Source organism: Notolepis coatsorum (genome assembly GCF_963971535.1).
Source record: "Notolepis coatsorum genome assembly, chromosome: 20".
Lineage (NCBI taxonomy): Eukaryota > Metazoa > Chordata > Actinopteri > Aulopiformes > Paralepididae > Notolepis > Notolepis coatsorum.
Genome location: NC_140184.1, coordinates 5494094 through 5566182, shown reverse-complemented (window position 1 = coordinate 5566182; position 72089 = coordinate 5494094). Strand labels below are relative to the sequence as shown.

The 72089-nt window shown below is 43.1% G+C and overlaps 2 protein-coding genes across 2 annotated transcripts in view; one reads left to right on the top strand and one right to left on the bottom strand.

Moving 5' to 3' along the window:
* Positions 1-16700: 16700 nt before the first annotated feature.
* cstf3 (cleavage stimulation factor, 3' pre-RNA, subunit 3) lies at positions 16701-56368 on the bottom strand. Its single transcript, XM_084337815.1, has 20 exons — positions 56172-56368; positions 53101-53205; positions 52844-52939; positions 47708-47740; positions 39251-39348; positions 39089-39155; positions 38564-38598; positions 38131-38257; positions 36856-36933; positions 35925-36087; positions 35104-35213; positions 34894-35010; positions 29672-29890; positions 27146-27248; positions 25470-25539; positions 24840-25035; positions 24401-24551; positions 23093-23187; positions 21596-21656; positions 16701-19595 (listed from the first exon to the last, which is right to left on the bottom strand). Exons 1-20 carry the CDS (start codon positions 56196-56198, stop codon positions 19393-19395), a joined length of 2154 nt encoding a protein of 717 aa, XP_084193941.1. The 5' UTR covers positions 56199-56368; the 3' UTR covers positions 16701-19392.
* An 11043-nt stretch (positions 56369-67411) lies between these two features.
* Positions 67412-72089, top strand: part of LOC311247413 (homeodomain-interacting protein kinase 3-like) — a 140191-nt gene continuing 135513 nt past the window's right edge. Inside the window, 2 exon segments of the mRNA XM_084337810.1 lie at positions 67412-67735; positions 67737-67752. Of these exon segments, the coding sequence (XP_084193936.1) occupies positions 67676-67735; positions 67737-67752 (76 nt within the window). The 5' untranslated portion in view covers positions 67412-67675.

Genomic DNA, 72089 nt, shown 5'->3' with positions numbered 1-72089 from the left:
ACACAGAGGAATACACAGACACAGAGGAATACACACACACACAGAGGAATACACACACACACAGAGGAACACACACACACATGCAATTGTCTCTCAGGGTCGCCGATGCGATTGAGCTCTGCTCTTAACCCATGGACCACATACCACTTTAACATAACTTTTAATGGATCGAGGATTGAATGCTCCCAAGCTCTGCAATACACAAACATCATGTAGAATGCATATTTCTTTTATCTTTAGATACTTAAGTACATTCAAGAGCAAATACCTCTCTACTTTTACCTAAGTAGAATTTGAATGGATGACTTTGACCAGAGTACTCATTTATCTGGGTATTTCTACTTTTACTTTGGCATCTGGAGTGTCAATTTATGTATCTCCGGCAGAACACACAAGACGACCTTCAGCTGGCCTCTAAGACGACCTTCAGCTGGCCTCTAAGACAACCTTCAGCTGGTCTCTAAGACGACCTTCATCTGGCCTCTAAGAATCAAGAGGTTTATTTGTCACATACATACCAGGGCATACAGTGAAATGCGGGTGGTCATGCCCGCATTGATTGTGCAAAATACAATAATAAAATAGGCATAGAATAAAAGAAAATAGGTAAGACACGAGATGTGCATGATAAAAAAGACATGCTAATTTTCTGAGAAACTGGTTCCTATGTACACTATTATACAATTTACAATTTTAACTCTTAATGTGTCTAAGACTCTAAACCATACTATACAGTACCTCCTTCCTTTAAAGTGACTTTCCATTATTTAAAGTGACATTTTGTTTAAAGTGAATTGTTTTAGCAGTTGCCGCATGAGTGTCGTCTGTGTGTGCTCATGTGTACTTGTGAGTACGGATCCTCTCGTTCACCCAGGCTGCTACTGACTATAAACCAGGACAGCTGTTGTAGAACAGATGAACAAAAGCACATCAAATGTCCAAATCGCAGCACAATGCGTCCTCCTCCCCGGGATTTTCTGTCCGTTCCTCACGCCAGACGTACCCTTGGAGCTCGCCGCTAAATATAGGATTACATTCTCTCACCATCGTTTCCTTCAGGGGTTGTATTGCTGTCTCCGTCTGAATTATTTCTTAGTAAACAGGCCTAGGATTACTGGCTGAGCGGTCCATTTGATTGACAAATCTGCAAAAATGCTTGTCGCCATTTGTCCTGCAAATGCAGGCCGTCATGGCCTTTATCAAAACCTAATTATTAATGACATAGACATGCTATAATAATTTGTATTGGGTACTACTGGATACTAGGGCTGTCCCCGACTAAGGATTTGTCGTTAGTCGACTATTGGTCGACATAAAAAAAAAGAAAAAGTATAATATTTAAATTTAAAACTTTTTTTTTATTTATTTTTTATCATTCCATTTGGGCTGTGGGGGGTGCTTAATGTCTGAAGGAGTCGACTGAAGGCTTCTTGTCCTCTGCAAAAGCATGCAATTGGTCCACTGATGGATACATCTTGATATTTGTCTGGTCTAGTGTGTTCATTAGATGGGTGAAATCCTCTTTCAGTGCCTCTGTGCCTGTTTTCGTAGGCAGTTAGCCTCTGGTATGCGTGCCATTAGCGTTAGCCACGCTTCTAGGCCTCTTCTTTTGGAAAAAATTATAAACATTTTATTTTTATTTTTTTTATTATATTATATTCGACTAAGAGGTTGGCCAATCGACTACGGCTCCTTTCGACCAATTAGTCGACTAATCGATTAATAGGGGTCAGCCCTACTGGATACAGTAGGTATAGATGGAATCACCAATGTGTTATCAGTTGGCAATAGAGTAGCAAAATGTTTATTTATATGAGATTATTACTTTTAACTTTTGCTATTAGCAAGTCCATTCTTGCTCTCATAACCTATCCTGATTGACACTCAAATATATATATATTAGGGTCTTTAAATATTAACTCAATATCCAGGGGCGGAGCTTCCTATAGGAGACATTGGCGGTTGCCTAGAGCGCCTCCGAGAGGGGGGGGGGGCCCAAAAAGTGCGCCCAACAATAAAAAAGAATATATGAAAAAATATAATATAATATATATTTTTTGCTGGGCAGACTTTTTTGCGCCCCCTTATCTGCAACCAATATTTTGACATATATTTTGTTTGTAATAAATAAAGGTGCAGTACTTTACTGTAGAACCGTTAACTCATTCAGCGCCAATCACGATGATAGTCGGGTTAACTCGCCGACCGTTCAGTGCCAATCACGAGTATAGTCGGGTTTTAATCGTTATTTCTTTTATTAGCGATATCCATTCATTTTCAACCATCCAGCCTGATGTTATCGTTGGGAATGGGTCTGAGCTCGCAAAAGGGCAAATACTGCCGCCTACGCCTTCCAGCTGGTATTGCACTCCATTGGGAATGGTGTAGTTTCTTTTCTGGGACGATCCGAGCCGTGCGGGCGGGGTTTAAATACTCAGGCGAGGTAGGTCTAACTCTATACAACGATGGCATGGAACAGTAACCCCGCCCGCCTGCCCTTATGTAACGGTCGGTAATGTGGTACGGACCTCCACAATCAGTATTTGGAATGGCGATCAGATAATTGGATTATTTCTTTTGCATTACATCAGATACAAGGTAAGAACACTATATATAAATTTGATCGTTGATCTGATATTTATTTCTTTTTTTTAAAACTTTATTTTTTTAGCGTTTATCGCTTTCCTGGTCAAGCATGACCGACAGTTGCAGGGTGAAACGGGAGAGAGAGCAGGGGGAGACATTCGGCAAATGACGGCGAGTCCGGGAATCGAACTCGGAGTCAACCAGATCCGTGACGCAGCACGGAGTCCCGCGACGCAGCGCGGTAACATGGTGTGCTACTGGAGCACCCCTGATATTTATTTCTACCCCGATCAACGCTGTCTCTGTGTGTGTGTGTGTGTGTGGCTGTGCCGTTGGGTGCAGGAGGTGGGGGGGGGGGGGGGGGGGGCACCGCGGTCCAGGGCTCTTTTCATTCTTGCACGAGGAAGGATAATAATGATGATCTAGTGTTGATTTCAGGAAGATTCGATAATCAGGCAAAAAATGACAACGTGTTTAGTGTATTCCACTAAAACGCTATTATCACGTCTTTCTCTGGAATTACTCAGAAGCACCCAAACTATATTCATATTCAAAACGGTATAAAACGGAAATGTAACGATGAAAAAACAATCTGTTTCGTGGATGTTGACTGGAAGCAACTCACTGATAATCGACGGGTGTATTAGACCCATAGCTATAATATAATATATATTTTAAGCACTCGCAAGTGAACAAAGCTCCCCATTGACTTACAGCGCTGGCGTAATAGCGCCATCTGGCTGCCCCGACCCCGTGGCGCAGAATGAGTTAAGAAGCGCCAGCGGTGAACTGAATGTGCTAGGACCGGCCCTGTCAACATCTACAATGAACAAGCAAAGGGGTTCAAGAGTAGTTTGATGAGTTCAAAAAGAAGTTTGCATTGACATTTAGACGTGCATGCTAGACACTCCTGCCCCTACCCTTGTGCAAAGTACTGGGATTACAAGGAGCTGGTCCCTGCCTGGGTCTGTAGCTGGTCCCTGGTCTGTAGCTGGTCCCTGGTCTGTAGCTGGTCCCTGCCTGGGTCTGTAGCTGGTCCCTGGTCTGTAGCTGGTCCCTGGGTCTGTAGCTGGTCCCTGCCTGGGTCTGTAGCTGGTCCCTGGTCTGTAGCTGGTCCCTGGGTCTGTAGCTGGTCCCTGGGTCTGTAGCTGGTCCCTGGGTCTGTAGCTGGTCCCTGGTCTGTAGCTGGTCCCTGGTCTGTAGCTGGTCCTTGGGAGCAGGTCTGTAGCTGGTCCCTGGTCTGTAGCTGGTCCCTGGGTCTGTAGCTGGTCCCTGGTCTGTAGCTGGTCCCTGGTCTGTAGCTGGTCCCTGGTCTGTAGCTGGTCCCTGGGTCTGTAGCTGGTCCCTGGTCTGTAGCTGGTCCCTGGGTCTGTAGCTGGTCCCTGGTCTGTAGCTGGTCCCTGGTCTGTAGCTGGTCCCTGGTCTGTAGCTGGTCCCTGGTCTGTAGCTGGTCCCTGGTCTGTAGCTGGTCCCTGGGTCTGTAGCTGGTCCCTGGGTCTGTAGCTGGTCCCTGGTCTGTAGCTGGTCCTTGGGAGCAGGTCTGTAGCTGGTCCCTGGTCTGTAGCTGGTCCCTGGGTCTGTAGCTGGTCCCTGGTCTGTAGTTGGTCCCTGGGTCTGTAGCTGGTCCCTGGTCTGTAGCTGGTCCCTGCTCTTGAGTGGTTAGGATGGGTCGAATGCAGAGTAATTTCCCCATGGGGATTAATATAGAATAACGTATCATGCACTCTTCCACTAATTAATCTTCCTAGCCTATATTATTACCTACTACACTAATGTCTCTCTACTACTATGCACTCAACACTGCACTGTTTGATGAACATTGTTCCTCAGCTGAAAGAGGTGTAGGCCTACCCTTCCTGTTGACTTGTAAGTTGTCACTTTGGATAAAAGCGTTCAGCTAAATGACTAAATGTAATAACTTAATATTCCCCTTGAATGAAATCAGGAATGCAAATTAGCACTAAAGAATTACAGTACAAATTGCAGTACAGTATAGCTCAGTGGGTTGATCATTTTGAAATGCTTTCCTAGAGGAGGGATCCGTACACTGGTCCATACACTGGTCCGTACACTGGTCCGTACACTGGTCCGTACACTGGTCCATACACTGGTCCATACACTGGTCCATACACTGGTCCATACACTGGTCCATACACTGGTCCGTACACTGGTCCGTACACTGGTCCGTACACTGGTCCGTACACTGGTCCGTACACTGGTCCGTACACTGGTCCGTACACTGGTCCGTACACTGGTCCATACACTTGTCCATACACTGGTCCATACACTGGTCCATACACTGGTCCATACACTGGTCCGTACACTGGTCCGTACACTGGTCTGTACACTGGTCTGTACACTGGTCCGTACACTGGTCCATACACTGGTCCGTACACTGGTCCATACACTGGTCCGTGTCACACCGTCTCAGAGTTAAATGAAGCCCACTCAGATCCACGGCACAGGTGTGAGCTTCACATGAACAAAAGGTGAAACAATTTGATAACAAGTTGAAGCGATTTATTATGGACAAAGATTTTCAAAAGACGTTTTTTTGTAGTTACCATACCAAGGCTTTGGTTTTCCTGACGGCATATCAAATGTTTAATCATCTTCTGATCATTCAATAAAGAAAACGTTTGACCGGACAGTGGTTTTGGTAGAACGAGTAAAATGATGTGTTTTCTTTTCATACAACAATACCGGGCCGGGCCAAATTGCCAATCGTACGGTGAGCTGTGTGTCAGTGAATAGGCACTGGGCGAAAGGTAAACGAACATGCAGAGAACAAAGGTGCTGGGTGGATAAATATTGAACCGATCCTCTGTGAATAGGAACAGCAGGTACAGTAGGGGAGACTGGGGAGAGGATTTCAAATTGTAACTTACGACTCCACCTTTCCTGCTCCTCACAGATACAAATGTTATATAACTCGATGAATCCAACATGTCTCCAGAACAGGAAAAACATTGAGTGTCGCTAACACTCTTTCCATGAAATAGGAATGATGACTCTTTGTGTATCACAAACAGTAGTGTATTTGTAAATCTGGTATGTCATAAATGTATAGATGTAGCAGTACTGTCTATCTGTATGTCGTGTATGTCATATATGTTATGATGAATTGAAAATGGGGGACCCTGATGTAAACAAGACGAAAGTCTTTCTCTGGTCTGCACCCCCTTAACAATTGTGTGTATTGAGCTGTACTGTATTGTACCCATTCTGCAATCTGTTAATAAAGTTTTCAATCAATCAATCAACCATCACATACTTACAGATCTTATCTAGAGTACCATCACATACTTACAGATCTTATCTAGAGTGAGTACCATCACATACTTACAGATCTTATCTAGAGTGAGTACCATCACATACTTACAGATCTTATCTAGAGTGAGTACCATCACATACTTACAGATCTTATCTAGAGTGAGCACCATGACCATCACATACTTAAAGGAGAAGTCATGGCCAGAAGGGTTAACACTACATGGTGGAACTGAGTAAATAACATTAGTTAGTGATAAAACCTACGAAATAGAGATGACCGAGCAGAACTGATATAGTAAATAGAGATGACCGAGCAGAACTGATATAGTAAATAGAGATGACAGAGCAGAACTTATATAGTAGTAAATAGAGATGACAGAGCAGAACTGATATAGTAGTTAATAGAGATGACAGAGCAGAACTGATATAGTAGTTAATAGAGATGACAGAGCAGAACTGATATAGTAGTTAATAGAGATGACAGAGCAGAACTGATATAGTAAATAGAGATGACAGAGCAGAACTGATATAGTTAATAGAGATGACAGAGCAGAACTGATAGTAAATAGAGATGACAGAGCAGAACTGATAGTAAATAGAGATGACAGAGCAGAACTGATATATAGTAAATAGAGATGACAGAGCAGAACTGATAGTAAATAGAGATGACAGAGCAGAACTGATAGTAAATAGAGATGACAGAGCAGAACTGATATATAGTAAATAGAGATGACAGAGCAGAACTGATAGTAAATAGAGATGACGGAGCAGAACTGATATAGTTAATAGAGATGGCAGAGCAGAACTCACAGGGACAGGAGTGCAGAGAACATTTCAAGTGTCATGCTTCTCTCAAAGGGGACATATTATGGAAAGTGGTTTAGCCTAGTATTTGTATAGATTGGTCTGAAATGTAATGTAGGTGCTGGGGGGAAATTACAGAGGTCCTCCTTGTTGGCCGGGGTTGGTCGTCTTCAGATTAACAAGCCATAAACAAGCTGTTGAGAATGATTGCTTGTTGTAATGTTATAAGGGGGACACAAGCAAAATAAACTAGTTTTAATTAATCAATTAGCTGTACTTTGTGGAGCCAGGAACACTAGCTACCTAATGTATTATCCATGCCTGGGTTGTAAATGTGTTTTACTCTTGGGTGTGGATAGCCAGGCAGTGGAGATTAATAATTAATTTGAATGTACACCCACCAAAAAGGTGTCCAATACAAGGGAAGAAATACCAGTAGGTGCTGGACATTCAGACTAGTTTCTTTGCAAAAAAAAACTAAAAGGTGCTGCAAGTGGTATTGTTTTTGTTCAAATAAGTGGTCTACATGTTAAAATAATAGCTCTACATTCCAACAGCGAGTGTTTGATCAGTATGGGTCTCGCAGTAAACAGAGAATACATGTCTGGAAACAAGTAAAATAATCAGCCAGTGCAGACGGGCGGACCTTCCTACAGGCGATATAGGCGGTCACTTAGTGACACCGCCCCCCACATCGCCAGCGTATTCGGACAGGGCCCCTCCAAGAGCGGGCCCTTTCCCCCCATTAGTACACCGCCTGGCACACTGACCCTGCAACACAGGCAGTCAGCATGGCCGTAAAGCATTCAAAAGGTTAACCAACGGAAGCAGGCAGCGCACCGGGGAAACCAGGCAGCAGGCTGTAGACCCGAGCCTGGAGCACTGCGGACGAGACAGGCGCCAAAGGGATCAACTGAAAACAGCCCCCCCGGCGGAAGGGGCGTATGCTGGCGTTGTTGCGCACCATGACAAAGCCTCCATCAAAAAACCTCCACCCAGAGGGGTCGAGGCAGAGAAGGCTGACACGATTGGCAGACGTCATGAACGTGCAGGGGCACACTCAACCGGGTAACCCGGGAGTTGACTCTGCTCCAACACACCAGGGAATCAACCACCCTCTTGGTACCACATACGGTGGTTGTTCCTATAACCCCTCAAGAAAAAAGGGTTCAACGAAACATTACTTCGGACCGGGCCAGGCGGCTCGGGAAGCACACAGGGTTACCAGAGGAGGTCCAGAAGACCACCCCAACAGCCCCCTCTTCGCCATGCGTGAGAGAGGAGCAAAGAAAGGAGAACCAGCCCCTTATAAATGCATAATGAACACTACACTATTACACACTATTACACACTATTACACTATTACACTAGCACACTATTACACTTTTACACACTATTACACACTATTACACAATTACACACTATTACACTAGCACACTATTACACTTTTACACACTATTACACTATTACACACTATTACACTATTACACACTATTACACTATTACACACTATTACACTATTACACTATTACACACTATTACACTATTACACACTATTACACTATTACATACTATCACACTATTACACTATTACACACTATTACACTATTACACACTATTACACTATTACACACTATTTGGGGTACTTTGGGGTATTTTGGGGTATTTTCTGGTATTTCCTGGTACTTTGGGGTATACTTTGGGGTATTTTCTGGTACTTTGGGGTATACTTTGGGGTATTTTGGGGTACTTTGGGGTATTTTGGGGTATTTTCTGGTATTTTCTGGTACTTTGGGGTATTTTAGGGTATTTTGGGGTAGTTTCTGGTATTTTGGGGTATACTTTGGGGTAGTTTCTGGTATTTTCTGGTATTTTCTGGTATTTTGGGGTAGTTTCTGGTATACTTTGGGGTATTTTGGGGTAGTTTCTGGTATTTTCTGGTATTTTGGGGTAGTTTCTGGTATTTTGGGGTATACTTTGGGGTAATTCGGGGTTGTTTCTGGTATTTTCTGGTATTTTGGGGTATTTTGGGGTAGTTTCTGGTATTTTGGGGTAGTTTCTGGTAGTTTCTGGTATTTTGGGGTAGTTTCTGGTATTTTGGGGTATACTTTGGGGTATTTTGGGGTCGTTTCTGGTATTTTGGGGTATACTTTGGGGTATTTTGGGGTAGTTTCTGGTATTTTCTGGTATTTTGGGGTCGTTTCTGGTATTTTGGGGTATACTTTGGGGTAGTTTCTGGTATTTTCTGGTATTTTCTGGTATTTTGGGGTAGTTTCTGGTATTTTGGAGTATACTTTGGGGTATTTTGGGGTAGTTTCTGGTATTTTGGGGTATACTTTGGGGTAGTTTCTGGTATTTTCTGGTATTTTGGGGTAGTTTCTGGTATTTTGGGGTATACTTTTACACTATTACACACTATTACACTATTACACACTATTACACTATTACACACTATTACACTATTACATACTATCACACTATTACACTATTACACTATTACACACTATTACACACTATTTGGGGTACTTTGGGGTATTTTCTGGTATTTTGGGGTAGTTTCTGGTATTTTGGGGTATTTTATGGTATTTTGGGGTAGTTTCTGGTATTTTGGGGTATACTTTGGGGTAGTTTCTGGTATTTTCTGGTATTTTGGGGTATTTTGGGGTAGTTTCTGGTATACTTTGGGGTAGTTTCTGGTATTTTCTGGTATTTTGGGGTAGTTTCTGGTATTTTGGGGTATACTTTGGGGTAATTTGGGGTTGTTTCTGGTATTTTGGGGTAGTTTCTGGTATTTTGGGGTATACTTTGGGGTATTTTGGGGTAGTTTCTGGTAGTTTCTGGTATTTTGGGGTATTTTGGGGTAGTTTCTGGTATTTTGGGGTATACTTTGGGGTATTTTGGGGTAGTTTCTGGTATTTTGGGGTATACTTTGGGGTATTTTGGGGTAGTTTCTGGTATTTTCTGGTATTTTGGGGTCGTTTCTGGTATTTTGGTGTATACTTTGGGGTAGTTTCTGGTATTTTCTGTTATTTTCTGGTATTTTGGGGTAGTTTCTGGTATTTTGGAGTATACTTTGGGGTATTTTGGGGTAGTTTCTGGTATTTTGGGGTATACTTTGGGGTAGTTTCTGGTATTTTCTGGTATTTTGGGGTCGTTTCTGGTATTTTGGGGTATACTTTGGGGTATTTTGGGGTAGTTTCTGGTATTTTCTGGTAGTTTGGGGTGATTAGTAGGACCCAACTTGGGTCCTTGGAATCTAGTCATATGTTGGACCCTGACAATTTAGAAGAAAAAAAACGCTGTGCTGGTTATAAAAACAGAATTAAAAGCAATTCTACATGAGGAAAATGCATTTGCCCTCTTTCAGTTGCGTCGAAAATATTATGAATCTGGCAATAAGGCTGGTAAAATGCTTGCTCTCAGACTGAAGCAGCAAGAAAATTGTCAATCAATCTCTAGCATATATGATGAAGATGGCTCTTTGATTTGTGATCAACTTCAAATCAATCAAGCATTCACAATTTTATAGCACACTGTATAAATCAGAATGTTGTACGAGTGAAGAGGAAATGGAAAACATTTTCAGAGATATAAAACTCCCAACCCTCTCTGAAGAAGGGAATCATTGGATGCACCTATCCTGGAAAATGAAATTTAATCGGCTATCAAATCCCTCTCAACCGGTAAAACGCCGGGTGATGATGGCTATACAAGTGAATTTCTTAAGTGTTTCCAAGTCACTCTTACACCACCACAATCCATGCCGCTAACCATGCGGCAAGCTACTATTTCATTGATTCCAAAACCTGGCAAGGATCACTTGCAAATGTGTAATTTCAGACCTAATTTTTTTTTTATAAATTTCTTTATTACAGGAAAAGTAATTTGTACATTTACAATTGACATCATTCATTTTCCATCTTTTTTATTTTCTTCCCCCTTCATTTCCCCTTCCCCTCCCTCATACCCCCCCACCCCCCCCCCCCCCCCCCCCCCCCCCCCCACCCCACACCGGAGTTGTTGAAAACACATCTGCAAAACATCCAAACACACAGCATAGATGCTACTGGGAAAGAGAAACAAAAAACAATAATAATATCAATCAGACCCATCTGTATTATGCACAAACATTAAGATAAAAAGAAGTAAAGAAGGAACTGAAAACACAGAAAGAAACTCTAGCACGGCTGTGGCTGTGGAAGAAAGTCATCAATGAGATTAAGGTCGCTTTCACATATAGTTTTGGTGGACTCTGTGCGGTTCTGGTGGTGAAGTTGCAACATTGTTGCATTCTTCAAGTCAAGTCAAGAGTTTTAATTGTCACGGCATACAAGTATACAATGAAATGCGGGTGGTCTTGCCCGCAACGATGTGCAATACAGTGGTACAACATATAATAGAATCCAATAAAAAACAACATTGTGCAATAAACAGGTAACAGGTAACATGGTGTGACATCTCGGTATCTGTACATAGTTATTTACAGAGCATATAGGACATGCTAGGTAGCTTTGGTAGTGCAATACACTGTTCCTGTTATTCTAATTTAAAGTGGCCTTTCCTTTGGCCATAAGTGTGCGTGTGTGCGTCATGAGTGTGTGCCCGCTCATGTTAAAGTGTTAAGTGGCTGCTAGTGTGTGAGCGTGCACAGCGTGTGTGTCGTGTGTGTGTTCATGTGTGCTTGTGTGTGGATAGTTCAGTGTTCTGTGGCACTCAATGTTCATTGTTTAGGGCTCTGATGGCCTGGGGGAAGAAGCTGAGCCTAAGCCGCTCTGTCCTAGTAGCTGGGGTTCGCAGGCGTCTGCCTGACCTCAGCAGCTGGAACAGGCTGTTATTGGGGTGGTGAGGGTCTTTCATTATCCTGCAGGCTCTGGATTTGCACCTCTTGTTGTATAGAACCTGCAGGGGAGGTAGTGCAATACCCGTGGTACGCTCGGCTGAGCGCACCACTCTCTGTAGGGCCTTCTTGTCCTGTGCCGTGCTGTTTCCATACCAGGCAGTGATGTTTCCGGTCAAGATGCTCTATACAGCTCCTGAGTAGAAGGACTGGAGTATCTTCCCCGATACTCTGAACTTCCTTAACTGTCTCAGGTGGTAGAGGCGCTGTTTCGCCTTCTTTACTACTGTGTCTATGTGTGTTGACCATGTCAGATCCTCTGAGATGTGGACCCCCAGGTACTTAAAGCTGCTCACCCTGTCCACGGTAGCCCCGTTAATCATCAGTGGTGTGTGTGTCTCCTGCTGTCCTCTCCTATAGTCCACGATCAGCTCCTTGGTTTTACCAATGTTCAGGAGCAGGCTGTTGTCCTGGCACCAGCGTTCCAGTACCTCAACCTCCTCCCGGTAGGCCTTCTCGTCGTTGTCCGAGATCAGCCCCACCACCACTGTGTCGTCTGCGAACTTCACTATGGAGTTGGAGCTGAACTTGGCCACACAATCGTGTGTGTAGAGTGAGTACAGCAGGGGGCTTAGAACACAGCCCTGGGGGGACCCGATGCTCAGGGTGATGATGTTGGAGGTCTGACCCCCCACCCTGACCGCCTGGGGTCTTTCACTTAGGAAGTCCAGTACCCAGGCGCTCAGGGCGGAGCTCAGACCCAGCTCGATCAGCTTGTCCACCAGTCTGGTGGGGACTATGGTGTTGAACGCTGAGCTGTAGTCAATGAACAACAGTCTCACATAGCCCCCCTTCTGACGGTCAAGGTGGGAGAGGGTGCTGTGCAGTACCTGGGAGACTGTGTCGTCAGTGGACCTGTTTGTCCTGTATGCAAATTGCATAGGGTCCATATCACTGGGGAGGGAGGCACAAATGTGGTCCTTGACCAGCCTCTCAAAACATTTCATGACCACAGAGGTGAGTGCCACCGGTCTGTAGTCATTTGGACATGTTGGGGAGGGTTTCTTCGGTACAGGGATGATGGTAGACATCTTGAAGCAGGCAGGGACCACTGACTCCGCCAGGGATTGATTAAATATGGTGGTGAACACCGGGGCAAGCTGGTTGGCACAGGACTTAAGTATGCGTCCTGTTATACCATCTGGGCCAGCAGCTTTCCTGGTGTTCACCTGCATAAATGCTCTTCTCACACTGTGTACCGTCAATGAGAGAGCGTCCCCGCCCCCCCCGCGGATGCCCCCCCCCCCTCCACAACAGCCGGCGCACCAGTGACGTCACTAGCCGTTAGGCTAGCAGTGCCACTGTTTGCACCAAACCGCGCGTAGAGGGTGTTGAGCTGGTCCGCAAGGGAGGCGTCGTCGCTCCCCATTGAGGGGGCGCTGACTTTGTAGTCAGTTATAGCCCTCAGTCCCTGCCATAAGCCTCTTGTGTCATTCTGTGCCATTTGTGCCTCCATCTTGTCGGCATACATCCTCTTAGCAAGTTTGACAGCCTTGCGCAGAGTGTAGACTGTTGTCTTGTACTCTTCCATGTTTCCTGACTCTCTGCCCCGGTTATAAGCAGTGGTGCGAGAGTTCAGGGCTGCTCTGATAGTACTGTCCACCCATGGTTTCTGGTTTGGGAACACCCTCGCCTTCTTTGTGGGGACGATACTATCAGCCAGTGTTGTTATGAATGACACCACAGCGTCTGTGAAATCGCTGACGTCACTGTTACTCCTCCTGAACATTCCCCAGTCGGCGGCGTCTAGTGCGTCCTGAAGCGTGGCCTCTGATTGGTCGTCCCATTTTTTTACCTCACGTGACACGACGGCGTCACGTGATCTCTGTTTATATGCTGGGACCAGCAAGATGGCGGCATGATCCCACGTGTTTGTTGCTCCCGCTAATGGTGGAGCCGGTACAGCCTTGTAACCGGCTCTGAACGGGGTGCAACAGTGGTCGAGTGTATTTCCTCCCCTTGTGGAGCAGACGATGTGCTGGAAGAAAGACGGCATGACTTTCTTCAGATTCGCCTGATTGAAGTCCCCGGCTACTATCATGGCTGCGTCCGGATGCTTGATCTGGTGTGCGTTCAGATGTTCGTGTACTTCCCCTAACGCCCTGCCGACGTTTGCCTGGGGTGGAATGTACACTGCAGTCATGATCACTGCAGTGAATTCGCGCGGAAGATGGAACGGGCGACATTGGATCGTGAGGTGTTCCATGTCGTGAGAGCATGAACGGGAGAGTATCTTCACCTCCCCGGGGCTAGTCCAGCCGTTGTTGGTCATAAGGCATAGCCCCCCGCCGATGCTCTTCCCGGAGGCTTCTGTACGGTCCGCTCTGAAGATGGTGAAGGAGTTGGAGGGAGAGATGCTGTGATCGGGAGTCACTGATTTCAGCCAGGTCTCCGTGAAGCACAGGATATTGCATTCCTTCATCTCTCGCTGGAATCGGACCCGCGCTCGTAAATCATCCATCTTACTCTCTAGCGAACGTGCATTCGCCAGGAAGATAGATGGAATAGCCGGACGGTAAGCAGATTTTCTTAGCCTTAATCTGATCCCGCTCCTCTTCCACCTGTGTTTCTTCTTTGTTCTGCGTCCGTCTCCCGCTTGACCATTGTCTCCATTGTCTCTTCTGATCTCCGTTGGCCATTCTTGGCATGATAAAGTGTCTCTAAACTCCTCTTTGAGTCCGGAGTTTAGGTCAATAAGTGACTGGCGGTCGTATGACGTCCCCGCCAGTGATGCTTCGATAAAAAAAGTAGTAAAAACAAACATAATAACAAAAAATGTGCACATTCGTTGCTGAGCAAAACCCATGGCGACTGACTCGGGTCGCGCCAAAAAGTCTTCATTTGGTTCGTCTGCGTTCACATAGCAATTTGTGAGGCACACCGAACTTTCTGAACAATGTCACGCGGTCGAAAAGGGCGCTCGTCTATTGGACAGTGGAAATGTGTGTGGCTGCGAGCCCGTGTGTGCGCGCGCGCGCGTGTGTGTCCGTGTGTGGACTGCGAGCCCTCCAGATCAGCGGAGGCGAGTTTTGACGTGGCATTGATCCATTGTTCTATTGAAGCCCATTACCACCATCCTCTCGCTAAACAACTTTATAAACTAATATAATAAGCCGCGTTTTTTCTTCCTTCTTCCCAAGATGCACAGTTAGATAGATAGATAGATAGATAGATAGATAGATAGATAGATAGATAGATAGATAGATAGATAGATAGATAGATAGATAGATAGATAGATAGATAGATAGATAGATAGATAGATAGATAGATAGATAGATAGATAGATAGATAGATGCAGTGTGCTTGTTTTGCAGTGAATGCTGCAAATAAGTGGTAATAATAAGCACTTCCTATATTTGGTCCGATGAAGCGAACCGAGACCTATGCTTTTGGTCGGACCAGAGTTTGACGCGCATTCACACAAACCCGAAAAACCGGACTATCGAATTCTGGTCGGATAGTCCGGACCAAACAGCCCCTGTGTGAAAGCGACCTAATTCACTCTTTCCTTCACCCCTGTCTATAGTATTGTGGCAATTCTTGGGTAGTTTGACCTTCTGCAGCTGCGTCTCCCGTTCCCCTCTCCCTCCCCCAGTTACCCACCCAGCCCCCGGGGGTCTCATTCACACCCATACATACCAGGACAGGGAAGGGGGGGGGGGGGGGGGGAGACCTCATTTTAAAATGAGTATTTTAAATAATGATTATAAGTTGTTTGCGAAGGTCCTTGCAGGGCGATTGGAAAATGTTATAGCCTCATTGATTCATATTGATCAGGCCGGCTTTGTACAGGGTCGCCTAGCTTCAAATAACATGAGGAGGCTAATGCATGTTATGTCAAGGGCGGGGGCCTCCCAGCATCCAGCGATGGCAATATTGCTGGATGCTGAGAAAGCCTTTGATCGAGTGGAGTGGAAATATCTGTTTTATGTACTTCCTAAATACAGATTTGGACCGGTTCTCATGAACTGGATAAAGGCACTTTACCATGAACCGGTTACGTCAGTCAGAACAAATGGTATAAGGTCTGATCCATTCCATCTCTATCGATCTACCCGCCAAGGATGTCCGGTATCACCGCAAATGTTTATTCTTTCCCTCTAACCACTTGCCTGAAATAAGGGGTATTAGTATTGGTAGTTGTGAGTATAAGGCCAGCCTGTTTGCTGATGACATATTATTAACACTAACAAATCCTAGCCATTCCATCTCTCAAGTGCTAAAGCTTATAGATTAATTTGGTAATTTTTCGGGCTATAAAGTGAATTATAGTAAAAGTGAAGCTATTCCACTTAACAACCTAACTTTTCAATCACATCTGGGTTCTGCTCCTTTCAATTGGAAGCCAAAAGGAATTAAATACCTGGGAATTAAAATCCGATCTCCCATTGAAAAAATGGTTGAGGTAAATACATCGGACCTTTTAAAGAATATAAAGGAGGACATCAAAAGATGGACTGTCTTGCCTTTATCCCTATGGGGCAGATCTGATATTATAAAAATGAAATTGTTACCAAGGCTAGCTTTTTTGATGTCCTCTACACTGCTAAAGTTCCCTCCTAGTTGGTTCAAAGAAATAAACAAATTATTTTCTGGCTTCCTATGGAACAACAGAAAACCTAGAATCAGCCATAAAAAAACTTATAAAACCAAGAAGGAATAGGACTACCAGATATTCACCAGTATTACATGGCATATAACTCAAGATACCCCTTGCAGTGGGCTTACAATAGTGTGAGAGATTGGCAGCTGGGAATGGCTTGAAGAACAAATTATAGAAGGACATAAAGATCTCTCTTTCAATGTTGTGGTATAACCCAAAAATCACTCCCAGACTGGACAATCCGCTTTTTGAATTTTCATGTGAAATAGTGAAAATCTTACATAAACGCCTGACCTTTAGTGGATATTCCTTACCATCATGTCCATTATGGAAAAACCTGTTGCTCTCTGCAGGAGGTAAAACCATTAAATATAATGTATGGCAACAACATAATATAGCACAGGTGGGGCAAGTGATGGAAAGTGGAAATATGATACCTTTTAATGAACTTAAAACACAGTTTGGGCTGAAAGACAGAATTTTTATCTTATTTACAAATACAATCAGTTATTAAATCATTGTTGTCTAAAGGCATAGCTATAGGAACAAACAGAGTCTTGGAAGAGACATTAAGGGGAATTACAGGCAGGAAAGGCATCGTCTCTGCAATGTATAAACTATCATGTTCAACCACCCCTGATACCAATACCCAAACTAAAGTCCAATGGGAGCGAGACATGGGTATACCCATATCTGAAACACAATGGGAAGCAGCACTTAGGAATAGTACTAAAATATCAAAATGTGTTCGATATAAAATGTTACAATTAAAGATACTACACAGGGCCTATATAACGCCCTGTACACTGAATACAATGAATCACACCCCAAATTGTGCTGGCATGGGTGTGGAGTAGAGGGTACGCTCATGCACTTGCTGTGGCACTGTCCGCTTGTTAGGCAATTTTGGTTGGACATTGCTGAGGACCCGTCAGTCACTCTCCAAATTGACATTAATCCTTGCCCTATAACGTGTATATTGGGCGTACAAATGGACACTGCGCAAGCAAAGATTGTAAATAATATTGTAGCACCATGGCTTTTCTAGCATGCAAAAGGATTATTTTAATGAACTGGAAAGAACGCAAACCGAACTGCTTCAGTTTGGAGAACTGGCGCAAGGACTTCATGGACTTGCTATCAATGGAACAGGCTGCTCTCTCTTCAAGAGTGATAGGCCGATGGCCTTCAAGGTCCCTGGAACTTTATTAGATCACTATCTTGAATACGTTTGTGGACTACTGAACCTTTGTAACACTCTGCAATCCCCACTCACCCACTTGTTGTTATTATTATTATTATTATTATTATTATTATTATTATTATTATTATAATTTTTGTCTTAGTTTATCTCGTCATGCATGTATTGTCTTGCTTGTGAAAAATAAAAACTTTAAATATGAAAAAAAACATGTCTGATCAAATCACAGTGGTGGCGGTTTTCAGGTCCGGTCTCTGAGGGGGTCGTAGGAACAGACCGAACCAGGCCCGTCTGTCGCTGCTCCAAACTACGTCCACACATGGTGTTATGTCATACTGCTGGCTTCTGCCCCCTGCCTATCCTGTACAACTCTCTCCTGCCGCCTAGTGGTGATGATAAATCATGACATACTTGTGTGTAAAATATATAGCGTTTAATGAGATGCGGCTAAGAATGACAGCCTTAAGGTCCCCCTATAGGGGACTTTTTTTCCCTTTATCAATAGATAATATAATATAATATAATAATAATAATATTAGATCCCCAATTATCATATCATAGGGTATCATTGGAAAGCCACACTCATTGGCTACAACCCTGTGCAAAGATTTTAGAGATCGCCAAATGATTGACGGAGCTAGAGCCCCGGGAGTCGGGGGTGGTAATGTGTACTTTTGCGTACTTTGGGGCACGCCTCACATATCGGCATGTAACTCGAGAACCGCTGAACGGATTTTGTCACCTGAAAGGGCAATCGACAGGCAAAAAATAGGGCTTTAATTCTACCTATATATTGTATTAAAAGAAATGCACACCCGAGCCACTAGAGGTCGGCAAAGAATCGTCCACATGTGGGCCCTTGGATGTTAAGAGTTTAATGTTTTTCAAAAGAAAAAAATTGTAGCCAAGAGTACATACCATAACCCTATCAAAAACAGTAGTCAAAGTGTATATTTAAATTTTTACCGATGTTTTATATGTTTTATCGGAAATACAAATTTATCGGAAAATGCTAATTATCGTAAAAACCGCAAGAAATGACTAAATGCAGATTCAACCCTGCCATTGGAAAGAGGAGCATTTTCCCTATCCATAGATGTATGATTTGGCCATAATAAGGTCAAGGTCAAGTTCAAGGTCAAATATGAATTTATAATTAAAGTCGATTATCATTAATTACTGTATCTACAAATCCGTGTTTAATCATCTTCCCGCGGTTAATTTGCTTAGATTTTTTGTACACATGATCTCAATAAGGTGGTGAATGAGCTCAGTGAGCATTTTTCAGAAAATGTTTTCAATTTTTGATCATCAAAATCATAAATCATAATTAATCATAATTAATTTATTCATTACAATTTACTCAGCCTAGTAACAGACACAATATTTCTGACACTGGAAATACATACCCCCAGGTCCCTAGATGTTCCTAGATACCAAGAACATGCTAATTGACCTTGCAGAAGTGGAGCAATCTTCCATTTACCTTTAGGCGAAAACGGTCTACAGATTAACAGGTTAATATGAAAAGAAAAAAAGAGGTTCTTATTGAAAACACAAAAGTCCGGTTTGATTCTTTCCCCTGTTTATTGTAAGGAAATGTTTTCTCCGTTTAGCTACAAAAAAAAATAAAATAAAAAAAGGTGGGAAAATAAAGGTGTGATTCCACATGTGATGTCATCACCGGTACACCACAAGGCCAAAATTCAACAGTGCGCCAAAATCAATGGTTGAGTTAAAAACTTTATACAGTATATCAGCCAGTTTTTTAAAATAAAACTGTTAAAAAAGGTACAACCACGAAAACACAAGTGTGTGTGTGTGTGTGTATGAGTGTGCGCGCGTCTGTATGTGTCTATGCGACGAACGGGGACCAACAATAGCAGGGTCTTGTCAAGAGACGTACTCACGGAAACTCAGACATGTTTCAAGTTCTACCCTAAATGACCACGAGAGTCGTTCTGCACGTTCCACTGGGGGGGGGGGGGGGGGGTCCGGGGGGGGGGGGCTTGATTTAGTCCTGTGTTCTTATCGAATCCTCTTCTGCTGGCGCGCGCGGTAGATGTCGTGTACGGGCGGGGCCACGGCGCCCTTGTCGTCGTCCTCGTCGGAGTCGGCGTTGGGCCGCTTCAGCGACTTGGCAGCAGCGTTGTGGTTCTCCAGGGAGCCGTTGCCCTCCCCGCCGGCGTCCGGCTGCCTCCCCGTGATCAGCTCCACCGCCGCGTCCACGGCTGACGAGAGAGAGCGGAGGCAGTGAGCGTGTCTCACACACACACAGATATACAGGTGCAGCTCAATACATTTGTAAAGTTGCAAAAAGAAGTCAGCACACAGTCTGTAGTGTTCCCAAGTTTTATTCAAATAAACAACGTTTCGGCCTGTGGCCTTTGTCAAGTGTCACCAACATGTGAAAGGGGTGGGGTATACATACATAGGGGATGAACCAGGTCAAAGTTTGAATCAATAAGCCTATAGGCTACAAATTTGCAAAAAAAAAAATGTACAGCTTAAATATACATAGTTTCACACGGTTGTGTGATAGTAAAGGGTTATCCTTCTGTCGTGTGGCAGTGAAAGGGTTAAACATACCATCAGGAAGTAATTATTATTAAACTTCAGGAAGTGATTATTATTAAACTTACTCTCAAGAAGTGATTATTATTAAACTTACTCTCAAGAAGTGATTATTATTAAACTTACTCTCAGGAAGTGATTATTATTAAACTTACTCTCAAGAAGTGATTATTATTAAACTTACTCTCAGGAAGTGATTATTATTAAACTTACTCTCAGGAAGTGATTATTATTAAACTTACTCTCAGGAAGTGATTATTATTAAACTTACTCTCAGGAAGTGATTATTATTAAACGTACTCTCAGGAAGTGATTATTAAACTTACTCTCAAGAAGTGATTATTATTAAACTTACTCTCAAGAAGTGATTATTATTAAACTTACTCTCAGGAAGTGATTATTATTAAACTTACTCTCAAGAAGTGATTATTATTAAACTTACTCTCAGGAAGTGATTATTATTAAACTTACTCTCAAGAAGTGATTATTATTAAACTTACTCTCAAGAAGTGATTATTATTAAACTTACTCTCGGGAAGTGATTATTATTAAACTTACTCTCAGGAAGTGATTATTATTAAACTTACTCTCAAGAAGTGATTATTATTAAACTTACTCTCAAGAAGTGATTATTAAACTTACTCTCAGGAAGTGATTATGCCATATGAAATCCGTGTTCACGGAATCGCGGAATTCACCAATAAAAATGGAATCAACTGCAAAACGTGGAATATTGCAGAATTTGGCCTAATCTGGACTGAAATTCCGTTTTTGGGTGGAACGTTTGGTGCAAAGCCAACATGACCGGGGACCGCTGTGTGTTCACACAACACGCAGCAGTGCTCAAGCGTCTGCCGTCTGTGGCTGCTTTGATGTTAACATCGTCAAGAAGCTAAGAAATTCCGCAATAAGCCCTAAATTCAGAGCAGAGCAGTATCCTAATGACTTTTATGCCTCCGGCGATAAGGTGTTTTGCTAATTCTGTCAACGTTCCGTGGACTGGACCCGCAAAAACACAGCTATGTAACGTTAGGACATAGGACTATAGCTGGAAATGATAGCTTCTAGCTAAATCTAGTGCACCCATCCATTTGTTTAATGCAAACGATTGTCATTATACACTGTCCTTTATAAACGAAATAAACTAAACTAAAGGTGCCTAAATTATGCATTACTATATTTCATCACAATATAATAGATATAGCTAGGCTACTGACATTGTCATTGTGATAATGTCAGTAGTAGCTAGCTGTATCTATTGTTTACATTGAAATGTGTGTTTTTATTTTGTCACAATATTATTTGAAAAATATTGTGTAAAATTGAACTGTATTTCTGAGTTGCAGCACTTAAAAACATTAAATGGACTGTTATATCTTATTCAATTGTGGACATTTATTCATTCCCACTTATTAGACACCATTTCTGATGGTAAAATTAGCATAAAAAGGCATACAGAATTCTGAAATATTAAAACGGAAAAAACTGAATTTGGGAAAAAATTTTATGAAATTTGGAAAATAATAAAACGGATGTCATATGGCTCTATATTATTATTAAACTTACTCTCAGGAAGTGATTATTATTAAACTTACTCTCAAGAAGTGATTATTATTAAACGTACTCTCTCTAAGGAAGTGATTATTATTAAACTTACTCTCAGGAAGTGTGCATCTCCTGAACGACTCCATGAGCTCCTCCACCTGGACAAAAGGACCCTGTAGCAACAAACAACCACAGACTCTTCAAACAGCAGTAGTGGAAGTGGCAGTAATGGAAGTAGTAGTATATTAATAATCCACATTGGGACATTTCTTTATCGTGGAAACATCACATGTGATATAAAGAACAGAACTAAGCATTTCAGGACATGCATAAAACAAACAAACATAGTACATAGAATAGGACTTCTGTTATCCGGTAATAACAGTGTTTTTGGGAGCTTGGAGGATACTTTAATTTTGCCACTTATTAAACTCCACTCCTGTCAGTATACTCACTTACATAACTCGTCAGACTATAGCTTAGCTATAATGTTACATTACATTTAGTAATTTAGCTGATGCTTTCATCCAAAGCGACTTACAAGTTCTGTACAACAGGTCAGCAGGAAGGGTACGACTCTAAAGTAACAATGTTCATCAAACAGTGTTGATGCTTGGGTGCTACAGTCTTGAGTGCATAGTAGTAAAGACATATTAGCATAGTAGGTAGTATTATAGGCAAGGATGATTATTTAGTGGCAAAGTGTATGATTATAAAAGACAGTACAAAGGTTTATAAACAAATATATATATATATATAATTTTTCTTAATTTCAGATATTGATTGAAGAAGTGTGTTTTTAGTCGACGGCAGAAAATTGGTGGGGTTTCGGCTGTCCTGACTGTGGTGGTAAGTTTGTTCCACCATTGTGGAACAAGGACAGAGAATAGCCGGCTTCTCTTTGAAGCTTTCTATCTTCACTGTCATTATTATTCTTTGTTTTGGTGTAGTTGCTTGTACAATGTGCATGGAAGTATTGTTTTATTCCGATTGTACAATGATTTTATGTTTGAATCATCATCTTCGTTTTACGTCCCTATTTTCCCACTACAGTGAGGTTGGACAGGCGATGACTCCATGCCATTTTTGATTTATAGCAAATTTTTATGTTGTGTTATCTTGAGAGGACCCCAGGAAGAGTAGTTGTTACCGTGATGCACCGATGTGAAAATTGTGGCCGATACCGATAACCGATATTAATATTGCTCTTCTGGCCGATACCGATATTTACCGATGTCGATATCTCTGTATAGAAAACACTTTTTTATGATAATCAAATAAAGAGCTATTTTCCAAAACGCATAATTTTTTTTACTTTTGTAACTTATTTTCAGAAATGACTGATATTTTGAAACTATTTAAGGCCAAAACATGTAAAAAGAAGAAGAAAAAATATTAAAAAAAAAAAAATATTAAAAAATATGTGTGTGTGTTTTTTTTTTTAATATCGGCCCTATCTTGATATCGGACCGATACCGATGTGTAAAAAAACGGCCATATCGGCCGATATTATATCGGCGGCCGATATATCGTGCATCACTAATAATGGGGATCCTAAATAAACTAAAAGGTGGAGGATGCTAGGCTAGTGTTGTGTTGTGTTGCTCACGCTGAAGCAGGCGGGTGGAGGCAGCAGCTTCATGAGGACCACAGCAGCAGGGGGAACAGGGAACACGCCCCCAGCCACAGGGTGCAGGCCTGGAGCTGTGAGGACATGTCAAACATTGATTGATTGATTGATAGAAAACTTTATTAACAGATTGCAGAATGGGTACAATACAGTACGGCTCAATACACACAATAGTTAAGGGGATGCAGACCAGAGAATACAAGATATACAAGATATACAAATATACAGTACTGTTTATTTACAGACAGTTTCAAAAAGAGAATATATACTACATTTGAGGGGGAGGAAACTGTATACAGTATATATACAGTTTCGAATTGCGGCCTCCACATTGTTGTGGCATAATTGCAAAACGTGTTTAGTCCCTTGTTTGAGCGGAATCTGGGTTGAACATGATTTGTGGAACTCCCTCTGGTGTTGTGGTTGTGGTATTCACTGACCTTTGGGAAGTATTTCGACATGTACATGGGTACCTTAGTGGTGTAGTGTATCTTGTAGACCACAACATCACTGAAACATTAGGGTTTTGCACGATACATCCATACTAGAAAAGTATCACGAAATCCAGCTGTTCCAATACTCTCATTTTATTAGTATCGATACTTTCAGAATAATAGCCCGATGCCATATTTTCTATGAGTTGAGTGGATGCGTGACCGGAGCAGTGTGTGTGTGTGAGATAGAGCGCACACTTTGCGTAGTGGACATATCAAGAGTGCTGGCAATGTTTCTAAAGAATCGTCCATGTTTTGTCATCCAATATTATATTCCATTACTTTTCCTGATATTTTAAAGGTGGTATCGTGATACTTAGGCCGGTATCGAAGTCAACATTTTGGTATCGTGACAACACCAGTGAGGACAGAGGTGAGGCTGGGTGGACAGCGGGACGTCGGGGGGACTACGTACGTGCGAGGTGGCGGGGCTGGTAGGGGATCATCTGGTTGGTGTCTGATTTGGGGGACTACGTACGTGCGAGGTGGCGGGGCTGGTAGGGGATCATCTGGTTGGTGTCTGGTTTGGGGGACTACGTACGTGCAAGGTGGCGGGGCTGGTAGGGGATCATCTGGTTGGTGTCTGGTTTGGGGGACTACGTACGTGCGAGGTGACGGGGCTGGTAGGGGATCATCTGGTTGGTGTCTGGTTTGGGGGACTACGTACGTGCAAGGTGGCGGGGCTGGTAGGGGATCATCTGGTTGGTGTCTGGTTTGGGGGACTACGTACGTGCGAGGTGACGGGGCTGGTAGGGGATCATCTGGTTGGTGTCTGGTTTGGGGGACTACGTACGTGCGAGGTGGCGGGGCTGGTAGGGGATCATCTGGTTGGTGTCTGGTTTGGGGTACTCCGGCTTGCGGTCGGCCTCGTCCTTCGTTATGGGAGCGGACGGGGTCACCACCGTCTCTGGGAGCATCGCTGCCAGTTTGGCACGAGACACATCCTGCGAACACACAAAGCGTGGGCACAAGGGTCAAAGGTCAAGCAAAGGCCATCAAACCAGGGTTCCCACAGACATTGCAAAATTGAAATCAAGGACTTTCAAGTACCTTTCCAAGCACTTTCATTTTAAAAGGGAATTTAAAAGAATACAATTAACTTTTAAATGCAGTTTTTTTTATTGAAAAAAGAATCTGATCCAATATTTATGGCTTAAAACCAATTTCCGACAATTAGTTACACTTTACATCACATTACAATAATTTATATTAAAAACGCCATGTGTACACACCTTGTATCCGAGGGCTTTGAGTTCACAGGCAGAACAGGGGTACAGATCCATGAACTTGTACCGGTCTACCAGCAGTGCGGTCTCTTTGCCCTCATACTCGTCTTTGAAGGCCGTGAAACGCCTGCGTTCCACCTTCAGAATACTAGCCAGGTCTCCTATGTTACTCTCAAAGGCCAGGAACCGCGCCCAGATCTCTCTGGGGGGTCATGAAGAAACAACATACCAAAGACACGTGGGTTAGCAAAAACACACACATGTACCGATATTTAACACACACACCCTGCACTAGACCTTAACATGCACATACACTTATACGCAAGACCATTTCTGTCAATTTTTTTTTTTTTTTTTTTATTATTCTATTAAATTAAATTAAATATTAAATTCTATTTTTTATCTTACCTCATTTTATATTTGATCTTACTACTACTACTACTACTTATTGTTGTTACCATTCTTGTATTCATAGTTTCTTAACTGTGCACCATTGAGTCTGAGCTCAAAACACAAACATTTCATTACCTGCAATGTATTTGTATTTGAGAAAGAACTTGAACCAAATGTATAGTTATGTACGCAACACTTGAACACACACTCACTCACACACAATAATAGGTAATTTGACATTACCCAGATTTCTCTGGCGACAAGCTTCCTGAAGTGAGGACACGCTCAAACAGTACCCTAGTGTTATTATCCTCTGGAAGGAGAGAGAGGTCGATCACTTATCCATTCTTTCATTACATGGGAGACAAGCTGCATACAAACAGCCAGATGAAGGCATCAACAGAATACACAAACTATGTCTACTGTATGCAAACACTGTACACGTGTCAAACCTTTGTTTGCCGCTATATCACTGATATACAGTGCCTTGAGAAAGTATTGACCCTCCTTGGCATTTTTCCTATTTTGTTGCCTTACAACCTGGAATTAAAATAGAGGGCGGGGGGGGGGTCTGTATCATTTGATTTACACAACTTGCCTATCACTTTGAAGATGCAAACTATATTTTTTATTGTGAAACAAACGGGAAATAAGACAAATTAACTGAAAGTCAATAATTTGTAGAGCCACCTTTTGCAGCAATTACAGCTGAAAGCACGCACTGGAAGGTGAACCTCTGTCCCAGTCTCAAACCTCTGGAAGACTGGAACAGGTTTTCCTTATGAATTTCCCTGTATTTTGCACTATCCATCATTCCTTCAACTCTGACCTGTTTCCCAGTCCCTGTCCATGAAAAACCTCCCCACAGCATGATGCTGCCACCACCATGCTTCACTGGAAGGTGTTCTCGGGGCGATGAGAGGTGTTAGGGTTGCACCAGACATGGCGTTTTCCTTGATGGTCAAAACATTTAATTTTTGTCTCATCTGACCCGAGTACCTTCTTCCATATGTTTGGAGGGTCCCGTACATGCCTTTTTGTTTTCCTATTTATTTATTGTTTTCTGGCCCAGCTCTGTGGAGTGTACGGCTCAAAGTTGGTCCTATGGACAGATATTTTCCAGGTCCTTCAGGGTTATCTTTGGCATCGTTGTTGCCTCTCTGGTCAATGCCCTCCTTGCCCGGTCTGTGAGTTCTGGTGGGCGGCCCTCTCTTGGCAGGTTTGTCGTGGTGCCATATTCTTTCTATTTGGTAATAGTGGATTTAATGATACTCTGTGGGATGTTCCAAGTTTGGGATATTCTTTTTATAACCAAACCCTGATCTGTACTTCTCCACACCGTTGCCCCTGACCCGTTTGGTTGCACCAGATCTTATTTAGGGGCTTAATATAAAAAGGGGTGAATACATTATGCACGCACTACTTTTAAGTTAAACATTTTGGGGGATTTTGTGAAACAAGTATTTTTTTAGTTGTCTATTATTTCACTTTCACCTATTTTTACTATTTTGTGTTAAAATCCAAATAAAACTCAATTTAAATTACAGGTTGTAATTCAACAAAATAGGAAAAAATGCCAAGGGGGTGAATACTTTCGCAAGGCACTGTAAGGGCTCCACTGCTATTGTAATATGTAACATTATGTAAATGAAGTATAGGAATACCATCCTAACTTCAATAACATTATATGTAAATTAAGTATAGGAATACTATCCTAACTTCAATAACATTATGTAAATGAAGTATAGGAATACTATCCTTCAATAACATTATATGTAAATGAAGTATAGGAATACTATCCTAACTTCCATTTCAGGTCTGGTTTATTCGTCGAGATCAAGGTGAATGACATCCCTATACCAAACAATCAATTACAGACATAGTGCAGCCTATATAAACATTTAGGGCACATGACCTACCATTAAGATGCGAGAGATAATCAATATATGCAAGTATGTACTCTGGAATGTCCCCATATTTCTTCAAACCCAGTTCAAATATCTTGAAGGCCACAGATTTGTCCTGTGAGGGAAAAAAATAAGATTTAAAAATCAAGTTATTTCCTGCTGATCTTTATGATGAGAAGGAAAATTAAATTTTAAGCACCATGTTCCTCTCCAGCCCTTCCCAGAGACAGTCGCATTTCTCTCCTCTCCCCAGGCTCCTCAAGGCCGTTCCTACCGCCGCCTCTACTGCTCCATGAAGCCAGAGGCTGCTATGCTCTGTGCCGGTTGCCGGACTATACTCAAATCAACTCGAAATGGATCTAATCAGTGGATTGCATATTTTCATCAAGAAGCAGAATAAGGCTAACGCTCTCTGCCTCTTGGGACATCATAATCGGGCTACCAACTTGAAGACGGTCATTTTTGGATTATCAAAGCTTTTGGACTGCAATAAGAAGATTTTGGATCCGTTTACCGCGCACAGGACCTACCAAAATGAACTGATTAAGACACTTGGACACTTGGACTAATGCATTGAGTCATTTGGACGGAGTTGTTAAAACTCACTCCACTCACATCAATAGAGTTATATTTCACTCTACTCAAATCAAATTTAAAGTGACGTGGCTGGGATAAATGTTGCCAGTCAGTTCAGCCAAAACAAATTCCTGGACGAAGGTCGAACCAGGGAGCTGCTGGAGTCGAAGGCCCTCTGGGAGATAAGAGTGGCAAGCGGCTCCCCCACCCCCAATCCCTATACCCAATCCCCCCTCCCGCGTGTACGCCTGGTGCCTATGCTGGAGGGGTGCCAAAGTGACTGTCTCATCGCCAAAATCCCACCCCCTATGACGGCAACGGTAGTCATCTCCCAGATTCTCCCCCTCCGGTCCTAGCTGACGGCAACTGTAGTCAGAGTCGAGTCCGGAAATTCTCTCCGTCCTCCCTCCCCCCCCCACCACCCCCTCCCCTCGGGGTGCTCTGAGACACACAGACTCAAGGCTAGTTTAACATGTCTCAACAAATGCGCATGTTTGTATTAATTAATGATTGTGCCATTATTGCTATCAAATGTAATAATTGTGAATGATTTTCTGTAATGATCTGTATATGTTTTGTTGTCTAAATAAATACCTACCTACCTACCAATTTGCACGAACCACCTTAAAACAAAGGTACACCTCAGTTATAGGTGTCAAACTATGGAACTCTTTGCAGAATGATGAAGAGTTCTACTAATATATTTCACTTCAAAAAGTTATACAAAGAAAAGCGTGTGGATGACTTCAGGGTTCCCTTGTACCGACCAGTGGGAGAACATGCGCACAACAACCAGGTAGGGGAGGGGAAATTGGCACAACGACTAAATTTGGACGGGGAGAAAACAGAGAAAAATCGGAGAAAGAGAGGATTAAAAAAAAAATTAAAAAAATTGTACAAAGAAAAGATAAATAGACAGTAGCACAGTTTAGTATAAGATAAGATATTAAGATAAGATAAGATATTACTTTATTAATCCCCTTGGGGAAATTCCAATGACACACACATACAGCTCAACGTCTCATTAATAATAACACATCACAATCATTACATTTTTACAGTAACAATGGCACAGCATAAATTCAACAGACATGTACATTTGTTGACACATGTCATCTACAGAAGGCCTGAGACGCCGTATGCAATAGTCGGCAGCAACAACACTAAGTAGTAAAACAAGGCATCGTCGCGCCAGTATAATATTGCAGTTTAGCATAACAGGATAATATAGCATAGCATTACAGTATAGGCTAGTAGGAGTATAGTAATATAGTATATAGCAGCGTAACAGAATAATAATATATTAAAATATTGTATAATACTGTATACCAATATAGTGTAGTATAAATAGTATGATTTTGATATATTATAATAAAAATAATACAATTATATAGTATATAGAAGTATAATATAGAATAATACATTATATGAATATATAGATAAATGTGTGTGTATAAATTAATTAACCTAAATATGCTATTTAACTGATATACCCAAAATGTATTTATTTGTTAATTTAATTGTGTTGATGTTTCCATTTCTGCAAAATAAGTATGTACATTCTCTTGGTAAACATTGCAATTAGTGTATCAGTGTATCCTGTATGTGTGTAGGGGCAGGTACAATAAGAATGGTCTTCCTCCTGTTCCTTTCGGACATGGAATTTAGTGGAGCATATTAATATGTACCGTTGGACTGTAATAATTCCATGTACGAATAAATTAAAAATGAAATGACTAATTGTATTCCAACTCCTACTCAGGCAACGTGAAGTCTGTGTGTGTGCGTGCATGCGTGTGTGTGTGTGTGTGCGTGCGTTTGTGCATGTGTATGTTTGTGCGTGCATGTTTGTGCTTGCGTGTGTGTATGCGTGTGTTTGTGTGTGTGTGTTTGTGCGTGCGTGTGTGTGTGCGTGTGTGTGTGTTTGTGCGTGCGTGTGTGCGTGCGTGTGTGTGCGCGCACCTTGCTGCAGTAATACTCCATCAGCGCCGCCGTGACGTAGACGTGGTGCCGCGTGCGCCCGTCCTCCCTCGCCTTCTTGAAGATGATGCGGCCCGACTTGATGCCCTCCGCCCGCCTGCCGAACTTCATGTACTGGATGTAGACCAGCGTGGGGTCGATGTCGTCGATGCCCAGCAGCCGGTTGTAGATGCTGTGGACCTTCTCGTGTTTCAACCGACTCTGTGAGAAGACGACAACATGGATTATTAGTAGGGCTGTACCGAATAGTTCGAAGCTTCGTTCATAATGTTGACATTTGAATTCCAACTCTGGCGCTCGGCGCTCCATCAAGACGTCACCATCACTTTCGTACCAACCGTGCCCTTATGGGATTATTTATGTTGATGAAACTGATGAGTTATATTCATTAAAGAAAGTTGATTTAATTTTAAAAAATACTAATTTAATCAGATGAATCACTTTATTCAAATTGAGGATTTAGTTTGAGGATATTTAAAAAAAATATTATTTTTAATTAAAAATAATAATATTAGAAGCTTCGAATGTAAAAAAAATGACATTCGGTACAGCCCTATAGATTAGATTAGATTCCTTAATGACCACACAGATTGGAATCTACGAATTCCAATCTGGCTTCAGAACATCCCACTCCACTGACACATGCCTTCTCTATTTGAGCGACCACATCAAACAAGAGGTGGACTCGGGAAAATACTGCGGCATGGTCGTGCTGGACCTACAAAAGGCCTTCGACACTGTCAATCACTCCATTCTGATTGACAAGCTAAAAGCAATTGGTTTTGATAGTCTTATCAGTGAGCTGGATGCAATCCTACCTTGAGGGGAGGGAACAGATGGTGGAGGTAAACGGTACCCTATCCCCCCCCCTCACAGTGAGCTGTGGTGTTCCACAAGGAAGCATACTAGGACTGCTACTGTTCCTAATTTATGCAAATGACATAAATCTCTCCTGTGACAAAATGGCATCCAATGTAATAAAAAAAAGTCAAACGAACTCGATTCTTGTACCGGATCTCCTCTCTGGTAAACAGGAATACCCTGAAGACTCTGGCAGGAGAACTCATTCAAGGGTACTACGACTATGCTTGCACCTCATGGTACCAAAGCACCTCAAAGGCGCCAAAAACAAAATTACAAACATCTCAGAACAAACTGGTCAGACTACTGCTTGACCTTACTCCTAGAACCCACCTCACCCCTGCCCACTTGGTACCCATGTACATGTCAAAATACTTCCCAAAGATCAGTGAATACCACGATCACAACACTAGAGGGAGCTCCACAAATCATGTTAAACCCAGATTCGGCTCAAACAAGCGACTAAACACGTTTCGCAATTATGCCACATCAATGTGGAACGCCCTACCAAAAGCTGTAAAGGAATGTGAATCACTACCCACTTTCAAAACCACTCTCAAGGAACACCTACGGGAGACTGCAATTCGAAACTGGCCCCTGTAAATGTCCTAACCCAACCGCGTGTTGCTTAATGACAGCGGAAGAGTGCAAGGGCGCTTCCGCATTCTTCGCCGCGCATGCGCATGAGGTCCTTGCTTAGTTCAGACGCCCCATTCAACACGGTGAATCCCAAACTCGAAACTCCGTTAAGCTCCAGAGAGAGAGGCTGAAAACCGCCAGTTCTTGCCCGACGGATGGGAGCCGAATCGGGATCCGAGTTTTCTGATGAATAGCCCCAAAACATGGAGGTCGCGATTCGCGAACGGCTTCGCTGACCAGAGCTCTCTCAGATTCAAAATTGCAGCCTGGAACATACATATTTCGGAACCAATGTGTAACTAGACAGTTACAATATAACATTTATATTAATTAACCCAGTTAATGCCTTAAGAGAAAGAGTCTGGTGGTCAATTACTACGGAAATGTTGTGTCTTACTAATAATAACTAATTCCGCGGTCAATATAAGTCTCTGTGATACTTTCTGAATATGATTTGGGAATGGGCAGGGTTATATTAGAAGAAAGACAGTGTAAACAATATAATTAACTCTGAATATAATAATGACGAAAAATAAACAGGATACACAACACAACAAGGTGCACTACCCTACCCTGTTTATTTTTCCTCATTATTATATTCAGAGTTAATTATATTGTTTACACTGTCTTTCTTCTAATATAACCCTGCCCATTCCCAAATCATATTCAGAAAGTATCACAGAGACTTATATTGACCGCGGAATTAGTTATTATTAGTAAGACACAACATTTCCGTAGTAAATGACCACCATGAGGCTCCCCCAGGTGCTCTAAATACATGTTAAGATATTCAAAATCGTCACAGCAGTATAGTTTGTTTATACTTCAGAAGTGATGTACAGTGACGACTGAATCTGGTAGTTGGTTGTTAAAAACGCGAAATAACATAATAACGTTACGCTTTCTAGTTCAATCAGCTAGTTTGTTTATACTTCAGAAGTGATGTACAGTGACGAGTGAATCTGCCTCGCGCATTTCATAATCATTCAGAAGTGATGTACAGTGACTGCCTCGCGCATTTCATAATCATTCAGAAGTGAATCTGCCTCGCGCATTTCATAATCATTCAGAAGTGAATCTGCCTCGCGCATTTCATAATCATTCAGAAGTGATGTACAGTGACTGCCTCGCGCATTTCATAATCATTCAGAAGTGATGTACAGTGACTGCCTCGCGCATTTCATAATCATTCAGAAGTGAATCTGCCTCGCGCATTTCATAATCATTCAGAAGTGATGTACAGTGACTGCCTCGCGCATTTCATAATCCATTTCATAATCATTCAGAAGTGAATCTGCCTCGCGCATTTTATAATCATTCAGAAGTGATGTACAGTGACTGCCTCGCGCATTTCATAATCATTCAGAAGTGAATCTGCCTCACGCATTTCATAATCATTCAGAAGTGAATCTGCCTCGCGCATTTCATAATCATTCAGAAGTGATGTACAGTGATATTAGAAGAAAGACAGTGTAAACAATATAATTAACTCTGAATATAATAATGAGGAAAAATAAACAGGGTAGGGTAGTGCACCTTGTTGTGTTGTGTATCCTGTTTATTTTTCGTCATTATTATATTCAGAGTTAATTATATTGTTTACACTGTCTTTCTTCTAATATAACCCTGCCCATTCCCAAATCATATTCAGAAAGTATCACAGAGACTTATATTGACCGCGGAATTAGTTATTATTAGTAAGACACAACATTTCCGTAGTAATTGACCACCAGACTCTCTCTTAAGGCATTAACTGGGTTAATTAATATAAATGTTATATTGTAACTGTCTAGTTACACATTGGTTCCGAAACATGTATGTTCCAGGCTGCAATTTTGAATCTGAGAGAGCTCTGGTCAGCGAAGCCGGCGCCGTTCGCGAATTGCGACCTCCATGTTTTGGGGCTATTCATCAGAAAACTCGGATCCCGATTCGGCTCCCATCCGTCGGGCAAGAACTGGCGGTTTTCAGCCTCTCTCTCTGGAGCTTAACGGAGTTTCGAGTTTGGGATTCACCGTGTTGAATGGGGCGTCTGAACTAAGCAAGGACCTCATGCGCATGCGCGGCGAAGAATGCGGAAGCGCCCTTGCACTCTTCCGCTGTCATTAAGCAACACGCAACCCAACCCCCTCCAATGTGCAGTAATTTACCTAGTATGGTTGTCAATATTCCAATGTACAGTTTTGCTTGTTTGTACAGTGTTTCCCCCCCCCCCCCCAACCCCCTCCAATGTAAATTACCTAGTATGGTTGTCAATATCCCAATGTACAGTTTTGCTTGTACAGTTGTACAGTGTTTCCCCCCCCCAACCACTCCCTACCCAACCCCCCCCCCCACACAACCCCACCCAACCTCCTCCAATGTACAGTTTTTACGTCAAATGTATATACTCCCTTTTCTGGACTCTTTTTGTATCACAAACAGTACTGTATTTGCAAATCTGGTACGTCGTAAATGTATAGATGTAGCAGTACTGTCTATCTGTATGTCATGTATGTCATATATGTCCTGATGAATTGAAAATGGGGGACCCTGATGTAAACAAGACGAAAGTCTTTCTCTGGTCTGCATCCCCTTAACAATTGTGTGTATTAAGCTGTACTGTATTGTACCCATTCTGCAATCTGTTAATAAAGTTTTCAATCAATCAATCACACAGCCGGGCCGGTGGCATTTGTTTTCAGTGCATAGGTGTAGTGGTTACGTCATTGCCGTTTTTAGGCCGGTCCACTTCGCAAAATTGCAACGTTATTTCCCCATTGCCCATTTCTAAATCGTCTCGTTTTAAAACAAATAAAGCATGACCATTTGCATGGTGTACCTTTCTGTGCGAATTCATCCACAATCTATAGCTCAACATGAAAATATTCGCAATTAATCGTAAGATAATTACGTCGAATTTTATTTCAACCAAAAAAGCTTAAACGATAATGTTAGTGATAGAAGGGAACCCATTTTATGCAAAAATGGAAAGCTTTCCAATGTTCATGAGGCATAATTGTTACAATAGCCGATAATATATTTTCCCAATGATAAATCCCTATACGGGTGGACCTCGCGGGCGTTCAGTGTCCGTATGGCAGTGGGGAAGAAACTATTTTTAAAGCGGGATGTTTTGGTGGTCAGAGATCTGTAGCGCCACTGGTTAATCAGTTAGAAAAAAGCGGACAAATCCTGACTACAGTGGCTCGGGGAGGTAGAGCGGTCGTCCGGTAGGTTCCCGGTTAGTTTCCTGGGCAGCGTGTCGATGTGTCCTTGAGCAAGACACTTAACCCCTAACTGCTTCCGATGAGCAGGTTGGCGCCTTGCATGGTGACCTCCGCCGTCGGTGTGTGAATGAATGGGTAAAATGTGAAGAACAAATTGTAAAGTGCTTTGGATAAAGGTTTGGACACCATATAAATGCACCATTTAAAATGTATTACGGTTTTAATTGCACGTTCTTATGCCTCTTGCTGTTTTGAACATCAATAGAGGCCTTGCACTTGGCGTTTGTGTCTTGTAAGAAAATGTCTGTGCAGTGCGCAGCGTAAGTAAATTGGTGTTCCACCGCGACTTGCTTACAAGATCCAGTCACTAAGACACCCAATTATCACATTTCTGTTCACATCTTTCTCACATCAACGCATAGCAACCCTTGTTATGTTGCTATGTGACTTATTATCATTCTGCTGGTCGCCGTGTGGATGAAGCAGGGCACCCACCTCTTCATAGTCGGCGAAGGAGAAATATAGCAGCATGTTTTTCTTCAGTAGTGTCCCGATGGCACGCTCGTAGATGTTAGCCGCCTCGTCGCTGAACATCTTGGAGTTGTTCATGTCCTGAGAGGGCAAAGGTCACACGAGGTCAGTCCTGGAAACAAAAGCACTCCGTTACGGTTTGATAGTTTCAGACGACAAGGTCTCTCCTCTTACCCCCTTCTCCGCCAGCAGCTTGCTGGACTGCTCCAGGTACTGTGCCGCCTCGTACCACACGTCGGGATGGTGACCGAGCACAAGCAGGCACTGCTCGTAGGCAAACATCACTGGAACACAGGACCAAAGCAAACAACCATTAACCCTTTCACTACCACACTACAGAAGGTTAACGCTTTCACTACCACTCTACAGACTGTTAAAGTGTTAAGACTTTGTAGTGTGATGGCGGGTGGGTGGCGTAGCGGAGATTGCGCTCGTCACCAATGCAAGAGACTCCGGTCTCGAATCCCGGTGTCAGCATTACCATCGTCATACCATCTCGATTGGCAGAGGTAGCGGGTGGAAGTCGATGGGTGGGGATTGGACGTTGTGGACAGCGACTCCTACAGGTCGTTGGGTGACGCCTGCACAGCAGAGACAGGAAGTATCGGGGGCAGCGTGAGCCTCCCACACGTTACTCCTCGCCACAGAGTCCGCGCTGTCTGGTGAAAAGATGCGACAGGCTGCCTCCTCATGTACCGGAGGGGACACATGATGCAAGGCTTCTATCCTCACTACAGCCGACCAGTGGGGGGCATAGTCTAGCAACGTTCAAGACAGGGGAGGGGAGAATTGGCAATATACGAAATTGGGATGGGAGAAAAATAGAAAAATATGGAGAAAAAGTGGAGAAAAAAAGACTTTGTAGTGTGGTAGTGAAGGTCTTAACCCTTTGTAGTCTCATTCTCAACAGTGTTTTATGTTTCTACAACTACCTCCGATTGTCTCGTCGCTTAATTAGTACTAAATCCACCATTAGCATAGGGGTAAGAAGTCACCTCTCTTGGTGATGAGGGTCTGGTCTTCAGTCCGTAGTGGGTTGCTCTTCTCCCACTGGATGTACTTCTTCCACATCTCCACCTGCTGGGCCTCCTGGGGGGAGTTCTGTGGCGGCACAGAGGGGGCGTTCCTGTCCAGACCCTTCATCACCGTCTCGTACTCCTGAAACACACCAGGCCCACTGCGTTTACCTCAGTGACGGACATCAGTAACAGACACGTCGAAAATGGCTCATAGACGAGCCGCCTATTCTCAGTCCTCGCTCCACAATGGTGGAACGAACTTCCCACTAAGGCTGAGACCACTTATCGATTTATAGATGATTCTCGATAACTGCGTGAAATCGATAAGTGCCGTTTTTTTGCATGTGTAAAAAAAATATTATTTAACGTTAGTTCTTGTGTGTGTCGTGGGCCAACTACAGCATCGCAAAAACTACAGCGAGTGCACGTGACACACAAACTAACGGTAAATCATTTAAAACTTTTTTTTCACATGCAAAACAATTTAAAAAAAGATATTCATCGATGATTTTGTCCCGATTTATCGATTCTTCCAAATGGCCTATAGTCTCAGCCTTACTTCCCACCACAGTTAGGATAGCCCGAAACATGACCAATCTTCCGCCGGCGACTAAAACACACACTTCTTCAATCAATATCTGAAATAAAATAAAACTAACAAAAAAAACACTAACCTTCTTATTTACCGTCTTATACTATCATGCACTCTTCCTACTATACTAATATGTCTCTACTACTATGCACTCAACACTGCAGCGCCCAAGTTTCAACGCTGTTTGATGAACATTGTTACTCGGCTGAAAGAGTTGTACCCTTCCTGCAGAACTTGTAAGTCGCTTTGGATAAAAGTGTCTCAGCTAAATGAGTAAATGTCATGGATATATCTGTGTGTTCTGCTGTGTCTCACCTTGGCCACTCTCCTGGCGTTAATGTAATCTCTGCTGCGATCCTCGATCATCTTCTTGGCCAAGTGAACGTTGATGCCCTGTTCACCAGATACAGAGGTCAGAGGTCAGATACAGAGGTCAGCCAAACAAACCACTGGACACATTTCAATGAATGAATGAATGATCATTACATTTATATAGCGCTTTTCTAGACACTCAAAGCGCTCCCCACAATGTAGGGTGGAAATTGCCTCCTTCACCACAACTGGTAACACCCAACCTTGGGCTACGCAGGCTCAATGGCTGCCATACACTGGCACCAGGCACGCATCACACACTACGCAATGACTGCATGGCTCAGGAGACAGGGATTGATATCAGCCAATTAAGGGGGGAGGGATGAATAGGTGGCCTTGACGTCAGAGACCTGATTGGGAACTTTGGCCAGGAACGTCGGGGAACCCTGTACTTGTTGCCATAGGTGCCCTGGGTTCTTATTTAATTTCACACGTACATGTGTAGTCCTGGATCAAAACGCATGCGGTCAGAAAGCAGAGGCGGCCCATAGCCCCTCACCCCCCCAGAGCGCCTCACCCCCCCATAGCCCCTCACCCCCCCAGAGCGCCTCACCCCCCCAGAGCTCCTCACCCCCCCAAAGCTCCTCACACCCCCAAAGCTCCTCACACCCCCAAAGCTCCTCACCCCCCAGAGCCCCTCACCCCCCAGAGCTCCTCACCCCCCCAGAGCCCCTCACCCCCCCAGAGCCCCTCACCCCCCCAGAGCGCCTCACCCCCCCAGAGCTCCTCACCCCCCCAGAGCTCCTAACCCCCCCAGAGCCCCTCACCCCCCCAGAGCCCCTCACCCGCCCAGAGCCCCTCACTCCCCCAGAGCCCCTCACCCCCCCCAGAGCTCCTCACCCCCCCAGAGCTCCTCACCCCCCCAGAGCCCCTCACCCCCCCAGAGCTCCTCACCCCCCCAGAGCGCCTCACTCCCCCATAGCCCCTCACCCGCCCAGAGCTCCTCACCCCCCCAGAGCTCCTCACCCCCCCAGAGCTCCTCACCCCCCCAGAGCCCCTCACCCCCCCAGAGCCCCTCACCACCCCAGAGCTCCTCACCCGCCCAGAGCTCCTCACCCCCCCAGAGCTCCTCACCCCCCCAGAGCCCCTCACCCCCCCAGAGCCCCTCACCCCCCCAGAGCGCCTCACTCCCCCATAGCCCCTCACCCCCCCAGAGCCCCTCACCCCCCCAGAGCTCCTCACCCCCCCAGAGCCCCTCACCCCCCCAGAGCGCCTCACCTCCTCATACTTGTTGTAGTCCCTCCACAGCTGCTCGATGTTGATCATGGGGTTCACGCAGCCCCTCTGGTAGACCCTCCGCACCGCGGTGATCCGCTGGTTCTCTGCGTACGAGCCCACCGCCTCGCTGAGGGGACACGGGAGGGAAGGTTAACCCTTTCACTGCCACACTACCAAACGGTTAACCCGTTCACTGTGACAATACACAGGTTATCCCTTTGCTATCACACAACCGATGGCGATGCTCCATCATTAGCTCCGCATCCTAATGGAGCATCGCCGTCGGTTGTGTGATAGTAAAGGGTTAACCTTCTGTCGTGTGGCAGTGAAAGGGTTAAGAGAGCTCGGCGTGGAAGGGTTGGTTCACTACCGGTCACAACCCACCACCACCACCAGTAAGATGAAACACGTGCACAGGGAAGATTTCACTTACACTCCTTTGAGGAAGTTGATGTAGTCCACCCATATCTGTTGGAGAAAACGACAAGTTAGGGTCGACAGTGTTGTAGTATTGTATTGTTTAAACTGTGGGCAGTGATAAGCAGAAACTTTGAAAATTATAATACCAAAATTAGATGGTAAACAATAAGAAAACAAACAAATACAACTATAAAAAAGATAATACAAATATTGAAGTAAAAATAATAGAAAAAAGACAATAAAATAAAGATCATTCATTTTAAAGCTAGTTTAAAAGTCAGTTTTGAGCCGTTTTTTAAGTGCCTTAACCCTTTCACTACCACACATCTGTAGTGTGATAGTAAAGGGTTAACCTTCTGTAGTGTGGTAGTGAAAGGGTTAACCCTTTGTCGTGTGGCAGTGAAAGGGTTAACCCTTTGTCGTGTGGCAGTGAAAGGGTTAACCCTTTGTTGTGTGGCAGTGAAAGGGTCAACCTTCTGTATTGTCGCAGTGAAAGGCTTAACCATTTGGTAGTGCGGTAGTGAACGGGTTAAATGACCTGGTAAGACATGATCTCCATGCCGATCTTATCCAGGGCGAAGTCGTAAGCCTGAGCCATCTTCTCTCTGCAGACGGTAAAACAGAGGTAAGAACAACGCTGTCCACCTGGAACTCACAGCCAAGCAAAGCAGGTATTTCAGTGATCGTTATCGAGTCCTACTTGTAGCTCGGCAGCTTTCCTTTGGTCTCCCTGACGTACGAGAGGTAGCACTTCCACAGGTCGATGTGCAGGACTTTCATTAAGCATCTCTGAAACAACTGGGAGGGTTTGGGAAAAAGAACACATTAAAAACCCAACAACATGTATATTTATGTATGGCTGCCCCTGTGTTATGTCACCAGTCCTCCTAGACAGAGTTTAATGCATCAGGCTCGTTTGAGATGAGCTGCATCTGTGCAGTTTAGAGTGCTACCTCGCCAAGCACATATGCTACACAGTGTTGCTCGACATTAATAATAGTACGTTCCTTGGGGTCTTCTTAACGTCTGTAGTGTGGTAGTGAAAGGGTTAACCTTGTAGTGTAGTAGTGAAAGGGTTAACCTTCTGTAGTGTGGTAGTGAAAGGGTTAACCTTCTGTAGTGTGGTAGTGAAAGGATAACATTCTGTAGTGTGGTAGTGAAAGGGTTAACCGTATGTAGTGTGGTAGTGAAAGGGTTAACCTGCTGTAGTGTGGTAGTGAAAGGGTTAACCTTCTAGAGTGTGGTAGTGAAACCTGTAGTGTGGTGGTGAAAGGGTTAACCTTCTGTAGTGTGGTAGTGAAAGGGTTAACCTTCTGTAGTGTGGTAGTGAAAGGTTAACCTTCTGTAGTGTGGTAGTGAAAGGATAACATTCTTTAGTGTGGTAGTGAAAGGGTTAACCTTATGTAGTGTGGTAGTGCAAGGGTTAACCTTCTGTGGTGTGGTGGTGCAAGGGTTAACCTTATGTAGTGAAAGGGTTAACCTTCTGTAGTGTGGTGGTGAGTTAACCTTCTGTAGTGTGGTAGTGAAAGGTTAACCTTCTGTAGTTGGTAGTGAAAGGGTTATCCTTCTGTAGTGTGGTAGTGAAAGGGTTAACCTTCTGTAGTGTGGTAGTGAAAGGGTTAACCTTTTTTTTGTATCCACTTTTTCTCCCCATTTTTCTCCCAGCCCAATTTCGTAGTATCCAATTCTTCCCTCCCCTGTCTTGAACGTTGCTAGACTATGCCTCCCACTGGTCGGGTGTAGTGAGGACAGAAGCCCCTCCTGTACACGAGGAGGCAGCCTGTCGCATCTTTTCACCGCAGCAGCTCGAACTCTGTGGCGAGGAGTAACGCGTGGGAGGCTCACGCTGCCCCCGCTACTTCCTGCTTCCGCCGCACCTGCATCACCAAACCGGCCTGTAGGAGTCGCTGTCCACAACGTCCAATCCCCACCCACCGGCTTTCCCACCCTCTAACACTTGCTAATTGTGTTAGTATGAACGACCGGCCAGCCGGTAGCAACGCCGAGAGCTGGGCTCGAACCCAGCGTCCCCTGCGTTAGTGGCGAGTGCCTTGCCCACTGCGCCAATCAGCCGCCCTAAAGGGTTAACCTTCTGTAGTGTGGTGCTGAAAGCCTTCTGTAGTGTGGTGGTGAAAGGGCTAACATTATGTAGTGTGGTGGTGAAAGGGTTAATGTTCTGTAGTGTGGTCGTGAAAGGGTTAACCTTCTGTAGTGTGGTAGTGAAAGGTTAACCTTCTGTAGTGTGGTAGTGAAAGTGTTAACCTGCTGTAGTGAAAGGGTTAACCTTCTGTAGTGTGGTAGTGAAAGGATAACATTCTGTAGTGTGGTAGTGAAAGGGTTAACCTTCTGTAGTGTGGTAGTGAAAGGGTTAACATGTAGTCTGGTAGTGAAAGGGTTAACCTGCTGTAGTGTGGTAGTGAAAGGGTTAACCTTCTGTAGTGTGGTGGTGAAAGGGTTAACCTTCTGTAGTGTGGTAGTGAAAGGGTTAACCTTCTGTAGTGTGGTAGTGAAAGTGTTACCTGCTGTAGTGAAAGGGTTAACCTTCTGTAGTGTGGTAGTGAAAGGATAACATTCTGTAGTGTGGTAGTGAAAGGGTTAACCTTATGTAGTGTGGCAGTGAAAGGGTTAACCTTCTGTAGTGTGGTGGTGAAAGGGTTAACATTATGTAGTGAAAGGGTTAACCTTCTGTAGTGTGGTAGTGAAATGTTAACCTTCTGTAGTGTGGTAGTAAAAGGGTTAACCTTCTGTAGATGGTAGTGAAAGGGTTAACCTTCTGTAGTGTGGTAGTGAAATGTTAACCTTCTGTAGTGTGGTAGTGAAAGGTTAACCTTCTGTAGTGTGGTAGTGAAAGGTTAACCTTCTGTAGTGTGGTAGTGAAAGGTTAACCTTCTGTAGTCTGGTAGTGAAAGGTTAACCTTCTGTAGTGTGGTAGTGAAAGGTTAACCTTCTGTAGTGTGGTAGTGAAAGGTTAACCTTCTGTAGTGTGGTAGTGAAATGTTAACCTTCTGTAGTGTGGTAGTGAAATGTTAACCTTCTGTAGTGTGGTAGTGAAAGGTTAACCTTCTGTAGTGTGGTAGTGAAAGGTTAACCTTCTGTAGTGTGGTAGTGAAAGGTTAACCTTCTGTAGTGTGGTAGTGAAAGGTTAACCTTCTGTAGTGTGGTAGTAGAGACTTTGAACTTTTTTTCTCTTTCAAACTAATTTATTCTTCATCATTGTTCCAGTATAGGCTACACTTGAACAAGGCGGACACCGTATTGTTTAATGAGTAGCTTACCAACACTCGCAATCGAATGCCTTATGGTAAATGGTGTCTTAATAAACTTCTGAGCAAAGCCATCCCAGAATTAAGTGAACGAGGAGCCCGACACCCGGGAGGAATGGTGGTGTTGACAGCGGGGACAGTGGTCACTAGCTTATTGGCAGATGACCTTACATTCTGGACTGCAATAGGCTAAACCGTATAACTGCCAGATTTCTGATAAACGCATGATGCTTTACTTGTGAACAATTTATCAAATTTACACCAAACCTGACAAATGTTCGCCTTCAATAGCGAGGAGGCCTGTGATGTTTCGAGTCATTTGGCCTCATGGACGTCATGGCAGCACTATCCTCTAAAAACCTGAGCTCAAGAGTTATCTGCTCCAGATAACACCAGAGACACGTGACACCGGGCACTGAAACGCTATGCTCACGTTAACAGGAGCCTGGCTGTTCACACCAGAAGCCCATCACTCCATGCCGGGTCATCCGATCACAGCTCGCGGCTTGTGCAGAAAACAGACCAGACGCAGAAACTATCCTGGGAGATCAGGCTTTCTGCTCATTCACTCCCAGTCTGAGGAATGCTCTCCCTGACCACCCGAGAGCAACACAGACCGTGGATGCTGCTTTTAAAAAAGGGCCTCAAAACACATTTTTAATAGCCTTTTTGTTGATCTTTATCTAGTTTTAGCCGCACACTTTGTTCTTTTTACTCACTAGTTTTAGCCCTACTTATTTTATATTATTTTTACTTTTAGCCCTACTTATTTTATGTTCTTTTACTAGTTTTAGCCCTTCACATTTCATGTTTTTACTATTTTTAGCCCTTCACATTGTTATTTTACTCGTCGTTATGTTCTTCTACACTGTAGCACATTGAGATTTGTTCCACAAATATAAAGCACACCTAGTACAAATATTATGATTATTATGATTATTATTACACTTTCTCTGCCAAGGACGCCTAAACTCGTCATTCCCCGCCATGCTCATTCTGCCAATGACGCCGTAACACGTCATTGAGATCAATATTTCAAAAATCTGTGATCGCAATCGTATTTCTCCCCCGGAGACTTGAGAACTACTGTTGATCCCCTCTCAACTCTCCAATGGTTCAAGAGCGCCATCTGGTGGCCGATCTGCGGATCGCCCAAACCGGAAGCGCAAACTGGTGCTCATCCAAATTCGGTCCGATCACTCGCTATAGGTCCCGGGACTCGAGCGCGACACAATGGATAGTGATCTGTTACCAATAACTCGATAAACATGATTTGGACGTATATACTATTATACAACCTGGAGATGGATCGCATATTTCAACATCCCATAATAGGAATATTTTTGCTCCACGCTCATCGCCCAACGCTACGAGGAAGCTGCGGTGAGTTTCAGCGTTTTCTTTTTACCGTGTTCGATACAAACTGCTCTAATGATCATATCACCCACACTAGATGAATCATCTAACGTTGGCCACGGAATTATAAACGACCCCCCGCCCCATCCGGTCAACATCAGATGATAAGTAGTAACTTCTAGAAGCACGTCCATTTGACATTTTTTATCTCGCGCAGATCGCTATCAAACTGTATTTGATCATCAATATAATGCATTTGGGGCTATAAATCACGTTCTGGAGAATGCTGCAGAAAACGATAAAAACATATTTATACTTTAGACCGTATTTTTGTATGAATATGTGAATGAAAAAGTATAACGTTCCTACGTCCTGAACGATAGATAATTGACGTTGAATGGGCCATAGTAATGTCAATTTAGCAATACAATTTAAAAAGTTATAGCCCTGCAAAGAAGGGGAACTTCTCCATAGGCAAATAGAGCTGGCAGAGGATGGTATAATGATGTACATAAGCCTGGCGAAGAAAGTGTTACGGCCATGGAGTTTGCGACGCTGTGGCGTCCAGTGTGTCCCCAGTGTAACACCGACAACACGTTGTCCTTTTGTGATATCCTACTGATGGTATCAATATGTATTATTTAGATAGCTGATAATCCAAAACTACACAACCCCCAGCTTCACTCGAAACAATACATAGTTATGGGTTACTTGTGAACATGGATTTACAGCCTAGGTGTGTCGAGACTGGCAATATAGGCACCTCTGGTTTCGGTCATCTACCCAGTAGAATGTGAGTGTCGAGCCATGGCGCAGGGAAGATTTGCTGAGCTTGAAGACTTATTTTAAACAACCTCGCAATTCATATTTACTTATTTGTACTTGTTATTGCACATACCGCAGACAGTTTATTGTATATATAAATACTTGCTTTTTTATTCAGTTAATTGTTGCTTTTTATTCCTTTATGCTGTGGAGCAAACGAGAGTAAGAATTCCATTGTACTTGTTGCATAATATGGCAAATATTATATAATAATATCTGAATGCGATAATAAATGCACACCATTGAGTGCAGATCAATGGTTTTGGAGGAAGGATTTACTTTGCAATAGGGGTGTCATGATGAATCGATCAAAATTACTGCATCAATGCTTCAAAACAGGCAGCAGATAAATGTTCCTCATCTGATGGAAATACAAAAGATTTACTTCATTCAAAAGCACTAAGGTTGTTAAAAGAAATGCTCTAAAAAAAGACTCAATGGAAAAATAAGTAATAAGTACAGTTCAATGAAAGTTTAATTTTCAGTTTTTTTTATTAATCATTTAGATGTACCGATTAATTATGGGGCGCCAGTCGCTCGGGAAGTAGAGCAGTCGTCTGGTAATACGGAGGTTCCCGGTTTCGATTCCCGCTCCTCCCAGGCAGCGTGTTGAAGTGTCCTTGAGCAAGATAGACAAGACACTTAACCCCTAATTGCTCCCGATGAGCAGGTTAGCTCCTTGCATGGTCTCCTCCGCCATCGGTGTGTTCACGATCTCACCGTGTGACGTGTTGAACACCAGGAAGACGATCTGCAGTGCAGTCCGCAGTCTCACATTACTGCTTGTTGTTGTGGCTCTGTACTCCGGCACAATAAAGTATTTTTAAATGCAGACTCGCCAGGGTGTTTAGTCGGCTTAAATTTGGGGGTGTACATTGATGACGAGTAGTGTGTGTGTAGGAGTTGTAACCTCTGGGGGGGACCAAAAATAAATGGATACATTTACAAACTTAAATAATTTGCAATTGATGACTGCCTGAAGTCTGCAACCGTTACGTGGTCATTTCATTCATGTCGTTATTTTGTCTTTCCTGCCAACAAAGCAGAGATCAATGCCCCCTCAATACATTTCAATGGGACTTGAAATGGTAAATGGTGCATTCATATAACTTTTATCCAAAGCACTTAAAACATTTTTGGTTCCTCACATTCATTCGCACACCGTCGGCGGAGGCGACCATGCAAGGTGCCAACCTGCTCATCGGGGGCAGATAGAGGTGAAGTGTATTGCTCAAGGAGGAGCGGGAATCAAACCGGGAACCTTTCCGATCACCAGACGACCGCTCTACCTCCTGAGCCACCGTCGCCCCCAGTTTTAGGTGCAGAGTGGACTGACTATTCTATTCTAATACTCAAACACAGTATGGGATATGTAGAGGTGGTTGACTTGAGTGTTATTTTGTCCGGTCCCTGCTGGTTTAAAGAAAATATAAACCGTCCCTAGTGGCGGTGCGTGGAAGTACAGATGGGTGCAATTTCAGTGACTTGTGTGTCCAATTTGACTATGGAAGTCAATGGAGAAATCCCAGCGGAGTGCAGATCTACAGGTGCATAAATTAGAATATCGAGGAAAGGTTAAATTATTTCAGTAAATCAATTCAAAAAGTGAAACTCATTATATATTCATTACACACAGAGTGAAATATTTCAAGCCTTTATTTCTTTTTTTTGATCCACTTTTTCTCCCATTTTTCTATATTTTCTCCCATCCCAATTTCGTATCATCCAATTCAACCCTCCCCTGTCACGAACGCTGTTTCTTGCCTCCCACAAGCCGGCTGCAATGTGGACTAAGTCATACATAGCACAAGTCCCCTCCGGTACTTGAGGTAACAGCAGTCGCATCTTTTCACCTGCGCAGCTCGATCTCTCAGTGGCGAGGAGTAACGCGTGGGAGGCTCACGCTGCCCCCGGCACTTCCTGATTCTACTGCGCAGGCGCACCAACCGACCTGTAGGAGACGCTTGTTCACAACGTTCGATCCCCACCCTTCAGTTTTCCCTCCCCGTAATACGGCCAATGTGTATTACTGCGGACGACCAGCTAAACTGAAAACAATGTGGAGAGCTGGATTCGAACACTGGTGGCGAGTGCCTTGCCCACTACACCACCTAGCCGCCCACTTTCAAGCCTTTATTTCTTTCAATTTTGATCATTATGGCTTACAGCTAATGAAAACCCAAAATTCTGTATGAGAAAATTTGAATATTACATAAGACCAATAAATAAATATATATATATATATATATTACAGAAATGTCGGCATACAGGGCGGCTGGGTGGCGCAGCGGACTAAGCGCTCGTCACCACCGCAAGAGACACTGGTATCGAAACCGGTCGTCATACTGGCACAATTGGCAGAGTCAGCGGGAGGGAAGCCGGTGGGTGGTAATCTGGTCGTTGTAAACAGCGACTCCTACAGGTCGGTCAGGGCGCCTGCACAGCGAGGGAGGGATCTGGGTGAGGTAATGTGACCTCCCACGTGTTACACTTCACCAATCAGAGTCCTCGCTGCCAGGTGAAAAGAGGCTGCTGGCTGTCTCCTATGTATCGGAGGAAGCATGTGATAAGACTTCAGGGCTCCCTAGACCGACCAGTGGGGGGCACATACGCGCAACGACCAGGAAGGGGAAGGGGGAATTGGCATAACGACTAAATTGGGATGGGAGGAAAATACAGAAAGAGGAAAAGAAGCAGATAAAAAAATAAAAATGTCAGCCTACTACTGAAAAGTATATATGCACTCGGTACTCGGTCGGGGCTGCTTTAGCATGAATCACTGTGGCGCGGCGTGGAGGCGCGGCCTGGAGGCAGCCGATATACTTACTCAATATTCAAATTTATTGATGCACCTGTATAGTAAATTATTATTTCTTCACGGTTCACGAGGGCCTACTGTAAATAGTTATATGGGGCGTGACAATTATGTATAAAAAGGGCTACAATTATTACATGGCTCACTCGATAAGGACATAAACACCCCCAAATGTCTATGTCCTCAGCCAATCAGAACGCTTGTTACATTAAAAAAGATCCCCATCTGCCTAACTCACTCATGTGACTTGTGCATTTTAACGTTACATACACAGATGGCGATCGCATCAACGGCCTTATTGTATGACATGTATGTGTGTATGAGAAAAAAATGCCTACCTTAAGTCAATACATATTTTGTTTAAAAGTCACCTTATTTGTTACGCAATGGTTGTTTTTGTATGTTTGCAAACTTATTGATACACCTTGTGGTATATTTTTTAAATATAAAGAAAAAAAACACAGCTGCTGGAATTTTTTTTTTCTTCTTTTCCAAAAATCTTGAAAGATTACTTAGGCAATTATCGTATGAGGCTAACGATATGGGATACTTTTAGGGCTGTTTTCACAAACAGTGATCAAGTATAAAAAAATTGTTTAAATAAAGGTTTCTGCCGCACAAGAGAAATATGAAGACATACGGGCGATGATTGGGCTACATCAATAACCAAAACAGGTACAGCACTAAATAAAGCGACAAATATTCTTTGTGGCCACATGAAGCTGCAGTTCAGTGATTGGTTATGGTGATGACAACCTATTCAAGCTGAACAAGGTTGTGTGTGGAAACAAAAAATGAAAAAACTAAACTTTTCAGAGGATTAACCTTTAACCCATCACTGACACGAATCAGTCTATTTTCTTTGGGCTAGAAGACTTGTATGTGATTTGACACTTACCTTTTCTACCTTGTCATAGTTTTTTGCTTTGATCTGTGAATAAGAGTGTAAATGTAATGTTAATTCAACAGCTAAGATAGTCATCGATAGTAACAAACATGCACTCATGCAAACGTAACCTCTCACACACTCAATCCCAGATCAACAAAGTGAAGTTCACACAAGAATGACAAATTACTTTTTGGAAGTTGAGGGGTTTATTATCTTTGTATATTATGTGCTACATAAGCTAAAGTAGGAAACACCTGTAGCCGTGGGTTACAGAAAGAAAATAAATCCAGTAAAAAAAAAAACGCTCAAGAGTGCAGAACGTGAATATAGTCTACTTTCAAGTATAATAATGCAATTACACTCGAAAGAGAACAACGAACCACGTAACATTCTAAGAGAAATCACTTCATTCCACAGCCTCCTTCCAGCAAGTCCTTTTGTTGTAAAAATAGGTTACTGCTACAGCTCATTCTATGGGGTTCACTGCTGGCAAGGGGCTGGGAGGAGCAAGTCACAGCAGCCTCAGACACAAAGGGCAGTCCCTGCCACAGAGCAAAAAGCGACACATGACCACAAACCTCCAAAACAAACACATTGTACTAATGCAGACCGACAGCAAAGCAACACCCAGCGTTAAGTACATTTTGCTAGCTGGGGACTTTAAAAAAAAAGAAGGCAATTCTGTTAATGTGGCAGCAAAAAGTCACAGTAGCGGTCTAGCAGGGCGTTCTGCTTCATTATGGATACGTGCCGCAATAGGACGGACACTAGTGGCTCAATCAAAGTAGGTGTGGTTCTGACAAGTGGTGGTGCAAGGCGATAATCAGCAACATTGCAACAGCAAATCATTTGCAAAGCCACAGACATAAGATAGACGAGGTTCCTATCATGTATCCAAGTAGGCAGTCAGCAAGCCGATAAAAGGGGACAGTTAGGCGATGGCTTTGTTATATGGCCTGGTAGGGTGACTGAATCAGTGATGAACTGTAAGATCATGTGGCTGAATTCACAGATATCAGTCCTAAACAGAATGTGTAGAAAATGGAAATCCACTTCATGTGTTAAATAATCAAGGACTGTGATAGTGTAGTATATGGGCCATGATATCCATAACATTTTAGGCAATTGCCGATTAAAAAAGCAGTGCTTCATTATTTAACAGTTCACCCACATTAACCCAGCCTCTTTCCCATTGGCCAATCCTAATCCTGGCTGGGGCCAGGCTCATCTATACTGCCTGAAGATGATATATTAGAAATCATCATTTCTATTAGTCCCAATTAGTGAAATCAATAAGAGTATCCAGTTCAAGGCCCATTGACCGGTTTAACAAGGGAATTAGACTGGTTGATAACCCGACCTCTGAATTTATCCATGTTAAAACTTAAAATAAACTCAACATTAATAAATGTAGGCCTACCAATGGATTAAACACATTCAATATACACCATTTGAGCCCAAATATGCAATGTTTCAATAAACACCACCAATTTCTGCTTAAAGTAATTTGGAGGAATGTTGTTTTCCCTGAAAAAGTATTACCCCGACGCGTCATGCACTTTTCAAGCACATCAAATCAATACTCAGCTGGCACACCACAGCAAGGCAACCGTGCACAAAGGTGACAGAGCTCCAGTTGTGGGACAAATCAGTGTCAAGGGAAAGAGCTCATTCTATTAAGTAAAACTGACCAAATGGTATTTGAGAAAATCATCTAAATAGCCACATCTACAGCAAGTTACTGTCATTGTGATAGTAAAAACACCACAAGATACAATAATTCACAATGCACAACTTCTATGATTACTTTCTTTTTATTGCACAGAATGTTATCAAATCACTCTCTGCAAAGCAGGGGATACAATCAATACCGAATACATATACAGTAGCTCAATGCAAGCATTTCTCAGTACTCTTGACTCAAACATCCCTCAGTCACAAAGAGGGTATTCGTCACAACGAGGCAGAAATGCATCAATAACTTGGCCTACACAGTAATAGCAGTAAATATGAAATGACTGTCCCAAGAGCACAAGACCCCGTGACCCTGAAATGATGGCTTAAACCTTAGGTTGTGAGAGATGTCTACCAAAAGTGAGTATCAATAACCCAAGGCTAACCAGAGGATTCTAGATGCTCGCTCGATAACAAAATACATAAGCGGTCTAAACCAGATCAATGAGGCAAACCTGCTGTATTAATGGATAGTTGTTAGTATGAATAAAACAAAAAACACTGCACTATTGGTTTTAATTCTGTCGCGAGATGACTGAAATAATCTCCTTACATAGGGTCATTAATTCAAACGAGTCCTAAATACTCTCCTGCTCAGTCCATTCAAACAACCAATCCACACAAAGAAAAAAAAAAATCACATCGATTTACTAAGGTCACATAAGGGGAAATTACGCTTGACTTGAGAACAGACGTGCGGGAGAAGGCCATTTGGGGGTTGGTTGGGGGGGGTGAGTTCTCAGGGGGGCGGGGCACTATGCTCCTTTCCAATTTGGCAAAAGAAATGCATCACATTGCAAAAGATAAAATAAAATTCCAGTCAAGATTCTTAATGCTTCCGTGACCATCTAAGGACATGCAAAATGTTAAGTATCAGACGACCTAAACTAGTCGTTAGTGGTGATGATAGACATTAAACTTGTGAAATTATTAGCTCACCATAAAACAAGCCTGCATCTTTTACCATCAGGTCTATGCTAGGGTGCTAATAGGATTTGGGTTGCCCTAGGATTTTTTTCTCGCCCAATGACTTCACTTGACCGCTTCAAATTCGATTATGGCATCCAATTGTCTCTTCAATTAAACAATGGCAGTTTGGAATGATATTTAGAGGCCCCGCACAGGGTGTTTGTGTGGTTCTATTTCCTTCCAACATGGCTGCGGCCGGTAACCATTGGCGACCACTTTCAAAAGTAAAATGCCTAAATTCTGTGCAGAATTAGAAAAACATTGTTCCACTGAGACTTGTTTACAAGATCCAGTGATCAAACTATACAATTTCTGTTGATATATTTATCATATGTCAACACATGGAAACTGGTTGCAGCATGGGTGTTTATTAAAAATAATGGGGGGGGGGGGGGGTTATATTTATCCACATGTACTTACCAAGATAATAAGATAGTTCACCCAACACGTTTGACTCCCCCCTCCCACCACTTAGAAAATACGTTAACAATGTCAAAACAAATATGGGTAACATTGCGTACAGAGATGTTTTCATACACCACAAGATTTGATTTCCTAATAACCCGTGAAAAAAAAAGTTTAGTACGCCGTTGTCTAGGGTGGGATTTTGTGCTGCTGCTGCTTTTAGTCTAAATCCTTACAATTTACCATATTCACACGGCAGCCATTTTGCTCTTAGGTAAGGCTCAGGTTGGGATTCCAAACAGGTTGGAAAGGAATCCCAAACCGAGCATAACATAAGAGCAAAATGGCACCTTGTGCCAATGCCGATTTTTTTTTATAAATAAAATACATGTCTACTAAGCCTCTAGGAAATCTAAGTTCCCCTCATATAATATTGTCTCATGTACAATAACCTACTATTATATATATATATATATATTATTTTTTAGAACAACTTGGTGCACAAAAAAAGCTAAATGGATACTTGCATGGATGAGCAGGGGTTGAGGTTAAGGTGAGTGGGCCATTGGTGTTTTGGGGTGGGGGGGGGGGTCTGCGCTTGGCTAAAGGAAGTGAGTTGGCACAGTCACAGCTGACATTCACACTGTATTTGATTACAAACAAAAATGACCCGAAAGAAATGACACAGGAGGCAATAAATAGACACGACAAGTGAATAAAAGGCTAATGCACTCCAATACCATTAAAGAAGTTTTAATGCTGTTGCAGATCAAACATGCAACAAATGCACGTAACCCCATTTAAAGACGCAGAGCAAAAATATATATATATTTTTAAATCCCAGGAACAGACAGATTGCTTGCTGAAAAAGAAATGGTTAGAGCCAATTCCCCTCCCTGCTGTTTAAAGCCACAATCCTTAATGTAGGGCTGCCCCCTCTATCGGTTTGGTCTTAGTTGATCAATAGTTTGCTAGTCGATTTGTATACGTTTCCCCCCCCCCCATACTGAATGGCCTGAAAGCCAGGCTCATTTGCTACCACAAACTGAACCTGGACTTCAGTTGGCGGGAGACTTGCCTTGACAGACTAACTCCCTTCAGCCAATCAGCGTAACAAAAGACCAGTCGGATGAACAGCGAAAACATCTTTTCCGCCGAGAAAGTCCACTAGTACAAACTCTTGTTATTCAATTGTTATGGAGTCCATTTCTGATATAATTGAATTTACAACTGCGTTTATTAGCTCTATGGGTCACTCTTGCCACTCAGCCACAGTCTTTGCCCCAGGAGGCTGAAATTGAGCAGAGGTCAAGAGTGTGTCTGCATGTTCATTAATTGACTAAAAAGGGGGCATGGTAATGAGACCGCCCTCATCAACTATGGGAACCAATCATGGGCTGCGTTCCACTGGGGGACAGAACAGCAGTCAGAATGCAGTCCCTGATTGGCCGATTGCGTTGCAATTTTAGTAAATCAATGTGGACAATCAAAGAAGGCCACTCTGTATTGCACAAGTAGAAAATGTTTTAGCCAAAAAGACTGGCTTCCAGTCTAACTGAATGAGATTTACTGAAAAAAAGATATGCACATCTCTAAGTACCATTATTCAAAAAGGTGCTTTTGCATTATTGCACTAGAGAAAACGCACATTTCTACACGTGTTGATTAAATGAAGTAATCGATTAGTCGACAAAGTCCTTGACTATTAATTGACTAAGGATTCCATTAGTGGAGGCCAGCCCTAGTTGACCCTAGTACAACGCTAACATGTTCAATGTCATCAAGATCTGGTATTCAATTTGGTCTTGATAAGTTTCCTTTCCCCCTGCAAATTATTACCGGCATTCCTGGCACATAAGGCCTTGAATCAATCCTGTAGTAAAACAAAGTGGCCAGGGCCAATTGTTCAAATTAAGGATTGCAGCTTAAACATTACTCAAGTTTGAAACATTTTGTTGTGTGAAAGTCACATTGTTGATCGTGCTAGAAAACGCCCGCCCATGCACACGAAGAAATGGGAAAAAAAATAGTATTAACCTCTGCTTCAATGAAAAGTTTCCAGAATCTGCCAGAGCTTGGGAACTGGGTGACCAGTCTCTCATATGTCTTCCTTGCTTTATCTATCGGTTGGTTCTAAAGAGAAGAATGCATTTACGTGTACAATGTAAACATACAAAGCATTCCTGACCAGAGGATGTAATGCAATATCAATTTGAACCTAAAACCACCCTCCCAAGCCTCCCCCACCCGGTCCCAATTCATTACCCCAGGAATGCAACCCTGTGTCACTAAACCTGTGCTTCTCGAATCAGAATGCTCCATGCGTCAAGGTCATAAGGGTTTTCTTCCAACTTCTTCTCTGCCTTCTTCACCTTCTCTGGGATATACTCTGGCACTGCCTGCAACAAAAACACGGGGCATAATAATATAACGCTGTTAGCTTGTTGGACACAATGTTCAGAGGCACAGGAACAAGTTGACGTTGGAAGTGCAGCAACAGTCGCCTTGCAACAACTAAATCATCATGACGTTATATCAAGCAAGCATTATAGGATTTTGTTAAGGACAAAGACGGGCACCACAAGGCAGTATCCAGGCATTGTTGTAGTGCCGAGAGATATGAGTCGGAGACGGTGGCTCGAGGCAGAGCGAATAGCATTTATTAAGCACAGAAATAGAACATGCTACTGCTACGTTGCTTGCAGTCGACTGACTCCTCTAAGAGAATTGCCGAATATATATATATACGTACACAAGTGTTCTAGAATGTTCGATGTTCTAGAATGTTCGGCTATGACATCACAAATGTTTTTTTTTATCCACTTTTTCCTCCCATTTTTCTATATTTTCTCCCATCCCAATTTCGTATCATCCAATTCAACCCTCCCCTGTCACGAACGCTGTTTCTTGCCTCCCACAAGCCGGCTGCAATGTGGACTAAGTCATACATAGCACAAGTCCCCTCCGGTACTTGAGGTAACAGCAGTCGCATCTTTTCACCTGCGCAGCTCGATCTCTCAGTGGCGAGGAGTAACGCGTGGGAGGCTCACGCTGCCCCCGACACTTCCTGATTCTACTGCACAGGCGCACCAACTGACCTGTAGGAGTCGCTGTCCACAACGCCTGATCCCCACCCATCAGTTTCCCACCCTCTAATACTGCCAATTGTATTAGTACGGACGACCAGCCAAACTGAAAACAATGTGGAGAGCTGGATTCGAACACGCGAACCCAGCGTCTCCACATTGGTGGCGAGTGCCTTGCCCACTACACCACCTAGCCGCCCTACATCATCACAAATGTTATAGAATGTTTGGCTATGACATCACACATGTTGCAGATTGTTCGGCTATGACATCATCACAAATGTTCCAGAATGTTCGGGCGGATCTAATGTTCCTAACAATAGTATTATAATTTATATTATTATATGTTCTGCCTGTGCCACACCTCCCCCATGCTGCTATGACACCGCAATTTCACCATGAAGGGGATAATAACTAAAGAAACACTTGAATTGGGGTTATCCCTTGATTGATTGAAAACTTTATTAACAGATTGCAGAATGGGTACAGTACAGCTCAATACACACAATTGTTAAGGGGATGCAGACCAGAGAGTAGAGCCATATGGAATCCGCGATCACGGAATCGCGGAATTGAGCAATAAAAATGGAATCAACTATAAAAAAAAATTTAATTAAATTTTTTTTTTTTTTTTATGTTGTGGGACTTGTACAGCACTTTGTTCAACTTTGTCAGTGCTGTAAAGTTGAAACCTTTTTAAATATTAGACAAACAAAGGTGCTTTCATGAAATATTGTAAGCAGTCATTTGAGGCTTCATAAAAGCAGCACAATGAACACAAATCTGTCAGTGCAGAGTCCGACCTCATCTTAAATAACAAACAGCATTGCTTGTTGTAGCTAACAAAGAGAGGCAGAGTTGATTTTGCAAAAATATATATACCTTTTTATTTATTTTTTTAATAATCGAATTTTATTTTCATATTCGAATCCCATGCCCATCGAACGAAGCTTCGAAGTATTTAAGACAGCCCTATTAAATGGACTGTTATATCTTATTAAATTGTGGACATTTATTCATTCCCACTTATTAGACACTATTTCTGATGGTAAAATGAGCGTACAAAGCAAAATACAGAATTCTGAAATATTAAAACGGAAAAAACGGAATTTGGAAAAAAATAAAATGGAATTTGGAAAAAAATAAAACGGATTTCATATGGCTCTACCAGAGAGACTTTAGTCTCGTTTACATCAGGGTCTCCCCCCTGTGTTCCATGTTCCCTGATTGATTGATAATTGTATTAATGTCCGCCTTGTTTCGAACTGGTTAAACTTGGCTACTCTTTCGAAGTTGGTTAAGGGGCTGGTGGTCTATCGCCCTGCTCTAAAGACAAACTTTAACCTTAACCAACTATCTATCGCTACCGGGGAACATAGACATGCTCCCCAATGGGGGACCCTGATGTAAACAAGACGAAAGTCTTTCTCTGGTCTGCATTCCCTTAACAGTGTCCCCCCCCCCACCACACACCCCCCCCCCTCCAATGTAGAGCCCCCACCCACCCAACCTCCTTCAATGTAGTTTCTACGTCAAATGTATATACTCTTTTTCTGGACACTTTTTGTATCACAAACAGTACTGTATTTGCAAATCTGATATGTCATAAATGTATTAGATGTAGCAGTACTGTCTATCTGTATGTCATATATGTTATGATGAATTGAAAATGGGGGACCCTGATGTAAACAAGATGAAAGTCTTTCTCTGGTCTGCATCCCCTTAACAATTGTATGTATTGAACTGTATTGTACCCATTCTGCAATCTGTTAATAAAGTTTTCAATCAATCAATCAAACACTTGACTTCACTAGGAGAACAGTGAGCGGGAGGTTAATAGCATTCGCGTTAGCCATCTGGGCGAATTTAGTGGTCAAAATGCCATTTTTGAAATGCATTACACCAGGCAAACCTTTAACCATTCTTATACCAGCACATTTAACGGACTTGGCAGAAGCTACACGGTGCATATGTTTTCATAATTAGCCACATTGTGCAAGTTAGCAGTTAGCTGCCGTTAGCTCGACGACAAGGCCACAACACCGGCCAGACAATGCATGACGTTATTATGGCTACTAGCCTTCTGCACAGCGTTCACTCAACGACGATAAACGCGTCTAATCATCATCATAATCATAATAATAACTATCATTTTTACACAGGCGAATGTAAGTTAAGTAAGCCGGTGGCAGCAATGTTTAGCTTGTTAGCTAGCGGCAGCTAACACGCAGAGGCCTAGTGAGTGGACGGACTGCGGTGTTTGTTGCAACAATATATACCTGTTCGGCTGCTCCCTCCGTGGCCATGACTGGGTTTAGTATAATCTAGATATACACCTAAATCACCAAATGCAATAGCAACACAAAAAAAAACACGTTAGCCAATATATAGGCTATTTAAAAACGGCTAGGAAACGAGCATTTCTTCGCGACACTCCTTCACCAGCAGAGCAGCAGCACGTTGCTCAGTCAGAGCTGCTGGCTGGCCGCTTTCTAAAATGGCGTGAGTCGAGCGGGGTGTAGACCAGAGTAGGGTCCAGCTGCAGCGCCGGAGAATCCTTTGTGGCAGCCACAGAGAGCGCGCTGATTGGCGGAAAGTACGGAAGTTTCTCAAAGTACTCGGAGGTGCAGCGTTATTTTTAAACCTAGCCGCATTTTTCGGAGACGCTCTCTGATTGATTGATTGATTGATAACTTTATTAACAGATTGCAGAATGGGTACAGTACAGTACAGCTCAATACATACAATTGTTAAGGGGATGCAGACCAGAGAAAGACTTTCGTCTTGTTTACATCAGGGTCCCCCATTTTCATATGACCAGTGGTGCGTTATTGAAATCAACTGGGATTGCATGCACCTAATGGCGCCCCGCGAATGCTCATTAATGTCTCCTCGCTTGAGCACAGACTAAAGACAGTGCCTAATTGCCTCTACGAATGGAATGTAACACATGTCATTCACAACAAGTTAGGTGTGAATGTATCTGAGAACGTATTTAACACACCTGACGACCGGCGCGATTGATATGCAAATAGCGAGTACTTATCTGGGCTTGCACGGAGTGCAACCCCGTCCCATGAACAACGCATGCCTGTATATGACATATGTAGCAGGGTGGATTATCCCTGCTTATTGATTGATTGATTGATTGAAAACTTTATTAACAGATTGGAGAATGGGTACAGACGTAACCCCTCCCCCAGACCCGGCGCCATGGGCGGGCATTAGGGGGCCGGGCCCGCCCACTGATTTTTTTTTTTTTTTTATATATCAAAGTCGACTATCCAAATCCTTAGTCGAGGACAGCCCTAGTGGGCACTGATGTCAACAACAACACTACTGAAGCTAGCACGGCACTCTGTGAGAATTCGTATACCCTCAAGAACGTCTTTACAGAACATCGCCTTAGTATGCTTCATCGACGCAAGGCCAATTTAATTCAGTTGGCATTTGAGAAGGACTTAACAAAAAAGTTCAGGAATGAGTGGAGGGGCAGTGTTTAAAGAGAGATTTCACTCTGTCCCCAAACGCCGCTTGCCGCTCTACTAATGTAATTCCTGTGGAGGAATTTTGTTTGCTTTTTTATGCACCTTATTTTTGTCAGTTCAGTTCAGTTTGTCAGTGAATTCAGAAGTGTTGAATAAATGGAGACTTTTCAAAGATATAGAATAGAATAGAATAGAAATGTATTATCCTGAGGGAAATTTGACACAGCAAATCACTCAACATTAAACATTTAGACAGAACAAGTCACGAATAAGAATAACAAAACAAATGGCCTAAGAATAGAATAAAATGAATTAGAATTAAAATAGAATAAAAGATACAGTAAATAAATACAGTAAACATATACTGAAGTCTACAGTAGGTGTAATATTGCACAGTGCTGTTTAAAAAGTAAGAGTCCAGGAAGATGGTAACTGTCACTCTGTGCTCAGTGATGCAGTGAGGCACAGTGATGCATTGTATAGTCTGATGGCTGTCGGAATGAAGGACTTCCCGTGCCGTTCAGTGCTGCATTTAGGGAGTGTTAGTCTAGCACTGAACATGCTCCTCCTGTCAGCCAAGTCTGTGTATAGTGGGTGGGAGGGGTTTTCCCTGATGGCTTGGAGCTTAGCAAGGTTCCTCCTCTCCGCCACCCTCGCTAGAGTCCAGCTCCACCCCAACCACGCTACTGGCCTTCCTGACCATCTTATCCAGCCTGTTTGTGTCCCCTGCTCTCAGTCCGCTGCCCCAGCATGTCTGTTATATATATCCGTTCAGTCTGTTTTTGTATAAGTGAATGTTCTTAAGATAGAGAGAAATTAGATTTTTCAATTGCCTCTCTGCCTGTTTAGTTCAGCACCGTGGGCAGCGCCAAGCAAGCCACAGTGCCGTTGTCCCAGCTGAAACGTATAAAAGGGAACCTGTGTTGAAAAACCATTGTGCCCCCCCGAGAACATTTTATGCCCCCCCACTAATTTGTTTCTGCAGCCTGGTCTGTCTTAGACCCCAGCCTGATCGATGATTTCCGGCGGCTGCATCCCGAGGCCCCTAGGTGAACGTCTGGTGCCGTTCGTCGGGGGGAGGTACTGTAACATTCTGGGTTCTTGGCTTAGGAACCCAGCTGTCATTCTGGAGTTAAGTCACCTGGTGGTTGGTATTTGCACTTTGTTTGTCACACCCCATTCCTGATGTGTCACTGATTGGAACTTCACCACTGGTTGCTGTCATTGAGCTGTCAATTAGCTGTCACTGTTAATTGATTGGAATGTTGGTATTTGTGACTATTTATTTACTCTCTGTTCCTTTGTATTTTGTCGAGGCTTCAGATATCCGTACGTGTGGGAAGGAGCTGGTCAGATGTTGCTGAGCCACTCGTTGTGCACTTATCTTTACTATTGCTCTTTCTCTCTGTTGACGCCCGGCGTCTTTCCTGACTATACGTTGCTCTGTGTGCTTAATAAAAGACACCTCCAAAGAAAGAGCTTACCTATCTCCATCTCTCTTTGTCTCCTCCACCATTGGACTCACAACTACTCACCTGCATACATAACACAATTTAAGTTTTTCAAATGTATAATGACAATACATTTAAATCTAATCTAATCTAATAGGAATAATGACTCTTTCCAGCAAGCCGGAAGCGTTCCTTCATCCCAGATCCTATTACTGTATACATAACGTAATATTAGATTAGATTAGATTAAAAATGTATTGTCATCATACAGCACAAGTACAGTACAACGTAAATAAGTTTAACATCCAACCAGAGTGCAAATGTAACGTTAAAGTGCAACAGCAATGTGATTAAACTGGGTACAAAATATACAAGTTAGTACTACTGAGTGTAGTGCTAATCAGATTATGTACAGAGTTGTATTATATAAATAGAGACAGTACTATGTCTACTACTGGCCAGCAGTGTAACTAGTAGGATATGTACAGATATAGATATAGTAAAGATAAGATATTCCTTTATTGATCCCCTTGGGGGAAATTCAGGAAATGTCTGCAGCAACAGTTTATAAAGCTCCTTCACTTTAATGAGCCAACATAACATAATGTATATATAATATAATAATATATAACATATGCCTATCCTTCGCAGGAGCTGTCATTTTAGCCTTAAGCTATAATAATAATAATAATAATAATAATAATAATAATAATACATCTATTTTATATAGCGCTTTTCCAGGTGCTCAAAGACGCTTCACATGGGCAGGAGAGACAAACTATGGCAAAACAAAAAAACAGAACAAAACAGAACAAAAATAATACATGACAAAATAAAATAAAACCGACAGAATTAGAGGTCAAAAGCAAGATTGAAAAGGTGGGTTTTGAGGGCTGATTTAAAATATGTCAGGGTGTTTGCATCACGGATATGGCTGGGGAGGGCATTCCAGAGGGAGGGGGCAGCAGCAGCAAAGGCCCTGTCGCCCCAGGTCCGGAGCTTGGTCGTGGGAGGTGTTAGGAGGTTGGCATCTGCAGACCTAAGGCGACGGGTGGGCGTGTGACGGTGGAGGAGGTCGGACAGGTAGGGAGGGGCAAGGTTGTTGAGGGCTTTAAATGTGATGAGTAGTATTTTAAAATGTATCCTGTATTTGATTGGAAGCTAGTGGAGGTCGTGGAGGACAGGGGTGATGTGATCAGAGCGACGGGTGGAGGTGAGCATGCGGGCAGCAGAGTTTTGGAAATATTGGAGTTTATTGAGAATAGTGTTTGGTGAGCCGTAGAGGATGCTGTTGCAGTAATCTAGTCTTGATGATATGAATGCATGAACCAGTGTTTCAGCAGCGGAGAGTGATAGGGAGGGGTGAAGACGAGCAATGTTCCGGAGGTGATAGAAGGCAGATTTGGTTATGTGGTTCACATGGGGGAGGAAAGAAAGGGTGGAGTCCAGGATGATGCCAAGGTTACGGACGTGAGTGGAGGGGGTGACAATGGTACCATCAATATTTAGGGTGAAATCCTGGGTGTGGCTGGTGAGGGATTTTGGACCGATAATGATGATTTCTGATTTATTGCAGTTTAATTTGAGAAAGTTATTTTGCATCCATGTTTTGATGTCTGTGAGGCAGGTGCTGAGGGTGGAGAGAGTGGCTGGAGTGATAGTCTTGGTGGAGAGGTAGAGCTGAGTGTCGTCTGCATAACAGTGAAAACGCAGGCCATGTTGGCGGAGAATCAGACCAAGTGGAAGGATGTAGAGGATGAAGAGCAGGGGACCAAGTACTGAGCCTTGGGGGACACCATGAGTGATGGGGGCAGTGGGGGATTTGCAGTTGTTGATAGAGATGAATTGGTGCCTGTGTGAGAGATATGATTGGAGCAAGGTGAGGGGGATTCCGGAGATGCCAACGGAGGACTGGAGACGAGTGATGAGGATGGGGTGACTGATGGTGTCAAAAGCAGCGCTGAGGTCTAGGAGAATGAGGATGGAGAGGTGCTATGCTTGCTTCCTTAACTCAATACAAAATGGCACATCAAGAATACTTGAAAATTGTTTCTCCTTTCATATAGCACACACCAGGATGTCTTTCTTTCCTTTTCAAAACATTCCTCAGAGAATAAATATGTTTATAAACTGTAGATTAACCTACAACGTAGACAACAATTAGTCATATAGGTCAAAGAAAACATGAGTCATAGCCCATAATTCAGTTTAAACATTTTGAGTAGCCTATACCCCAAGACCAGAATGATTAGTTGAGATATGTTGCCTGTTATATCACTTTTCTTGGATATAACAATATATTATTTAATAATTACATTATGAATTCATTGATTACTTACTTACTTAATTATATTATTTATTAATAACTATCAGGGATGCAGTCGTAATATCAGAACTGCCAGGACGCCACGTGCACGCATACATGTTCCCTTGCGGTCGCACAGAACAGATGAATATTATGCATACATTTACATTTACATTTAGTCATTTAGCTGACGCTTTTATCCAAAGCGACTTACAAGTTCTGTACGACAAGACAGCAAGAAGGGTACAACTCTATCAGCTGAGTAACAATGTTCATCAAGTGTTGCGTGTTACAGTGTAGGTTAGTTTATTAGGACAAGTGCATGACAGTAAGGTTAGTCAGGGTTAGATTTTTTTTTTTTTTATATAAATCATTTCAGATAATGGTTGAAGAAGTGAGTCTTTAGTCGACGGCGAAAGATTGGACGGGATTCGGCTGTCCTAACTGGGATGGGTAGTTCATTCCACCATTGTGGGGCAAGGACTGAGAATAGGCGGCTTCTCTTTGATGACCCTCCGGGAGCTTGGATAGGAGTAGGTCTGAGGCGGCCAGAAGATGCAGAGCGTAGGGGTCTTGAGGGTGTGTAGTTAGAGACCATTGACCGGAGGTAGGCGGGAGCGGTTCCCTTTGCCGCACGGTATGCTAGGTCGAGGGCCTTGAAGCGGATACGTGCAGCAATGGGGAGCCAGTGCAGGTCCCTAAGAAGTGGGGTGACATGGGCCGACTTCGGTAGGTTTGAGATCAGGCGGGCCGCTGCGTTTTGAATGAGTTGAAGAGGCTTGGTGGCAGTGGCCGGGAGGCCAGCTAGCAGTGCGTTGCAGTAGTCGAGGCGGGAGATGACTGTTGATTGGACGAGGAGTTGAGTGGCTTCTTTTGTCAGGAAGGGGCGTATCCTTCTGACGTTGCTCAGGAGGAATCTGCAGGTTCTGGTTGTCGCTGCGATGTGAGCAGAGAAGTTCAACTGGTCGTCGAGGACAACACCAAGGTTCTTGGCGGTCGGGGACGCGGTCACAGCTGCATTCTCGACTGTGATGGAGAGGTCGGTCAGGGGGGAGGATTTGGCCGGCAGGTGGAGCAATTCTGTTTTGCTTAGGTTCAGTTTGAGGTGGTTGGTCGTCATCCAGGCGGAGATGTCGGACAGACAGGCCGAGATCCGCTCAGAGACGTGGATATCTGAGGGAGGGAAGGAGAGGAAGAGTTGAGTATCATCGGCATAACAATGATAGTAGGAAACATGTTTGTATAGGAAATTACTAGTTTTAGTTTAGTTTTTGTAAATATTGCCTTGAAATAGAGAAGCTGAAAAAGGTAGCAGCCAGGATGTATACAGCCTTCAATATATAAAGAAATTATATTGTCAACAGATATGGTTGAAAAACAAACAATGTTTTAAATGTAATTGTAGTTACAATATTGTAGTTACAATTTCTTTAATTGAATTAACTTAAACTAGAAAAGTAAATACAAACTAAATTAACAATGTAACTTAGTTTACAGAAGGACAGTTTCCAATTCCTTCTGAAGCACTAAGCACAACTTAATGCCTCATCCTTCCAGTCGGGACCATTTGTCACATAGTGAGAGTTCCACAGATCAAGCAAACCCCCACAGGGCTTGTATTTTGGTTTTGCACTTCTCGTTCTTTGTTATGTTAGTATTGGTATCCTATTATTATGCAAAGTCTAGGTGATAGATAAGTGCCGGGTAGTGTAGTTGAAGACACCTGACGACCTGCGCTATTGTTATAAGACGGTGGGTAGCGCACAACGAATGAGTGGAGCGCATTTTTGTGTGCGCGCGTGCACATCCGTGCGCGACTGCGCGTACACATCCATGCGCGACTGCACGTACTTCTGCTCAGAAAACTGCTAGGACGGCGTGGTACCCCGTGGGACCACCACTGCATCACTGATAACTATATAGGCTACTTGTTAATAATAATAATAATAATAATAATAATAATAATAATAATAATAATAATAATAATAATAATAATAATAATAATAATAATAATAATAATAATAATAATAATAATAATAATAATAATAATAATAATAATAATAATAATAATATAATAATAATAATAATAATAATAATAATAATAATAATAATAATAAAATCATTATTTCATTAATTAGCTAGAATACCTTATGCTAGAAAATCACTGAGGTAGATAACGCTATACGGTAGGTGGGACAACTTGCTAACCAATATTTTCCAAATTGCCATAATTGTCCACTTCACCAATACATTTGTGCAAGTCCTGTACATGTGAAATTACAGCTCTGATTTTCTCTGATGTAGCCACATTAGTCAGTAGGCTGCTGTTATAAATATGCAATTTTTTTTCTTTTTTTTAAACTTTTTTTTTTTATTAAAATATGCAACATTTATGTTGGAATACGTTTGTCCTGGCATTATACCTACCAGCCAGGGATGGTTGTGAGACAAAAAGTGAGAGGCCTACTGCCACCGATGCTGCTAGGTAGCTTTTCGGTCAACAGAGGGAGACAAGTCCAACCACAACCGTGAAGACAGACCAGAGCAGACGAACACAGATGATCCTACTGTGACAGAACTCTTTGGCTGTAGGTGGTTTTAATCATAGATATATGGTTTTAATGACTTACACCAGAGACAGACTAGACATAATACCATTAGCACCATTACCACTAGAAAACACCTATAATACACCTTCAAATAAATGTATAGAACATAATTCCTAGTAGGTAGGCTATGGTAGAAATTCTACAGTAGAATGCTGTTTTGCCTATAGACTTAAAAAAAAAAAATCCCAAATAAATGCATTTTGAACTAACTATGTGGCACAACAAAACTGTGATAAAAGTCAAGAAGGGTGAGCATCCCCTGCACTATTCAACTATCATCTCTATATTTTATTTTATTTTATTTCAAACCTTTATTTAAACTCAAAGGGCAAAAGGTATGTACACTCATTTACAGTCACATTGAGTGCACATACAGAGTTAAGCAAACATAGCCTACAGAGTTAAGCAAAAAAAAAAAGAAAAAAAAGGCATATCAAATCACAACAATAAGACAAGTAAGGATAACAATCAATTAAAACATGTACTACAAGGTTGACAACGGTTGGAGATCAGGGTTTTAAACTCTGCAACAGAGGGGAGAATCTCAAGCTTTAAGGACTGTTGTAGTTCATTCCATGAGCTAGAGGAGCATCATAGCAAAATTCAGATTTACCCTGTTCTGAGCAAACTCTGAGGACCTTAAGGACCAGCCATGCAGTCACTAGAACGGGTTCCATAAGTTCCATCAGTGTTCAGGACTCGTGACTCGACTTGGACTTGAGCACTGATGACTCAGACTTGGACTTGGGCTCAAGCATTGACTGCATTCGAACCCGGAAGGTGCAGACGAGGACTCAGACTTGTTCATTGATAAATACAGTTATTTATTAAAAATAAATGTGTAATAGGCCCTAATCATTTGGCATAAGATATTGATGGCTAGTGCATTTGTTTGGCTATTGTGTCACAAAGTAAATAAACTCCCTTTGAAATGGTGACCGCTGTGTCATTTATGTTTAATGTAGACCTTTTATTTATTTGTACGTCAGCTCTTTGACTGCCAGAGTGGAGTGGACTCAACCTTGATGACTCGGACTTGGACTCGGACTAGGGTAATGGGGATTCGACTCGGACTCGACTCAGGCTCTTCTTTGGTGACTCCGACTCGAACACTGGGGACTCGAGACTCGACTCGGACTCGAGATTTAGTGACTCGACTACAACACTGGGTACCATATTATTACCTTAAGAAGTACCACCAAGGGTGGCTGATTGGCGTAGTGGGCAAGGCGCTCGCCTCTAACGCAGGAGACACTGGGTTCGAGCCCAGCTCTCGGCGTTGCTACCGGCTTGGCCGGTCGTTCATACTAACACAATTGGCAAGTGTTAGAGGGTGGGAAAGCCGGTGCGGCGGAAGCAGGAAGTATCGGGGGCAGCGTGAGCCTCCCACGCATTACTAATCACCACTGAGAGTTCGAGCTGCTGCGGTGAAAAGATGCGACAGGCTGCCTCCTCGTGTACCGGAGGGGACACGTGATGCAAGGCTTCTGTCCTCACTACAGCCGTTCAAGACAGGGGAGGGAAGAATTGGAATTATGAAATTGGGATGGGAGAAAAAATTGAAAAATAAGGATAAAAAATGGATAAAAAACGAAAAAAGTACCATCAACACTAATCATGAGGCCATAATTCAGCCACAAGTCACCAAGCTAAAGTAGCTCAATACTGCCGAGCAGACAGACAGAATGGACTTTGGAACAGCCTGCACCTGTTGGCTATACCAGCTGACCAAGCCTAGTTTGGTGACTGTTGGCTAAATTAGTTGGGATGGGGACTGGCGACAACAGTTGTCTGTTGGTGGATTAGTTTATAACCGGACCCCTGGTTGGCCATGCTAGACAGTGGAGGATTATGAGCAGTAGTCAGCTGGAGGCCTCTTGGCTGTCTAGACTGTGGGCAAGTGTTTTGCCTGCACTGCTCATCTTATTTCTTGGAAGATGTCGCTCCTTATTAATATCTGGAAGACTCCACATTCCAAAGTCAGATATGAAATATTGAACAACAGAAAAATAAAACACATAATTTTGCTGTGTCACACAATTTGATAGAGGTTGGGGTATTGCAGTGCATTATTGTTACATTGTTGTTGTGAGGTTTGGTCCGCTCCCCGCCACACGCTCCGTTCCTTTAAGGTACTTTGTTGATTAATTGCATTCCCCGCCACACGCTCCGTTCCTGTAAGGTGCCGTGTTGATTGGTGCTCTCCTCGCCACACGCTTCTGGAGCAATTATCAATTTCATCCCGCAGCTGTCACAGCTTGTAATCAGCGCCCTGTGGCTTTATATACCCTGATCCCCCTACTATCGATGTTGGATCGTTCTGAAATACTCCTGCATTTGCCTGCCTTCCCCGTCGCTGTTTGCTGTCTTTTGCTCTCCAGGACTTTCGTGGAGAATCCCTGTGGAGAACCTGGTTTCCCGTTCTGAGCTGCGCCTCGTTATCTGCCCGCTTTACGCGTTGCGCTCTGGTGAGTTTTTGGAAACAGTTCTTTTGGATCATCAGTTTTTTGTGTGTTTGTGAAACACCGAAGAGATCCCGTTTTTTGTTTGTACTGTTCTCACCTATTTTTGTGTTGGATTTACACTTTGGATTACCGTATTGTTTTTTCTCTGGACTCTGCTAACTGTGTGTGGTACACCGAAGATCAAGTCACTTGGATGTATACTGGATCAGTCACCTCTCTGTTTCTGTTGTGCGCTGGGCTAACTCAGATTTCTCTCTCTCTCCGTTTCCACCGGGAGTGAAAGCTGGGAGGATCTGCAGAGCGGCTTCAGACGTCACAAGCCAATTCCTCACCACCACCTACTGGGAGAATCTGCAGAGCCGCAACAATCTTCACATGCCAGATTCCCCGTTTGTTCGGTTGCTCAACTTAATTCCATCTTGTAACTCTGAAAATAAATACGCCCTTGCTTTGGCTAACTCTGAACAACTCTCTCTGTGCCGTTGCGTTTGAGGTCGGTCACAAACCATAACAGTTGTACTGTGCATTCATATAATGTATGTTAATATGGAGGATCTCTGAAACAGACATTTGAAACAGACAGAGTCTGTTGTACTGTGGGTGGATCACCTGTCAGTGACAGGTGAGGTGATCCACCCACAGTACGGCTGTCAGGCGGACCAGCCACAGCGCGGCGGAGATCATAAATTGGTGATAGGAATCAGCTGGGTGGTGTAGGCAGCCACGGGGCCGGAAAGCATACAATCTTCTGACCGCTTTAGGACGCTTTAGAACGCTTTAGATAGTCTTTGAACCATTATAGGAACAATAGGATCACTTTGATCACCTCTCCCATGTAACCCATATATATTCTAAATAAATCGGATATCTGTGGTATCTGATAACGGAACTCAAGGTGTGGAGACTATTATTTGGATGGAGCGCTTACGGAATCACACCCCCGACTACCACTAGAAGCGGACCCAGGGACCCAGGCAGAGGCCGCTACAACAGGAAACAACACAGAGTACAAGCCCTGACGTTGGGCTTGCGGCACTGCAGATATACCCTACTCGAGCAACTTCTGTCACCCGCTGCTCGTCTCGCGACTCGTCTCGCCTGCTCCGTGACGTCAGTCCACAAACATCTCGCTACAGGCAGAGTATGCGCGCGCAGCAGCAGCAGCAGCAGCAGAGAGAGAACAGGGACATGTTGTCAGAGAGCGCAGCAGCCAGACCTGCTGTGTAACCGAGGAGAGGAGAGGAGAGGGGTAACGGACACCCTCACACTCAGAGATAATGGGCTGCTTTGCCCAAAGAAGCAGAAGAAGATTCGTAACAACGCTGTAGCTACACCCTGGGCGTGTGGGGTTATCGGACGTTTTCTTATGCGGGAGTTATTTGAAGTTTAAAAATGGTGCTGGTGGTGGTGGTGGTGTCTCCCCTCCTGTCGTCCAGGACAAGATGGCAGCAGTGCAGCAGGATGCATGGTGTGGCTTCATCATAAGTCCATAACATGTTCAGAGAAGCCCTGGATTGTACCCATTTGTTACTCTACGTGAAGGTGAGTTGATGCTTGAAGGTAGCCTGTGTAGTGTTATGCAGATTAACGTTGATTTGGAGTCGTACTAATAAAGTTATAGTGAAGTTAGCTAGCTAGCTAGCTAGCAGCTGCTGTCTGTAATAAATGACACCCTAACATTGGCTACGTAGCTGCTGGCTAGTGCTACTAGTTGACGTTAGCTCTCTGGCTATATTAGCTATAATGTCAGCTGATCATGGATCTGTGTGAACTAGCAAACGTTATTACAGCATATTATTGGCTTAAGAAGAGGGTTTAATGGTTAGTGAAGCCATACTGCTGTGGCTTGATTTTTTTTTTATACATGGGATCATCTGGAACATGTAGGTACTAGTGTCCAGAATTGGCTTTTTCTCTTGTACTTTTTGGCGAATAGTACTGCTGCATAATCTAATAATTCATCATGTAACGTTATTCAATATGGTGTAGGAGACCGACCTATCCCAAGCACACCTTGCGAATATCTCTCTCTCTCTCTCTCTCTCTCTCTCTGTCTGTCTGTCTGTCTGTCTGTCTGTCTGTCTGTCTGTCTGTTTGTCTGTCTGTCTGTCTCGCTCTGTCTCGCTCTGTCTCGCTCTCTCTCTCTCTGTCTCGCTCTCTCTCTCTCTGTCTGTCTGTCTGTCTGTCTGTCTGTCTGTCTGTCTCTCTCTCTCTCTCTCTCTCTCTCTCTCTCTCTCTCTCTCTCTCTCTCTCTCTCTCTCTGTGATTGAATTGATTGATTGATTGATTGAAAAGTTTATTAACAGATTGCAGAATGGGTACAGTACAGCTCAATACATACAATTGTTAAGGGGATGCAGACCAGAGAAAGACTTTCGTCTTGTTTACATCAGGGTCCCCCATTTTCAATTCATCATAACATATATGACATACACGACATACAGATAGACAGTACTGCTACATCTAATACATTTATGACATACCAGATTTGCAAATACAGTACTGTTTGTGATAGAAAAAGAGTGTACATTTGACGTAGAAACTGTACATTGGAGGAGGTTGGGTAGGTGATCAAGTCTTTTGGCTTTGGGGGCGAGTTGTTCATGTTTGCAATATCGACTGGACTACCCTAGAGCATGGAAATAACATATGCATCATTTGAGTGGTGCCCCCCTATTTTCCACATTGACAAAACTCTTAATTGCACCATAACATTAATTACCAAGCTTGTTTGCAGTATTTCTCTAGAAAATAGGCTATTTGGTGCGATTGAAATTACCCCATGGCACATTAATGTCAACACGACAAACGAATAACAACCTCGCATTTGCATTAGGCCCTACATTAACGCAGTGCTTGGACTGAAAAGGAAACCGAAAACACGGGACTAGTACATCATCAGGCTTCTCCATTTGTTTTCGAGGTAGACGGCCAACACAGCCTATATTGTCGACGTCGGAGGAGCTACTTTATTATTCTGGTGCGTAGGAAGTGGGGGAAGCTCAATAAGCCACTATAACCTCGTACAGGCAACATGACTGATGCTTAGAGTCTAGAGCCGGAATACAGAGTCAAGTAATGTGACTGTGATTGCTAAACTTTTGGATTGTAATCATGGGCCCTTTGCTGAAGGGATGGCCATGGAGAGCTAATAGCACTGGAGGGCCCCTCTCTCTCTCTCTCTTGCCCATCTGAAGAATTACCAGTTTGAAATAGCCTAGGTGCAATACTATATGGCAACGCTATCATGGAGATGCCATCCATGGGCCACCGACTCTCACATTTCCAACAACACGTAGCCGACAACACCCCTAAATAGCATTATGGTAATCGTTCACTTACCCCATGTACACATTCCAACACTTGCCATTTTCATGACTGCTCTTGCTTTATTATTGCCTTGCATTCCTCTGTGCTTGATAGTCGCACTCCTTTACAATCTGAGTGAACTCATAGGTTAATTGTGTTATTGACTTATACTTTGAAGTTAAACCTGTTCTAGTGGGGGGGGGGGGGCAAAACATAAACATGGTTGCTGAAGAAGAGCTCTTGGTAACGCTGTCTTTAAGATCTGAGAGAGACGTCCACAAAAGAAGACATTCTGACCATCTTCCTGAGTTTTTTTTTTATCCACTTTTTCTCCTTTTCTCCCATCCCAATTTAGCCGTGCCAATTCTCCCCTCCCCTGTCTTGAACGTTGCTTGCATGTGCCCCCCACTGGCCGGTTGTAGGGAGGATAGAAGCCCATCGCATGTCCCCTCCGATACATGTGTAGGCAGCCAGTCGCATCTTTTCACCTGCCAGCGCGGACTCTCATTTGGTGAGGAGTAACATGTAGGAGGCTCACACTGCCCTCGCCAACCGACCTGTAGGAGTCGCTGTTTACAAAGTCCAGATTACCACCCATCGACTTCCCACCCGCTAACTCTGCCAATTGAGTTAGTATGATGGCTGGCCCAAGCCGGAGGCAACGCCGACAACCGGATTCGATACCGGTGTCTCGTGCGTTGGTGACGAGCGCAATGTCCGCTGCGCCACCCAGCCGCCACCCATCTTCCCGAGTTTGACATTAATTCATCAAATAGTTAGACAGAATTTTCATTGTCCAAAAATATAGCATACTGAACATGTAGAAGTGGGATTCAAGTTTTCACTATGAGCTGGTACTTCTGTTTTAGAAGGAGGACATATTGACATGGATTAATGTGACTAGTTGAGACACTGTTGCTACAACATTCTTCACCTCAGTGCTGCTGCACACACATACCATAATAATAGTCCTTAATCTTAAATCATAGAATCCAGATTCCGCGAATGAAAACAAGGGATGGAATCTTAACCCTTTCACTGCCACACGACGACCGTCGGGTGTGTGATCGCAAAGGGTTAACCTTCTGTTGTGTGGCAGTGAAAGGGTTAACCTTCTGTGAATTGTCGCAGTGAAAAGGTTAACCGTTTTGGTAGTGCGGCAGTGAAAGGGTTAACGAGTGGGCACTAGGATATATCTTTTCTGGTGTTGATGAGCAATGCTTTCAAACTATATACACCTCAGTTATAAATAGCCTGCAAGACGTTTCTGAACAGACTAAATGTAATTATGCTCAAAATGGATTTTGTGGAGGCCCGACATGCTCTTTCATGACTCTGCTTTCAGCTATATGTAGCTGCCCTAGTTAGACTTGTTTGCTTGATTTGGTGTGAATCAGAAAATATTTTAATTTTTTATATTGGGTTAGACTAACATGTAATGTAATTCTGCCTAGGTTTATGAAGTCAACCATTTAGGATATTGGACAATATTTTGAGTATCAGTTCTGATTGGGAAAACCTTGACGAACAGAATGTTCATCCTGCCCTTTTTTAGTTGTTGTTTTGCTATAGGCTACCTCAAACAGTTAGCAAAACTGAGGGTTCAAAACTACAGTTTACGTGCTCCTAAATGATTGATTATCCAGTCCAGTGACGTATTTGGTCTACCAAAGACCACAAAGGAAGAAATGGCAACCTGGCCTGTCTGATTCTTTACCTGTGTGTAGTTAGAATTGTGTTTTATAGTATAAAAACTAACCACTCCGATGCAAAAGGAGCTAACGGTAAGCTCCTGGTGTAATCTACTATCATTCTGTGTCAGAATTTACTATAAGTATGTTAACCCAGTCGGGCCTCCCCCAATCAACAAAGGTCTAGCGGTCACATGTCAGGGTTCCTGCTGGGTCTTTAAAAGTCTTACAGAGTTAAAAAGTAACTTTTAAAAAGTCTCAAAGAGGTCTTGAATATGATTTTCATAGGTTTTAAATGTAATGGATGAGGAAGTTACTTCAGTCTTAAATGTAATGGATTAGGAAGTTACTTCGGTCTTAAATGTAATGGATGAGGAAGTTACTTTGGTCTTAAATGTAATGGATGAGGAAGTTACTTCGGTCTTGAATTTAATGGATGAGGAAATTACTTCGGTCTTAAATGTAATGGATGAGGAAGTTACTTTGGTCTTAAATGTAATGGATGAGGAAGTTACTTCGGTCTTAAATGTAATGGATTAGGAAGTTACTTCGGTCTTAAATGTAATGGATTAGGAAGTTACTTCGGTGTTGCAATAACTTCTCTGCGTCACATTTTCAATGTGTTTGGGGGGAAATGTCCAGGCTGCAAGTAGATTTGATTGTACTTAGGGATGCACCGATATGAAAATTTGCCACCGATACCGATACCGATTGTTCAACTAAGTAACACAATCGGCCGATACCGATACCGATATTTGTGGCAAAAAATATATATTTGTAATTTTCTTTTTATATATATATTTTTTTAATATTTGTAAATTTTTTTAATGAAACTACTGTATATTTGTATGTATGTTTTGTAGGCCTCTTTACTTACTT

Bases quoted from the DNA above. Each gene is read 5' to 3' on its own strand.
- cstf3 (XM_084337815.1), bottom strand. From the start codon at position 56,198: ATGGCCACGGAGGGAGCAGCCGAACAG. The intron at 35,011-35,103 runs GTAAGAGGAGAG...TTGCCCTCTCAG, and splicing joins AGCTGCTGGCGGAGAAGGGG to GACATGAACAACTCCAAGAT. The intron at 21,657-23,092 runs GTGAGCAACACA...TTGTTGCTACAG, and splicing joins CTCCACCCGCCTGCTTCAGC to GGTCCTTTTGTCCAGGTGGA.